The sequence below is a fragment of the Quercus suber genome, unplaced genomic scaffold (assembly GCF_002906115.3).
Source record: "Quercus suber isolate HL8 unplaced genomic scaffold, Cork oak 2.0 scaffold_748, whole genome shotgun sequence".
NCBI classification, from domain to species: Eukaryota; Viridiplantae; Streptophyta; class Magnoliopsida; order Fagales; family Fagaceae; genus Quercus; species Quercus suber.
In genome coordinates, this window is record NW_027070184.1 from 156,498 (window position 1) to 217,445 (window position 60,948).

A 60,948-nucleotide genomic window follows, 5' to 3' on the forward strand; every position below is an offset into this window, starting at 1 on the left:
CATATATCTCATCTCTTACTTTAACACATTACCCATGAAAATAATATAAACACCTATTAAAACAATATCAAATACACACCTACAAAAGTTCATAGCAACTAGCCTCAACCACTCACTACCTTAACCAACCGCTATAACAACCACAACAACCCATAGCCATAAACTCACAATCCCAAAAAGAAATTCATATCAAACCCACAAAAAACTACCGCATCTCTAATTTATTATAATAATAAATAAATAAATAAATAATCGACTACTGCAAATCCACCTCACCAACCATCACAAATAGCCACAAAACAGCCAAAACCGAAACCCACCACAAAATTAATTGAAACCCAAAACCACCAAAACCAAAAATTAGATCACAAAACCACCGACCACTGTGGTTTACCCAACAACCTTTGTGATCAACCATGACAACCCAATATCATAGAGATTCACAAACCCGACAACCCACAAACAATAGAAATTGATGACTAATGAGCTAGGTTATGAGAGAGAGAGAGAGAGAGAGAGAGAGAGAGAGAGAGAAAGAAGAAAAAGTATAATAAAACAAAATTTAGCAACACACTACAATAGTTTTTTTTTTTTTATAAGAACACACTACAATAGTTGCTACTAGTAGCAACTTACTGTAGTATCTTACTAAAATATTTTAGATATAGCACCGTCAATATGAATACTCTAAGTAGAGCCTAGTATAACTCTCTCCAATGTGAATACTCTAAGCAGAACCTAGTATAACTCTCTCTCTCTCCTCTCAGTCTCAACACACTGCTCAATTGAAATCCATTTGATTAAATTTTAGATGAAACAAGTCAACATCGGCAACAAAGTTAGAAGTTCTCCTAGGCATAAAATTTTTTCTCAAGCTCACAGCAGCCTCCAAACAACCCTTCACCTTTCTTTTAACTACTTGAAATTCAATATACAAAGATGCTATACAAAGTCCAGAGTTTGGTATTTTAGGAGTATATTGAAAAATTAATTTGATCAGTAAATCACTTTAATATGTAGTGTCATCTTATATTGAACGGTAAGTAAAGATTTCCACCGCACAAAATATTTATTATGATCTTGACAAAACTTTATTCTTATTAAATAGGAATCATAATCATTTTAGTCTAGAGTAATGCTAGTTGTGGTCCTATTGTTCGCGTAAAATAATCTACAAGCGCACAGAATCGTAACAAGTAGTAAAGTGTTTTTAGAAAACGAATTCGAACCCATAGGGATTAACTATGTTATTGAATACCGAAATTCACTAAATTAATTACTATTTGAAAAATCGAAAATAAAAGGAACATTCTACCATCTGAATTAAGTTAAACTATTTAATAAAAATGAATCTACAAATAAAAAGAATTGTAAGGTAGGAATTTGTTCCCCCCACATCTAATTGTTGTCCTCCGCGGTGCCTGGCGCGGTGCGGTTTTTGCCACTCGTCCCCGAGTGCAGGCAAGCAAGGAGGGTTTCATAGTCTCAGCCCCAAGCCTGGAATCCCACATCGGTTAGAGAGAGCGCCCCACTACCCTTTATAACGCTTCAGGAGCTTGGGTAGTGTACCACTACTCAACCCATACTCTACAAATTAATTGTCTTTGGGTTTACATAGAGAAATTTGACCCTACAATTGGCGCCGTCTGTGGGGAGAGCTTGAGAGTAAGGGAAGAGTAGCAACGGTTGGTCATGGCTGGTCAAGGGCAACAACCGGCAGAATCTGGGGCCTCCCAACACATTGACCCCTTTCTTAACCTGGAGCGGGGGCAGGACCGTGAAGGTAGTGTGCATACTACCCACACTGATCGAACCCAGCCTCGAGGAGGAAGTCGCGTTCCCCATGCAGAGAAAAACAGCATGCAAATAGAGATCGAAAGGTTGAAGAGGGAGTTACGCACCCCGGCGAAGGAGTCAGATGCACATTAAGTTTAACTGGAGTGTCAACAGTCTTGCTATTAGTGAGTTTAGCTCGAGACAAAAGTTCAGAAGCATACTTGACTTGAGTAATATAAAGATCATCTGTTGAATGAGTGGTTTCAAGACCCAAGAAGTAGCTGAGATGTCCAGGATCTTTCATCTCAAACTGTTGACTAAGAAAATCCTTGAGTTCTTGAATACCACTGAGGTCATCACCAGTTATGATCATATCATCCACATATAGGAAAAGCAAAATGGTGCCTTTGTCAGTGCGACGAAGAAATAAGGTTGAATCATAATGACTGGCAATGTAATCTAAGTGAAAGATGATAGAGCTGAACTTGACAAACCAAACTCGTGAAACTTGTTTAAGGCCATAAAGTGCACGTGAAAGGTGACAAACCTTATTTGGTTCAATAGAGAGACCAGGAGGTGGTTACATATAAACTTCTTCACATATACCCATTAAGGAAGGCATTTTTGACATCCATCTGAAAAATGTCCCATTTATTGGCAGCGACAACAGCTAAGAGGGCACGAATAGATGAGATTCGAGCAACCGGAGCAAATGTCTCTTCATAATCAATCCCATACTCCCGTGTAAAACCTTTTGCAATAAGATGAGCTTTATATCGCTCAATGGACCTATCAAAGTGAGTCTTGATCTTGTAAATCCACTTACAACTAACCACAGATTTCTTAGGGGGGAGAGTCACCAAATCTCAAGTATGATTTTTAAAATAATGCATCAAGTTCCTCTTTCATTGCAATATGCCATAAAAAGGTCAATAGAGGCCTCACGATAGGTGTGAGGCTCGTGTATTGTAACAAGGGCAGTGTAACAATGATAGTCAAGTAAATGTGCACGAAAGGATCTTACTTGAGTTGAGTGACTTGTACAAGATCTTTAGGTGGAGTAGGAGTAGGGGACCCAAGCTCAGGGTTGGGTGGCTCATCTTCGACCTGTTCATTAAAGGGTGATCTAGGAGAGGTATAAAAAATATTTGGTGGTTAGTTAAAGAAGTCTATAGGAGGATCAAAAGTAACTATAGAAGGAATATGTGGCTCATCTAGAAAAAGATCTAAGACAGAGGAGGTAGATAGGGTGGCATGGAAGTGAGAGAGCTCGACAAAGGAGCGATGTTACCAAAAGAAAATATTGTGGGACATACGAAAACAATGAGAGACAGGATCATAACACTGATACCCCTTTTAAGTTTCGCCATAGCCAAGAAAGCAACAATGTCTAGACCGAGACTCAAGTTTGTTATGCTTATGTGGCTGAAGAAAAATAAAATAGGCATAATCGAAGGAGCGAAGGTGATAGTCTGGAGATGACCCAAAAAGATGCTCATATGGAGTTTGATTTTGGATGACAAGACTAGGAATGCGATTAATAGCATGAAAAATATGAAGAGCAGCGTCACCCTAAAAAGGAGTAGAATTTTTTGCAGAGAGAAGGAAAGCACGAACAGTGTCATGAATATGACAAAGTTTTCGTTCAGCTCTACCATTTTGCTGAAAGGTACCTAGACAAGTTAGTTAATGAACAGTGCCATAGGAATGCAAAACAACTTGGAAAACATATTGAGTATATTCAAGAGCATTATCAGATTGAAAATTTTTTATACGTTTGGAAAATTGAGTTTCAATTATTTTTGCAAAATTAGAATATACTTGCAATAATTTAGAACAATGTTTCATATGAAAAATCCAGTTATAGCAAGAATAATCATCAACAAAGACAACAAAATATCAAGATCCACCAATACTAGAGATAGAGCCAAGCCCCCAAATATTAGAGTGAATTAGGTCAAAGATATCAGTAGACATTGATTCACTAATATTGAAAGGCAAAACTGGTTGTTTTCCTAACTGACATGAAACACAATCAAAATTTTCCATGGACATTGAACCTAACAAACCTTTAGATGACGCAGTTAGATGACATCAGCAGGACCTGGTGATGACGTCAGCAAAAACCCTAAAGATGACGTTAGCTAGGGCTGTCGTGGCACTGATGATGTCACAGATGACATCAGCGAAGATCAAGTGTTGTCCACTATATATAGAGAGAGAAAGTGCGAGAGAGAAAAGCAAGCACAAAGAGATACGTAGTATTTGCTATAAAAAAATAAAGAGCTACGTAGTAGGAAATAGCAGCAGCATGGCAACCGATAATGGGGATGAACTTGAAGTCGGTTGCATCTTGCTGCTATTTCCTACTACGTAGCTCTTTATTTTTTTTATAGCAAATACTACGTATCTCTTTGTGCTTGCTTTTCTCTCTCGCAATTTCTCTCTCTATATATAGTGGACAAAGTTTACCAAACGATAAAAACGGAGAATTTTTTTTACTTGAGTTAATAAACCTGTTCTACATTATCTGTTTTTCACAAATTTACAAACCCTAAAAAGCAACTAAAGATTCAACAGCAAACGTGTAATAATTGGATTGGTGGTTGAACAGCATGCGTGATAATGTCTTCCCATGCCTTCTCTTGTCTTTTCGTATAGCTTCTTATTTGTTTGTATTTTTCTTTTCTTTTTTATCTGAATAGCCAGTGCTTGTCTGTACAAGTCCATGTGATCGGCAAATGATATCAAATGATATCAATACCCACTCTTCTTTTTAGTAATGATGCACTATGTTCATTTTTGCCTAGACAGTTAAGAATTGTTCAACAATAAAATTCATACTCACTCGTCATTCTTTATTGTGAAGGAGCCCAAGTGAGATCAGAGATGTCGTATGTGGATGATTCATGTCACATGTGAATTGATGTGGAGATTAGTTGGTGCAGATTTTGCCATTTTTGGTGACAGTGAACAAGCTAGTTTGTAAATGTAATATAGTAGGTGGCATCTTTTGTTTTTAGATGGCATTTTTGTGCCGTTTTTACAGCCAATGAAAGAAAGATTCCCTTCATATATAGTCAAGAGAACTCACTGATGTTAATTAGTGTACAATAAATAAATAAAAAGTGCTAAATTTACATAATATTGTTTAAAATGCTTGTCTGTACAAGTCCATGTGATCGGCAAATGATATCAAATGATATCAATACCCACTCTTCTTTTTAGTAATGATGCACTATGTTCATTTTTGCCTAGACAGTTAAGAATTGTTCAACAATAAAATTCATACTCACTCGTCATTCTTTATTGTGAAGGAGCCCAAGTGAGATCAGAGATGTCGTATGTGGATGATTCATGTCACATGTGAATTGATGTGGAGATTAGTTGGTGCAGATTTTGCCATTTTTGGTGACAGTGAACAAGCTAGTTTGTAAATGTAATATAGTAGGTGGCATCTTTTGTTTTTAGATGGCATTTTTGTGCCGTTTTTACAGCCAATGAAAGAAAGATTCCCTTCATATATAGTCAAGAGAACTCACTGATGTTAATTAGTGTACAATAAATAAATAAAAAGTGCTAAATTTACATAATATTGTTTAAAAAATTTTGGGTGTACACGTAGGGGTGTCCAAACAAAACCGTAACCCTGATTTGGCCCGAGAATCGGCTGACCCAACGTCGGTGATGGTCAGCGATGGGTCTCCGCCTCCAAAATGCAAAAACGGCGAGTCGGTTGGCAGATTTTCTCCCTAAAATTCAAAGAAACCCGACCGATTCGAGATATGGAGCATTTTCCAGTGAAGTTTTTTAGATCCAACAAGATCTCAGCCATTTCCAGTGAGATCTCAACTAGATCCATGAAATCTTCACCGAATTTGGCGAGATCTCGCCAAATCCAATGAAAATATCAGCGATATTTCGCAAATTTCGATGTTAACTCGCCTAAATTTGGCTGATTTTCAGATCTCCAACTACAACCGAACCAATTGCCATCCGTTGAAGGTCGGATCCGCCCGATCCGATTAACCACTTCGATCGGCGACGGGTTGAAATTCTGACCATCCGATTTGCTTGGGTTGGTCCTGGGTTAGGCACAAATCCGACCCAAACCAAATCGTGGACAGGCCTATGTACATGTATGAGTGGAAGTTCAACATTGAATAATGATAAGAAGAATGAGTGATTAATATAACATAATTAAGCATATTTTCCTTGGACTTAGACCTTTTGAGTAAAATGTGTTTCTATATGTTATATTAACTATTCAAGGAGTCTTTTCAAGGTGTTTAATTATCTCCCCAACAACCCACATTGTATAATTGTATAAATTTATAAGTTTGCCATAGTAACAAACACTATTCATTTTGCATTTAATTTTTTTTTTATATATATATATTTTGAAAATAAAGGGAGAGAGTAAATGTTGGTTGTTGTGTGTGAAGAAAGTGAAATAATAATAAAAAATATTTAGAAAAATTGATATTTTAATGAAATATAGTGTAAAATAGAATATTTGATGTAGTGTGTTTTGAAAATTAAGTAGGTATGTAAAATAGAAAAAAAAAAGTTCTTATTTTTAAACAGACAAAACCTTTTACACGAACTGATGTGAATGCTCTAATATTACTAACACTATTTATCAAAGAGTGTTACATGTACTACTCACACGAAACAACATATTTAAATTGTGGATGACCACTATAATAGAGAAGTTAATTTATATTATTGCATCTTCACATTTCTTTTTTCTTTTTTTTTTTTCCCACGGTGTTTCTTCAAAACTTTTAATCAGAGACTAATCACTGTTCACGACGTGTGGGCCCATAGCGAGGTAAATCGCTGGCCCAGGGAGTTTTTTCAAAGTGCTGTTGCTCGGACTTAAACTAGGGAGCTCCTAGTCAAATCCAAGACAACCATTTTGAGACCAAGTACCCAACCACTTAGCCAACCTCACTGGGTTATCCTCACATATCTTTATGTTACTAACTATTCCCTTTTATTTCACAACAGTGAAAGATGCTCGTATATTATTGCATCTTCACATTTCTTTATCTTACTAACTATACCCTTTTATTTCACAACAGTAAAAGATGCTTGTATACTCCTCACGAGAGCTAACTTGAGTCTCATAAAAAGTTAGTTTGATTTTGACACAAACTTCAAGAGTTAACTTAGGTTTTCAAGCAAAGGTTAGGGATTTCTCACAAATTGCAGGTTTTGCAAATGGTTGATTGCAATTACTTATAATTTCTCTAATGCGGTGATTGATACGGAGAAATCTACATTACTCTTAACATTTAAATTCTTAGGATTGTGATTCCTTACAATTTAAATGCCTAGGAATGTAGCTATTCCTATATTTGGTTTTATTGGGAATCTCTTAAGATTCCTAGGAATGTGAGATAATAATGTTTGGTTTATTTCCAAAAATCTTAAATGAATTATTTATTTTTTCCTTTTTATCCTTAAATTTGACTGTGAACTACCAAGTCCTTTAAAAAAAATCTTCATCTAAATAAATAATGAAAAAAAAAATATAAACTATTAATAATTTGTTGAGCAACACACATATAATAGCAAAAGTGAATACCTGGCAATAATAAAGGGTCTCCTTCAAACTTTTTTTTTTACCCACACATGAAACCTAAATAGAACTTTGTTAAAGAATATATCAACAGAGTTGTCTATCCTATTTATGTTATTTTGGCGGAAAAAGATAAAGACATTGGAAAAGATATTGATGATTTGTTTTATATTTCATCTTAATTGCTTGAATGATAATGAAAAAGGGTTAAAATTGTCAATTTATAAAAAATAAAATTTCCTTTAAGTTTGAGAATCTGGATACCCACTTATTTTAAAGAGAATCCACATTCCTACTGAGAGGGGGTTAAAGGGGGAATCCAGATTCCCCTGGCATCTGATTCCCTAGCGTAATTTGCAACCAAACATGAGAATTTTCAAACATTCTTAAGAATCCTAAAATATTACCCTGTGTCAAACGCTACATAAGTGTAATATTTGTAATTGATGTTGAAATTTGCCTACAAACATCTCATAAATAAACAGTCAACTTGTAAGTTTTTTTTTTTTTTTTTTGAGAAACTGTCATCTTGTAAGTTGTTGTTGTGTATTTTTTTTTTTTTTTGGTTGTGCAACTTCCACAATTCCCATTGTAATTTTTTTTTTTTTTTTTTTTGAGAAACTGTCATCTTGTAAGTTGTTGTTGTGTTTTTTTTTTTTTTTTTTGGTTGTGCAACTTCCACAATTCCCCTAGTTGTAATTTTCAAATAAATTCAAAACATCTCATATATATACTGCACTATTAGTTTCATTAGGTTTTTTTATTATTATTAGTGGGTTCTAATTAGCTTAACTAGTAAAGTGTCTAATGATTGAATAAGAGATTTGAAATTCAATCTCCACCTACGCCAAAAACTAAGTGTTTTGGTCTGATAATAAAGAGCTATCATTAGGAGTAGACGTCATAATTTGAAACTCCAAAAATAAGGTTTTTTTTTTTTTTTTAATTTAAAAAAAAAATAGTTTTAATGCCAAATTGCATTTTACACTTAGGTTTTAGGAGTGTATATGTATATAATTTTTTTTGAGGAAACTATAATACTTATTAGAAAACGTAAATACGAAAGTAATATATAGAGTTTTTTAAACAGGCTTATAATACATTAAATAACTAGAGTACCACTACAAGAAGACCTATTTAGGGTGCGTTTGGATACCGTTTATTTTGCTGAAAATTAAAAATAAAAAAAAAATAATTTCCAATTACTGTTCACACTAAAAAACACTGTTCATATGCCTTGATGCACTGTTCATGGGGACATGAACAGTGCACCAGGCGCTGGTCCAAAAAAAGGGGGTGGGGGGCTGAAATGCAAAACGTCCAAATGTGAACGTGATCCAAACGCTCACTTAGTAGTATATATAAATACCCCTACTAAGAGCATTCGAATTGGTGGAGCTAAAATATTTAGCCTATAATGCCCCCAAAAAATTACTTTATTTATTTTAATATCTCACTTCATAATACACCATATATCTCATCTCTTACTTTAACACATTACCCATGAAAATAATATAAACACCTATTAAAACAATATCAAATACACACCTACAAAAGTTCATAGCAACTAGCCTCAACCACTCACTACCTTAACCAACCGCTATAACAACCACAACAACCCATAGCCATAAACTCACAATCCCAAAAAGAAATTCATATCAAACCCACAAAAAAAAATATTTAGCCTATAATGCCCCCAAAAAATTACTTTATTTATTTTAATATCTCACTTCATAATACACCATATATCTCATCTCTTACTTTAACACATTACCCATGAAAATAATATAAACACCTATTAAAACAATATCAAATACACACCTACAAAAGTTCATAGCAACTAGCCTCAACCACTCACTACCTTAACCAACCGCTATAACAACCACAACAACCCATAGCCATAAACTCACAATCCCAAAAAGAAATTCATATCAAACCCACAAAAAACTACTGCATCTCTAATTTATTATAATAATAAATAAATAAATAAATAACCGACTACTGCAAATCCACCTCACCAGCCATCACAAATAGCCACAAAACAGCCAAAACCGAAACCCACCACAAAATTAATTGAAACCCAAAACCACCAAAACCAAAAATTAGATCACAAAACCACCGACCACTGTGGTTTACCCAACAACCTTTGTGATCAACCATGACAACCTAATATCATAGAGATTCACAAACCCGACAACCCACAAACAATAGAAATTGACGACTAATGAACTAGGTTATGAGAGAGAGAGAGAGAAGAAAAAGTATAATAAAACAAAATTTAGCAACACACTACAATAGTTTTTTTTTTTTTTTATTAGAACACACTACAATAGTTGCTACTAGTAGCAACTTACTGTAGTATCTTACTAAAATATTTTAGATATGGCACCTTCAATATGAATACTCTAAGTAGAACCTAGTATAACTCTCTCCAATGTGAATACTCTAAGCAGAACCTAGTATAACTCTCTCTCTCTCCTCTCAGTCTCAACACACTGCTCAATTGAAATCCATTTGATTAAATTTTAGATGAAACAAGTCAACATCGGCAACAAAGTTAGGAGTTCTCCTAGGCATAAAATTTTTTCTCAAGCTCACAGCAGCCTCCAAACAACCCTTCGCCTTTCTTTTAACTACTTGAAATTCAATATACAAAGATGCTATACAAAGTCCAGAGTTTGGTATTTTAGGAGTATATTGAAAAATTAATTTGATCAGTAAATCACTTTAATATGTAGTGTCATCTTATATTGAACGGTAAGTAAAGATTTCCACCGCACAAAATATTTATTATGATCTTGACAAAACTTTATTCTTATTAAATAGGAATCATAATCTTTTTAGTCTAGAGTAATGCTAGTTGTGGTCCTATTGTTCGCGTAAAATAATCTACAAGCGCACAGAATCGTAACAAGTAGTAAAGTGTATTTAGAAAACGAATGTCGAACCCATAGGGATTAACTATGTTATTGAATACCGAAATTCACTAAATTAATTACTATTTGAAAAATTGAAAATAAAAGGAACATTCTACTATCTGAATTAAGTTAAACTATTTAATAAAAATAAATCTACGAATAAAAAGAATTAACAAAGCATAAAAACCTAAAAGTATAAAAATATTATAAGAATGTATCTAGAGCAGTTGATTTCACCTAACAAATCTCACACAATTTATTCTTCCTAATTATTAAATTCTAATAATCTCCCGTTGATGATTAAAAATTCCTTAACTATTCAATATCTTCTCTTGAATAATATCAAAAATATCTTCAGCTAACAATTCCATATCTCTATGCGAATTTAATTAACTGGAGACTCATTATGTACTTTGAATTTTCTGAAAAATCACACTAATTGCGGTAAAGCATCTCTCGCTCAAATAATGGTGTTTAATTCTAAAACTAAAATAACAAATCACCTCTCAGTCTCATTGTAATTCAATTGATCAAACAATAATTCATAAAGAAAAATAGTAAGCATTAAGAATAAGAATTAAACACTCAATCATGGAAATATTAAAAATAAAATAACTCAGAAAATAATCTTGGTATAATCTTCGATCTATTTAAAGTAGGAATAGAAAATGAAGGTGGCAAGTAAAGAATGACAAACTATAATGGAATACATAATATATTAAGTAAAGAAGAATAAGTAAATATTTTATAAGAATTACAACTTAATCTCAATCTAATCAACGTTGGTAGACGTGACAAAACGGGAGGATTGGGCCAGGTCAATCGGGTCGCGGGTCAAAACGGATCATTTTTAAACAGGTCAATCGAGTTGCGGGTCAATTGGGTCAGGTTAAAAAATTCTAACCCGTTTTATCATGTCTATCGGTTGATGGGCCTATTTAGCATTTCTAGTTTGGGCAACATGCACTCCGGTTCAAATAGTTCTTGCCATTGTTTCATTCTGGACTGGACTATTCCATTAGGGACTGGTTTGTGGGTTGGACTTGGACATAAGGTTTTTTTTTTTTTTTCAAATCAAATTTGGGTTTGAAAGATTGAAATTGTGGGTTGGATTCTCGTTGGTTTTGACAAAACGACCAGCCCTATTGAGTATAATAAATGACTGTCGTGTATGCAATGGTTATTAATCAAGTCTCAGTCTCAGTTAAAATCAAGAGTGTGTTGTACCGAGAAATGATATATTCACAATATTTCTATAAATATTTTCACAATAAATTATAAGTGATAAATTGTTATTGGTTTTAATTTGAATTTTTCAATAACAATCTGTCACTTAAAATTTGTTATGAAAGTATGTAAAAATATTATGAATATAACATTTTTCTTATTATTGATTCAAAATCTGTCCTCACTAGTATGGTAAGTTGACTGATGTTGCCTTGGTGGTACCCAAAATTTAGGGCCCGTTTGGTATGTATATTTAAACAACAATTTTCAGTTTTTTTGAAAATATATGTGGATGAAAAAGTGTGTGAAAATATAAATAATGTTATTTAAAAACTGAAAACATGTGTTTAAAATAGTACACCAAACAGGTCCTAAAAAACTAATTGACTTTTCTAAAACTTGATACAATAATATTGTAAATTTTCGTTATTTTACTATCTGAAATCTGCATGCATATTTTTCTGAACAAACAACAAGGACAAGGTAAGGGAGTGAGCACTGTCGTATGAACTATATATGATGTAGTTAGCGTGACAAAACCGTCGAAGAGAAAGAGATTGATCAATGTGGGAACTCCGAGTCAATTAATTCATTGTCATTTGCCATCATTTTACGATAAGGTTGGTGAAACTGAGGGAGTGAGCACTGTCGTATGAACTATATATGATGTAGTTAGCGTGACAAAACCGTCGAAGAGAAAGAGATTGATCAATGTGGGAATTCCGAGTCAATTAATTCATTGTCATTTGCCATCATTTTACGGTAAGGTTGGTGAAACTGTACGTGATGCAAACATAACAAAGGATTCCTTAGAAAGGAATTTAATGCATTAAATTACAACACAAAAGACAAATCGCTTCGTACAAACATGAAAGTCATAACAACAACAATAACATTAATGAAAATCATAAACTTGTAATAAATTGTAATGGCTTAATTAACTTGTGGGGAATTTTGTTTCCCCCTATCATGAGTTTTCCCACACCCCCCTAAAAAGTTATATATATATATATATAGGTTGAATTCAAGTTACACCTGATGTAGCTTAAAATTACACCACCCAATATTTTTTAATTAGATATGAATTCTGATAAATCCACCGTTAGATTACATTATCTTCACATATTCTTCATACTTACAAAATTTAAAGATGATCAAATATCAATAGCCATGTAATCAATCAGTTGTTTAAATTCAAATTTTTGTAGTTTAAAATAATGCATAAAAGATGAGTTTATGGATCGAATGGTAAATTACATCCGATTAGCATGAAAATTGGTATACATGTTAAGAACATATAGAACATGTAATTCAACTGTTGGATTTTCAAAATATGAATTTAATAACAAGTTATTGGGTGGTGTAACTTGAACCCAACCCTATATATATATATATATATATAATATTCTTTACTTAAGATGATAATAATTGTGAACAGAATAAAATTTCTACCGTTTAACCTCCAGAGAAAAAAAAGAAAAAAAAATCCAACACAAGAATCTTTGAACCCACTAAGACTAGTGAGTTAAAGAAAATATTTTTCTGTAAAGTGTGTCATTAGTGGATTCATGTAAAAATAATAATAACGTGACATCTTAATAGTTGTGAAAAATGTGTGAGAAAAAATTATCTTTGAATTTATTGTAGTGCTCAACTAGTATGTCACAATGCCCTTTATTTTTTATACAAGGTTTATATTTTACGGAATTAATATTAGATTCAAACATTTATCATGACTTATAACTCATTTGTAAAACTTATGTTCTAATTGTTTACGTTTATAAATGACAATGGTTGGAGTCTTTCTATTGCTAGGACATGCGCTATATTTTGATATGCCCTTTATTTTTTATACAAGGTTTATATTTTACGGAATTAATATTAGATTCAAACATTTATCATGACTTATAACTCATTTGTAAAACTTATGTTCTAATTGTTTACGTTTATAAATGACAATGGTTGGAGTCTTTCTATTGCTAGGACATGCGCTATATTTTGATAAGATAGTGGTTAGACTCGACTTTTTAGAGTAATTGAGTCCAATACTCAAATGTCAATGGGTTGCACATTGGCCACTATCTTGTGTTTTTCCAGTAGAAAATAAATTAACTAAGAATGAGTGGAGTAAAACAATAAAATGACAAAAAAATAGTGTTTTTCTCATGTGTAATTTAGGCTATAAAGCATATAAATAGATTAATAGAGGCGAAGAAATATGTGAACATCTTATTACTTATTATTATTATTTTTTTTTTTTTTTTTGAGAAACTTATTACTTATTAGTTAGTTGTAGATTATGTGAGCTTTAATTCAGCAACATTAATTGCAAATGATGTGAGCTTTTATTCAACAAATCAACGGGATCCACCATGTAACTCAGCTTATTAACTGTAAACCTATCATGGACTTGCAAGCATTCCAAACCTATTTGCAAGATAGTGATTAAGCCCAAAGAAAGATGTCGAAATATCTTTTTAAACCCTCTAAACCATAATTCCTTCATAGTTTCCAAGAAAAATTAATACACATGGATTTGGTCCATATATTTAAATTTCGTCTATAACATTTTTTTTGAATAAATATATTAATAGGTCATAAAACACATAAAAATGTGTTATTAACAACAACAACAACAATAATAGTAATAAAAATCTTTACCAAGTTGAAAAGGTTGCCATCCATTTTCATTCTCCCTCCTATAAAACCCAAAAAAGTAATATCTATGGTATATATCTTGTGTAACAATTACAAACAAAAAACAACATGCCTCTCACGTGATGGATCTCATGTTTGTGGAGTCCATCCTCATATGAGAAGAACATTGTATGCAATCATTACACACAAGTTAATAAAGCCTATTTGTCTAGAAAAGTGTTGTATTTATAATATTTACAACAAATCTTAAACGATAAGTTATTATTAGTTCTAATTTGAACTTACAACTTAAATTACTTTTTACCTGCTAATAATAACGTGCTACATAAAATTTGTTGTTAAAATGTTATGGACATACTAACATTTTTCTAAGTACAAATTTACCGGGATCTCAAAAGGGATAATCTCAAATTTGAAATACTTCTCTCCTTTACCTCTAATTAAAATATTCTAGGTGTTTAGTTTCTTATTTAAAGGAGTTTATCGAAGTACACCCTTATTAAATAGTTATTATCTCCCGTGTCTCCTCCATGATCGTTCATCGTAGTAAACCCTTGACTGAGCCTGTAAAGTGTAAACCCTTGGATTGGGTCATTCACGAAAATTGGCCAAGAACGTAAAATTAGTAAGAGGATGAGCAAGGTCACCTGCCCATCACATATTTGAAAAAAAATTTATTTTGTCTAACTTTGATGTATAAAATTGCCGCCATAGATAGATGAGAAATATTATTACTATAATATTTTCATAACAATTCCTATGTGATGCATTGTTACTGACTTTTGTTAACAGACAAAAATTAATTTTATTGATGGGTTCAAATTAAAATCAATAACAACTTACCACTTAGAATTTGTTGTGAAAGTGTCGTGAAAAAATTATAAAAAAATAAATTTAATTATTTAAAATTATTTGAACATAACTATCTTTTTTTTCTTTTTCTTTTTTTGAAAAACTGATTTCTTGCATTGGTCATACTGGTCAGTCAATTGCAATTTGGTATAACGAATTAAAAAGCAAGAACAAGACGAAACTGTTTGCTGTATTAGGAGTTACATGATTTTAATCTACAAAACGAGGCTTTCAAAAGTTTATATGTTTGGAAAGAGAGTAGAGGTGTTCAAAAGTTCATGTGGAGGCCATTACTAATAATCCTACAGTTCACACTGCGCCATGTCAAAGTTTTGCAAATGCTATGTACCTGATAACAAACTTTTACCTAAACAATACACAATTAAAAAGTTCATTTTTCAGTAGTTTAATTTACACGAGGCAGTGTTCTAGGAAAAAAATGACACTTGACCGAAATAGTTGAACTGGTTTGATAAATAAATTCTTCAAAAAAAAAAATATATTTGTGGTCCCATTAAATTAAAAATTCTGGAAAAATTATTGTTCTTACTTCCAATGATTAGTTTTCCAACAACCCATTATACATGAGAATTGATAAAAAAAATCCACATATATTTTAAACACAATCTATTTAATAAATTATATTGTTTATTTAAATATATATAATACCCAAATTATTTTATTAGTCATTACGCAATAAATTGAAGGAGATTCTTCAAATTAGTTTGGTGAAAATTTTATCCGTTACACACCAGCCCCAAGATAAGCACCCATCATCAGTCCTCTTTAGGATAATATTAAAGCTTTTATACGTTGTATCATTATAGATGTTGTACTTGTATGTGTCCAATTCCAACCACCAACTTAATTTCTTAGTTCTTACTTCTTAGGCAGTTATGCTTGAAAATTCCATGTAATTTCAATGAAATGACCGCCGGAAGTGGCCTTTCTAATACAATTGAACAAAATGAAAGAACACTATAATTGAAAAGTAAAATTTTCAATTCAATGTAGTTGCATTTTTTTGCAAAGCCAAAAAAAAAATTATTTTTTACACATTCCCCATCCAAAGAAACAAGGTATGAAAAATTCAACATGATCATAAATAGCCACATTTGTTTTTACCTCTTTATGCCACTGACCCACGTACCCATCGGAACTATATGAAGACGAAGACAACAATATCAATCAAATATAGATAGCTAGGAAGATGAAGCTTTTGGTAGCGTACTGTTTTGAGTACAGAACTGGAAGCTATTCGCATCCATTCTCTCCAAAACATAGTGCCCAAGTGTGTCACTTGATTCCACCAAATTCTCTTTGCACAAAAACTCATCCCCACAAACTCTCTCTACTTCACCATAGAAATCATGCACGAACACGTGAGTCTTAGCACTCCCACCCTTCTTGCTCCTCGCCAACACGCCAGAGGTGAATATCGGAGACATCCGGCCCGGCGCGTCGGGCCATTCGCCACGTGGACCATCCACCAATATAACATCCCAGTCCACTTCGTAGACATGGTTTGGAAGGTCATTAAGGCCAAGCTTGCACTCAGAAAACAATAGGTTTTGCACTGGCCTGCACTCGTTTCTTATTTGCTTTTTCGTTGAAGCTACGAGCTCGTGTAGGTCGCTCAATTTTGTCGTGTACTGCACATCGTAGGCATCGATTTCTGGGTGTTTCTCTTCCATGTAAGCGGCGTAGTAGCGGTTCTCGTCGATGAACACGGTTCGGCCATTGTGGTTGAGCGCTTTCCATAAAAGGGTCTCTTGGGTGAGACCGAATACAAGGAAATTGCAAGGGGACGAGCATTTTCGAAGCACGTCAGAGATTTGCTTGAGCTCTGCGTAGGCCATGTGGAATGAGTTATTGGATGTTGATGCGTAGTGGAGGAGGGTGTTGATTACAGTGGTTGGCAATGGGGCACCGCCGAAAGTGGAGGCGGTAGCGGTGGTGGAAGTGGAGGCTGTAGGTGTGGAATATTCTCTTGTGTAGATAAGGGTTAAGAGGAAAGCGACTGTGAAGAACGAAACAAAGGCAAGGAGCCATAAGCGGTTGGAGCCTCCTTGTTTTTGAATATAGGGGTGGAGGAGAATAAGCTTTGTGTTACTATTGTTGTTCTTCATTTTTGAAGAGAGAAAGAGAGAGTGGAGCTTTCTTTTGGATCTCTCTCCTTGACTAGTAGTATTTGATTCTGAATCCTGAGAGGGTTTGAGAGAGAGGGTTTGATTTAAAGAAGTGTTTGATGTATGAAAACAAAAACTTGAATATATGAGATACGAGGGTGACCTTACAATCACTACCACTCTAGAAATTAATTAGTGACAATTAAGGATTTTTGTTCTCCTACTCTATGTTGTGTATGTGTGTGTGTGTGTCGGTTGAGCTGTCTCATTGCAATGACAAAGCAATTTCATGTTTTTTTTTATGGAGCTAGTTATTTTAAACATATATATTTTATAGGATAGTGTAAGCCAATCCAATTAGACTAGAGCTGGTAGAGAAAAAATACAAGGGGTGGTAGGACCAGAGCTGGTGAAGAGAAAAGGTAAAGGGAATAGCTGTAGCGACCCAGTAACTAATTACAAGCAAGAAGTCGCTTTTCCTTCTTCAAATCAGCTTTGGTTCCTACGGAAACCCCCTTTGAATATTTGGGGATTTCTTAAGTGAGTAGTTACCTTTGAGAGAGACTAATTACCAGCCAAAGATTCCAAATATTGAAAACATGTCGTAGAAAATCATCAGACTTTGCAAGGAGTTTTTTAATGAAAATAATAAGATTTGGTGACTGATTAGGATTTATGAAGCCAACGATTTTAACTAGCAACCTAGTCAAATTGTACTGTGGTGTTAACTTCATTTACACGAGCAGTAACAAAAGCATTTTCCTATGTTATTGTCAAAGTGTACAAATCGGGGAGAGGTTGTAATTGTCGGTGGATATAGCTAATGGCTAGAGTGGGGCAGAGGATGACGTTGTATTGGTAAACCAGACCACCTAAATCCTAATCAATACCAATGATTCCTCAAAAAATATAAAAAATTCCTAATCAAAACAAATGATTCCTCAAAAAATAAAAAATTCCTAATAAAACAATGTGTGTGTTTTTTATATATTTAATTTTGGGTTAGAGGAGGATCAACTTATCAAAAATTTTTCGAGTATTAAACTATTTCTAATATACATCAGGCTATTATAAGAAAGAATTTCAAAAGGTAACTTCAAGATATTGATAAAATATTTCGAACCCAAGATCTCATAAATATTATAAAGTTTTAAGAATCACTAAACTAACCCTTTAAAGTCAGCGTGAAACTTTTTATTAAGCACCAAAATTTCATCCAAATCCAAGTTTGAAATTGGACATCAAAGCCCAAAGTTGTCGAAACTTATACCATGACATATCATACTGAAATTATCATGAACAGATGTATAGTTACAATTGCATATCACTTTATACTAAAGTTGATAACATTTGGTTAGCCTGTCCAAATTAGAGTCCAACATGTATTCAATTTCAAAAGGTTTCTTGAGGGACCATGAAAAGGAGAACTGCAGAAAATGCAGAAAGATAATTGGGCCAGAAGACCTTTGTAAGATCGAGGCATAGGACTAAAGCACCTTAAGAACATTTGCTTGATGGTGGGCCTTTTATATCCGCTAACAATAAATTGAAAAGAAGGGCCGTAGATTTTCATTGGTCCAAAGAGGCCCTAAAGATTTACACTATTGTGTGTGTGTGTGTGTGTGAGATTTTGATGGGGATGAGAGTATATCCGAAGCATGCATATGTTTTCTTTTTCTTTTTCATTTTTTGAAATGAATGCATATGTTTTCTTATTCATCATCATTTTTTTATTATTGAATATTACGAAGTAGTTGGTAAGAACTAGAAGATTTATAACCAACCAACTTCTTTATAAAATGTTTGTACATGTGCTTATATTTATAGTTTCTAGCTAAACGGGTTTTCAACTATGAATATTGTTGTTTCTCAAAAAAAAAAAAAACTATGAATATTGTTAAAACTAGATTTTGCAAATGAAACCAAAAAATAAAAAAATTTAAATAAAAAATTTAAATGAAGACTTTTTAAAGGACTTTTGATTTAATACATTTAAAGAAAAATTACTACAAAATTTAGTACATAATCAATCATGGATTATTTCTAGGATTTAAAAAGATGTAGAGTTTCATTAATTTTGATAAATGATTGATTTGAAATGGACTGAGAAGCAACTGTTTCATGTCTTTTTTTCCTCTTTATTTTTGTATTTTGTTATACTAATTTTATTTTTCATATGTTAATTTAGTTTTGAATTTTAGTATATTTTTCATTCTTGAATTCTAAAATTATTTTTTTCATACTTTAGCTTCCAAAGTTAAAATTCCAGCTCCATATATGTCTCCATTGTTGACATTAAGCTCATGAAGGTATTGAGTATTATAACTATGTTAACCATTAATTATAATAGTGTGTAACCTCGTGCATATGCATGGATACATTTAAAAACAAATACAATTATATATGTGTGTATACACGAATTCAAATTAAACTTGGTGTAAGAATTACAACTTACACATTTTTTAAGCCACAAAATTTTAAAATATGTAATGATTTTTCATTATATATATATATATATGATTTAGAATCTAATTGGATCCAGACTTTTCGATTTTTGCACCCAAAAATTCACTTGCCACAAAAATTTAAAAATTAAATGGGACACATAGCGCAAAATTGAACTTCAATTAAATTAAATTTAGACTCTTTGATTTTTGCATCTAATACACTTGACGATAAGACACGTGGCGCAAAATTAGACTCCAATTTAGAATTTAATTAGATTTTTCCTCAGTTTTGGCTATTAATATTGTAGTGGGGCAAATATTGGGCCTAATTATAATAGGATAAATATTGGAACTATTTTAAGCATTGGCCCAAACGAAGGAAATGAATCCAACATTAACTAGCCCATTCTGATAATAAACATAGGTCCTCAGATCATTGGTCAAAACCAATGACCTTCTAGGCCCAATGCCGAGACATGTCTGAGCCACCAAGGTAAATCCAAGAGAAGGTACACTTTTCGAGGTAGCTTTCCAAAATTTCCTGATGATTCCATAACAACCTTCGCATTAATGAAGGTCACCTGCCTAGCACCACTACATTTAATGCAAAAGGACAAGCTTGAACAGTAAAAAAACCCCAGAAGTCTTCGTTCATGATGAAAAACCAAGAAATAAGAGCTCGATAAGATCAGAAGTTATCTAGGTAGATGCCTAAATAGTAAGAAAAAACCCTAGAAGTCTCTGTTCATAATGAAAAACCAAGAAAGAAGAACCCAATAAGACTAGAAGTTATCCAATTGGATAAGGACGAAATATGATGAAGACAAAGATAATACATATAAAAGAGAAGAAAGAAAAAAGAGGAGGGAAGACACATAGAATATATCAAAAGAGAGAGAGTATAAACATTAGAAGGAAAGATCCTTATAAAGAAAGATACCAACTTTAATAAAGAAGAATTCATTTCCATATAGTGTGAGATTCCATAATTATGACTTACGTGTTCTTGTCCAAATTTCCCATTGTGGATCAATATTAACCCATAATATAAATTAGTTTTTTTTTTTTTATTTTTTTTTTTTTTTTTTGGAGATTATATAGACAGCAGACATGGGAAATGGGAAAGGAGGGATAGGAAAACAAGACTTACAACACTAGCATTTATAATATAAATTAGTTGTTGCATATATCTTGCTTAGTATCCCATAATTATTGAGTGAAGGTTTATGCGGCACAAATAAATAAATAAATATATAGATTATTTTATCCAAAAGTCACTAGCACCCCTTCATTCAAAGATAAATAAATAAATAAAGGAGGGGGAGGGAGGGCATGAAAAACCACATTACAAAAAGTTGTAAGAGATCCAAAAGTCACTAACACCCCTTCATTCAAAAATAAATAAATAAAGGAGGGGGAGGGGGAGCATGAAAAACCACGTTACAAAAAGTTGTAAGAAGATTCTCCTAAATCATGGTGGCCTCACACAAGATTTATCTTACCCATATTCGTAACCTCTAAACCATTCATATCCAATTTTGTAAACTTTAGCCAAATTTTCCAATTAAAAGCAACGTTCTCTTTTTTAGTTCAAATGCACCTTATACAACATTCTTTATTCACTTACTAGCTTACAACCCTATGCATATATATAAATATACTTCAAAAATATACATTAAAATGCATAGTATAATTCTTATATATATAATTTAAATATTATTGATTGTCATTCTTGAAAATTTTCTTTAACTCTTTAAAAAGTATTGTAAGAATAATATTAGGTAGAAAATGAAAATTGTCTATTTTAAAAAAATTTATGTTCATTAATTATAGACTCTTTGATTTTTATATGCAATAACCCACTTTGATGAATATTTATGATGTGCTCTCATATTTGACTACAAAATTAAGAAATAAAACTCTCTCTAAAAATAAATAATTTAGGACATATGGTGTAAAATTGGACTTTAATTGTAAAATCTAATTGAATTTTCTCTAAACTTTGTCTATTAATATATATAGATATATAGATACCTCCAATTAAAGAATTCATTTTTTTCCGCTTAAATTTAATGAGAGAGAGAGAGAGAGAGAGAGAGAGAATAGATGCCAATGCTAAATTATTCATGAACACATCTAGTTTTACAAACTTTAGCCAAATTTTAAAGTAAAAATATTTTTTCCTCCTATTTTTGATACTTTTTAAATCACCCGAAACCTTACTCTTTATTTTCTTGTACACTCAATTTAGAGAATCGAAAGAAGGGAGAAAAAGAAAGTTTGAAATTTTTTATTAAAACAAAAAAACAAAACAAAACAAAATTTACAAAACGCTACATTGCTCTCCAAAATTGTTAAGCACTTAACATTTTACAAAAATTCTAACTGCTTAACTTAATCCGGATACGGCAGCGCAAAATTCCAAGCCCCTACTCTGAAGGAAAAGAAAAGAAGAACAATTTGCACCTCACATTCATTACGAATTAGTAGAAGGTGATTATCGTTGGTCCAATTGGAAACATATTTGTTCAGGTGTCATTGAGGAGTTACATCTGGTGCCCTCTAGATCTTTAACATCTCGCCTGATGGCCCAGGTCGTTGGTCATACTCGTGGCTCGTGACCATGTACAAAGTACAAGCTTAAACATCATTTTCGTTCAAAAAATTAGCAATAAAGCAATAATATAAGACCGAATTGTCTGTCTGCTTTTGGCTAAAGAACACAAAATTTTGGGATTATAGAAAGCTTTTGTATGAATGCTTTTAACCTTAATGCCTTGTGGCCCAATCTCACCATTATCATTTGCCAAAGAAAGTCACACTTGACATGATCTTTGTGGACTCAGTGGCCTCTTTCTAGTCAAGAATTGCATCGACTTTGCTAATTGAATTTGTTCAAGCACAAGGACACTTTTTTTTTTTTTTTTTGTGATATGGATGGCACATTTTTTAAGTGTGTTTGAATTATATAGAGATTGGGCAGGTGAATATAGCTTTTCGAAAAGATGACAAGATGCCATCTAAACCTAATTACCATCCACACCGCACACTATATGTGGAGAAGCCCCCTCGTCAATAATGCACCCACCACTCTAATAGCAGAGACAAAACGGAATCACACAAATCAAGCAACTATATTCAAAAGCGTTTGATGATTTGTAAGACTTTCTGCTGCCTCTCGTCCAATGCATGTAGTGTTAGAATAATGTGACCCAACATAATATATATGATGCGTCTATTATTAACAAATAAATATTCAGTCTCTCGTGAAATTATGCAATACTTTTATAATGTAAGATATTGATATATTGAAATAGGTCTACTTGATTTGGTAGACTAAGATTATGAATGTATTCATTGTAGTCCTTGACTTGACCATATCTATCATGATGTAGCTATTCTGATAGGTACATTGTTGGAACATAATGGAAAGGAGGTGCAAGTTAAAATTGCTCAAATTATGGAAGACAATAAGGGCTAGTCTTTCAATAGTTAGTGCATAATAATCTCGGAAGTTCTTTTATAATGAGATTCATGCGCGTTGAGTGTTGGCTTTAATAAATCTATCGTGTCATTACCAGTAACTTGAACTCCTATTAAAAGTATTGTCATTATAGTAGTTTTGGATATGAACAATAGATGAATCCATGTATTAACATGGAGTTACAAAAGTAATAATGCATTAATGAACTTCTTTATTAATGAATCTAATTAATAAAGTTGTTTATTAACAAATGTAACATCTCTGTTACATGAAGTGTTATTACGATAGGAATGATTTTATTACTGGTCATGTCCTTTTTTAATATTATAAATATTGTCAAGGCCACACTTGCAAGGGGATATGAAAAGAGAAAATAAAGCTCTTGTTAATCCTGACTAGCTAAGGAGAGTATCCTGATTGCTTGTGAGGTCTTTGAGTAACATAATCTAGTATGTATATTTCTCACATCTTATTGTTGAATTTTATTACATATGCACATGATATAATTGTTATTGATAGATGTATTATATGTGTTTCTCTTAAATTATTACTTTTCAAGTATAATTCCAACATGTAGCTCACGAGTTCAAATAAATTAATGGAATTCATGTCATACAGGGGTCATGTCTTAAAATTTTAATGTTATACAAAAATCGTGTCTTAAGAACATAATTTAGTTCTACATATTAGTATGGATATCTGAAATTTGAACATTTAGAGGTTTGGATATCCTTAATGGAGGAATGGCTTCTTCTTGGACAAGGTTTCTTTCCAAACTTTTCAAATTTTTCCTATATTTTTATTTATTGAATGTGAATTTTGAAAATCTAACTGTTAGATTAAATGTTCTTTATGTTCTTAACATGCATTTCAAATTTCGTTCAAATTGAATATTGTTTACAATTCGATCAATAAACTTATTTTTTATACATAGTTTTTTGTCACAAAAACTTGAAATTTAAACATATCATTGATAACATCGCTACTTTTTGAAACTTTGCAAACATGGATGATATAATAAGAACGTGCAATCCAACGGTTAAATTTTCAAAATTTACAACCAATAAAAAGTATATAAGGAGTTTGAAGAACTTCTCTCTAAATTAGTTTGGAGAAACCTTTTCCTATCAAACATCCAAACCCTTAAGGCTTGGACATCTCAAATACAAAAATTCAAATAGTATTCTTTTTACACCATATCTTTCAAATTTCAAAATTCAAATGTTGTGAAGTATGTTAAGTCTTTTCTACAAAGTACAATATCAAGCATGGGTTGGGTTGCTAAATTCTCAACCCAGTCTAATCCAATCCATTATATGAGTAGAAATTAACATAAATCTAATACATATGGATTGGGTTGGGTCAATGAATTGTGCTATATATATATATATATATATATTTCATGCTTTGTTATTCATAAACTATTTAAACATTTTTTTTTTCTAATAAATTACTATAAATCACATAATATACCTAAATTATTTTCTTAATTTCTAATTTTATTAAAAATAATTTTCAAAATACCAAAATATATCAAACTAAAAAAAAAAGTACTAGTAATAAAATAAATTTATGTATATAGTGTGTCAATTCAAATGAATTGAAAAAATTATTTACCCCAACCCGATTCTCAAAATAACATTCTAATGCAAACCAACCCAAGCAAAACCAACCTAAAGCGATTTTTGGTTGGGTTGGACTAGATTGGTTTTTTTGGGTTTGATAGGTTGGACGCACAATTGCAAACTCCTACATCATAGTATACGAATAATAATATAAGCAAAAAAAAATAAAAGTATACAAATAATAATAATATATATTTCAGTAGTTTATTTGTTATAGTTATAGAACTAAGATTATGAATGTATTCATTGTAGTCCTTGACTTGACCATATCTATCATGATGTAGCTATTCTGATAGGTACATTGTTGGACCATAATGGAAAGGAAGTGCGAGTTAAAATTGCTCAAATTATGGAAGACAATAAGGGCTAGTCTTTCAATAGTTAGTGCATAATAATCTCGGAAGTTCTTCTATAATGAGATTCATGCACGTTGAGTGTTGGCTTTAATAAATCTATCGTGTCATTACCAGTAACTTGAACTCCTATTAAAAGTGTTGTCATTATAGTAGTTTTGGATATGAACAATAGATGAATCCATGTATTAACATGGAGTTACAAAAGTAATAATGCATTAATGAACTTCTTTATTAATGAATCTAATTAATAAAGTTGTTTATTAACAAATGTAACATCTCTGTTACATGAAGTGTTATTACGATAGGAAAGATTTTATTACTAGTCATATCCTTTTTGAATATTATAAATATTGTCAAGGCCACACTTGCAAGGGGATATGAAAAGAGAAAATAAAGCTCTTGTTAATCCTAACCAGCTGAGGAGAGCATCCTGATTACTTGTGAGGTCTTTGAGTAACATAATCTAGTATGTATATTTCTCACATCTTATTGTTGAATTTTATTACATATGCACATGATATAATTGTTATTGATAGATGTATTATATGTGTTTCTCTTAAATTATTACTTTTCAAGTATAATTCCAACATGTAGCTCACGAGTTCAAATAAATTAATAGAATTCATGTCATACAGGGGTCATGTCTTAAAATTTTAATGTTATACAAAAATCGTGTCTTAAGAACATAATTTTAGTTCTGCATATCAGTATGGATATCTGAAATTTGAATATTTAGAGGTTTGGATATCCTTAATGGAGGAATGGCTTCTTCTTGGACAAGGTTTCTTTCCAAACTTTTCAAAATTTTCCTATATTTTTCTTTATTGAATGTGAATTTTGAAAATCTAACTGTTAGATTAAATGTTCTTTATGTTCTTAACATGCATTCAAATTTCGTTCAAATTGAATATTGTTTACAATTCGATCAATAAACTTATTTTTTATGCATAGTTTTTTGCCACAAAAACTTGAAATTTAAACATATCATTGATAACATCGCTACTTTTTGAAACTTTGCAAACATGGATGATATAATAAGAACGTGCAATCCAACGGTTAAATTTTCAAAATTTACAACCAATAAAAAGTATATAAGGAGTTTGAAGAACTTCTCTCTAAACTAGTTTGGAGAAACCTTTTCCTATCAGACATCCAAACCCTTAAGGCTTGGACATCTCAAATACAAAAATTCAAATAGTATTCTTTTTACATCATATCTTTCAAATTTCAAAATTCAAAGGTTGTGAAGTATGTTAAGTCTTTTCTACAAAGTACAATATCAAGCATGGGTTGGGTTGCTAAATTCTCAACCCAGTCTAATCCAATCCATTATATGAGTAGAAATTAACATAAATCTAATACATATGGATTGGGTTGGGTCAATGAATTGTGCTATATATATATATATATATATTTCATGCTTTGTTATTCATAAACTATTTAAACATTTTTTTTTCTAATAAATTACTATAAATCACATAATATACCTAAATTATTTTCTTAATTTCTAATTTTATTAAAAATAATTTTCAAAATACCAAAATATATCAAACTAAAAAAAAAAGTACTAGTAATAAAATAAATTTATGTATATAGTGTGTCAATTCAAATGAATTGAAAAAATTATTTACCCCAACCCGATTCTCAAAATAACATTCTAATGCAAACCAACCCAAGCAAAACCAACCTAAAGCGATTTTTGGTTGGGTTGGACTAGATTGGTTTTTTTGGGTTTGATAGGTTGGACGCACAATTGCAAACTCCTACATCATAGTATACGAATAATAATATAAGCAAAAAAAAATAAAAGTATACAAATAATAATAATATATATTTCAGTAGTTTATTTGTTATAGTTATAGTTTTTTTTTTTTTTAATAGATACAATGGATTTGAATGTAGGGTGTTTGATTTATAATTATTGCTCTTTATCATCAAATTAAAATATCAATTAGGTATGAGATAAGTGAAATTCAAGCTTAAGTCCTATTTGAAGACGAAAATAGATTTTTAGCAATTGAATTAACTATGACCCACATTATGCTTACATAATAATTCAAGGTGGTATATATGTTTTTCTTCAAGTCTGCATATATTTTGATTTTATTTTTTGAAAAAAGTGAAAAATAATTAATAAAAAATATTATATACATGCACCTTTTGTTTACTGAATTTTTTTTTTTTTTTTTTTGAGAATCTTGTTTACTGAACTTCGTTTATATATAAAACAAAATTACTTTTTTTGGACCGATTGAGATTATTTTCATTTTGGTTTTAATGTTTCATTTTGGCTCTTATTTTTAAAAGTATCATAACATCCATATTTATTAGTGGAATTAAGTTGGTGTCACTTATGCCACAACTTGCCCATATGACAAGTTGTGATTGGTGGAAGGGTGAGGTGGGGACACTCTTTCACCAACCACAACTCGCCACATGAGTGAGTTGTGACACAAATTGTAACACCAATATTGCTCTTATCTATAGCATGGACACTTACACTTCACCCATATAAATCCTACCTACCAAAATATGCAACACAACTATCTAGATGAAAAAAAAATTATAAAAAAAAAAAAAAGAAAAAAAGAAAAGAAAAGAAAAGAAAAAGGTTAACTCATCAAAACAACGCCATCTGCTTCAACCCTAAACTCTGTAACGAAACTAAAATTAGAATTTGTTGTCGATGATTTTGTGATGAAGCAAAAAAATCTAAGCAACCCCACACCAAATCTTCAATGAATCTCCACTCAGCTCCCTATATAGCCACACACACACATACACAGAAACAGGTGATCAACAATGTCAAAGCCAGGTAACATCTCCCTATTTTCACTTTTCCCTCACTTTTTCAGCAACCAAATAATATTTTGTATCCACAATCTAAAAATGAAATTAATGTAGGTATGGAGGATCGGCGGGGAAGAAGTTCAGGATGTCACTCTGTCTACTGGTGGCAACAACCATGAGCTGTGCAGAGTCACAGACATGCAAGACGGGGGGGCGAAGAACCTCTACATCATACTGGTGAAATGGATTGAGGAGAGGCTGAAACAAACACATGTTTTGATCTTTAAAAAAAAAAAAAAAAAAAACACGAGTAAATGTAATACGGCCTGTTTGTACAACTTTCTCCAACCAATAATGTAAAGAAATGTATCAGCCAGACAGCCACTATATAGCCTATATATGGCATTATATTAGGGGTAAACAACTTTTCTTCAAAATTTTCTTTCAACAAACACACACAAACAGAGAGAGGCCTCTCTCTCTCTCTCTCTCTCTTTCTTTTTTCTTTTTTTTTTTAGTCATACATATGTTAATAGCACATTTGCATTCCTTTCAATGTGATGTGTGTGTATATATAAATAAATAATATGCTAGATTATATCCCCTAAGACCATATAATTTTTATTGCAAGTATTTATATGGTAAACTATGAATGGTAGAAAAAAAGTTATAAATTTATGTGAAAAGTGATAAACAAACAGTCATAATCTGTCATGTAGAATAGTTTTAGCTTTTTATATAATATTAAAATTACTCATTTTCATGAAGATAATAAGAGTAGGGTTTTTTTTTTTTTTTTTTTTTCAATGACAAAAGGGGTAGAGCTCATGATTTTTGTGCCATTCATTAATTGTGGATACCTTAACCAAGAAAGGTTGTTAGATGATTTGATGTGTATGACCAATTTCCACATGCATAAGGTTTTTATTAGATTTTAATACTTATGGTGTCTACATAAACCATAATATCACTTTATATGAACAAATAATTAAAAGAAGATTTGATGAACATTGGATTCCGAAATATGAATAACCCTAATATAAGTTTTACATCTTTGCAGAGACGGACCCACGTTATGGCGAGGGGGCCATTGCCCCCCCCCCCCCCCTCCCCAATCTGAAAAATAAAAAATTTCTTCCAAAAAGTGTGCAGTGAATAGTAATAAATGTTATTAATTGATAACATTTCTTGATTTATTTTAGGAATTATTAACTATTTTTAGAAAATAATTATTTACATTAATGTTGTTGTAGCTTGTGGAGTATGTTTGGTTTATTTTTGGACTAAATTTTGAAGCTATAGAGCTATATAATATGAAATAATGAAACTTTTATTTGAATGGTTGATGATGGGAAAATTATCTATAATATTTGATTTTTTTAAAGAGAAAAAATTACAAATAATTTGAAGCTAGTAATGCAGCATTGCCTCTAGTGTTGATGTTCCAATTCATGAAAATTTTCAAACAAAATTCCAAAAATTACCACCGATTAAATCAGTATCAATCCAAATTGTGAAAATATGAGATTATAATGTTAACGAATGGGATGAAATTTGACAAAGCTTGTGTAGATGTTAGATTTGATTTTCATAAACTTTTTTATATTTATACTTTGGCCCCTCCCAACTTCGAATCTTAGTTTCGTCCCTGCATCTTTGAGAGCTTAAACATGGCAGGGGTGGATTGGTCATTAGAGACGAAAAAGGCATAGTAATGCAGGGTTGAGTAAGAAGGGAAAAATTGTTTTGATGATGCTAAAGAGGTAAAAGCCATAGTTGCTGCATGTGCAATTCTATTAGCAGATGTAGGAGAACAAGAGGTCATTTTTAAGGGACATTCACTTATAATGACACGAGCTTCAATGTCAAATGAGCAAAAACAGAAATCCAATCAAAGTGAACATATTCTAGATGAAGTATGGAAAACCCTTAGAAATTAAAAAATAAAATAAAAAATGGAGCACATTCCATTTAAGTAATAATGAAAACAATGTTGCACATTGCCTGACAAGACATGCTCAATATATATAGAACATGCTAATGTTTGGTTAGAAGATATATCTAGTTTCCTTGAAAACCCTTTTTTTTTTTTAATTTAATAAAAGAAAATCAATTAAATTCTCTCTCTCTCTCTTTTTTTTTTTTTTTTTCATTGGAAAAGAAAAAAAAAGTTTTACATTGAAAGCCTAAGGTCTGTTTGATTATAGCATTCATGTTTTTGTTTTTAACATGAAAACAGTTTCAAAAATATTGGGTTAGAAAACTCATGATGNTATGTAATGCAATTCATGAAAATTTTCAAACAAAATTCCAAAAATTACCACCGATTAAATCAGTATCAATCCAAATTGTGAAAATATGAGATTATAATGTTAACGAATGGGATGAAATTTGACAAAGCTTGTGTAGATGTTAGATTTGATTTTCATAAACTTTTTTATATTTATACTTTGGCCCTCCCAACTTCGAATCTTAGTTTCGTCCCTGCATCTTTGAGAGCTTAAACATGGCAGGGGTGGGATTGGTCATTAGAGACGAAAAGGCATAGTAATTGCAGGGTTGAGTAAGAAGGGAAAAATTGTTTTGATGATGCTAAAGAGGTAAAAGCCATAGTTGCTGCATGTGCAATTCTATTAGCAGATGTAGGAGAACAAGAGGTCATTTTTAAGGGACATTCACTTATAATGACACGAGCTTCAATGTCAAATGAGCAAAAACAGAAATCCAATCAAAGTGAACATATTCTAGATGAAGTATGGAAAACCCTTAGAAATTAAAAAATAAAATAAAAAATGGAGCACATTCCATTTAAGTAATAATGAAAACAATGTTGCACATTGCCTGACAAGACATGCTCAATATATATAGAACATGCTAATGTTTGGTTAGAAGATATATCTAGTTTCCTTGAAAACCCCTTTTTTTTTTTTAATTTAATAAAAGAAAATCAATTAAATTCTCTCTCTCTCTCTTTTTTTTTTTTTTTTTCATTGGAAAAGAAAAAAAAAGTTTTACATTGAAAGCCTAAGGTCTGTTTGATTATAGCATTCATGTTTTTGTTTTTAACATGAAAACAGTTTTCAAAATATTGGGTTAGAAAACTCATGATGAGTATTTTTCTTTTTAAGAATGAAAACACAAAATATGGTGTTTGGTATGAACAACAATTTTTAAGAAAAGATGAAACTTTTTTCAAACGAGTAAAAAGTTTTAGTGCAAAGGGAGAAATTCGCATGACACACCAATGACAATCTCTCTTTCTTTCCATTTTCCTCTTACCCACAATTTTTCAAATAAATCCTAGCAAAGGGGTGGTTCACATACCCAAACCCACCATCAATGGAACCCATGCCATAAAAATCGTGCGTAACCCATGCCACAAAATCAATCTCGTACTTGAAACCAACATTCCTCAATCGTGTGAAACCCAACCTTGTAATTGATGAATTAAAAAATGCTTGACCTTTTCCTAAAAGCCAAAGTTATTTACTCCACAAAAACCTTAAGAGAGATAGTACATGTGTGTTATTGGACAAAAACCCTAAGAGAGAGAGAGAGAGAGAGAGAGATTAGACAAAAACCCTAACAAGTCACAGTAAGTTAATGGACAATGTTCTATATATAAGTAGGAATAATTATTGTTAAATGTCATGCAAACAATATATAAAAGATAGTGTGATTAGATGTAAATTATAGATTAGGCAAAAATTCTTTTTTGTCCCAACATTTTAGAGTATTTTCATTTAATTCTTGTATTTTTAAACTTTTGTTTTGTCCTTGAGTATTTCAACAATGTTTCATTTTAGTTTCTGTCGTCATCTTAATGATAGAACTTGCTAATGGAATGCTCGCCTAGCACACAAAAAAAATCAATTAATTTCTAATTACAAAGAATCACTAATACAAATTATTAGAAAAGAATCCATTTCTATTAATATTTTACTTTCAAATATAAAAGACGATCTGAAAGCTTTGAATTTTACATTACTTTTCAATGAAAACATTATACAAAAGCATTACTTTATTTGTGATTGAATATTCGAGAGAGCACTTCATTGCAAGGCATGCTAGCGCATTGCAATATTGCATTGATATATTATTCCAATTTGTCCATCTATGCAATAATAAGACATTATTATTAGACTCGGGCTTTATGTGCACGTCAAGGATAAATTCAATCAATTATGTGAATACGGCTGCCCTTAATCCATTTTGTCAAAAATCAACAATCACGACAAAAGGAGTGCTTTTTGAACATGATTTGGTCCATGTGGAATTTGGATGGTACTATGTGAGTCCTTAATAAGTTGGACTACGACTTAGCTTTAGGCATAAAGGTCTTCAATTACGAAGGGCATGGCAAACTCAAAGGTTTACAATTCAGCAACCGTACTTATTGCTCTATTATCCCATGAGTTTCACAGAATTAGCCGCTGCCGGCTGCCCACCTGTATTGGCCTCGATCCTTCAACCAAAAACCAGTTTGAAAACAAAACACATTAATCAATACATGTGACTTTGGAAGGGCGTGAAAAAGTATTACAATACTAAAACGTTAAGACTTTCTGACTTGTTAATAAGAGGATTTAAAGTAGCACACCCGATTTAATTAGGTCCAAAAACCAAAATGACCCAACTAAATTTATTAGAAAATTTCTGTTTATTTTAATGTAAGAACTTAGGAGTTGTTTGATAATGTTGTTCTAGTAACGTTATTTGTATTTTTCGAAAATACGTGTGAGTGAAAAAAACATATGAAAATACTTGTAATGTTATTTAAAAACTAAAAACATCTATTTAAACACATGTATCACACAGACCCTTATTTTTTTTATTTTACATACTTACTTTTTAAAACATTCTACGTCACATTATCTATTTTACACTAACCTTTATTAAATTATCAATTTTTCTTAATTTCTTTTACTTATTTCACTTTCTTCACGTATAACAACAATTGTTCACTCTTGAGATTAAAAAAAAAATTAAATATAAAATGAATTATATTATAATAAGTTTATAAATTTATATAAGTAAATACATACCGACGCGGGTTATTTTTAAACAAAACTATTTAAATTTTACACAATTTTCCTATTATACACTGAATTGAATGATGGTGTCTAAGTTTTTTCATTAAAAAAAAATTCTCTAATTAAGCATTCACAGGCATGAAAAGGCAGGCATAGGCAATAGCCAAGGGCTCTAAACGCTTCCCAAGCCCCAACACCAATTTCCCTCTCCATTCCCCACTTTCACGTGACTGTCTAGTCAGTCTCCAGTTAAAACAAGCCAGCTGCTCCGCACCACACCCCAAAACACTAGCCCCACTCTTCTCCCTCTCCCCCTCATAAAAACAACAAAACATCAATACCTTCACTCTCTCACACTCACTCTCCGCCGCTTAAAAATGCTACTCCCAACAACACAACAATGAAACTTCAACACACAATGCCATTTACTCGAACAGCCCCACTACTTTCTCTTCTCATCATCTTCTGCTATCTCTTTACCGTCGTCGTCACCGTTCACTGTGTGGCCACCTCGAAATCTCCGCCGTTGGTGACTCCAACAGCGAACTTGATACTGCCATCCGACGCCGTTTCGCTGCTCTCTTTCAAGACGAAAGCCGACCTAGACAACAAGCTCCTCTACGAGCTCCACGAGCGCTTCATCGTCACCGTTCACTGTGTGGCCACCTCGAAATCTCCGCCGTTGGTGACTCCAACAGCGAACTTGATACTGCCATCCGACGCCGTTTCGCTGCTCTCTTTCAAGACGAAAGCCGACCTAGACAACAAGCTCCTCTACGAGCTCCACGAGCGCTTCGATTACTGTCAATGGCAAGGCGTGAAATGCGCGCAAGGCCGGGTGGTCCATCTCATTCTCCAAGGCTTCGGTCTCCGAGGCGAGTTCGCTCCCGACACTTTGACTCGCCTCAACCAGCTCCGAGTCTTGACTCTCACCAACAACTCGCTCTCCGGTCCGATTCCTGACCTCTCTCTTCTCGTCAACCTCAAGTCCTTGATTTTAGACCAAAACAGTTTCTCCAGCTCTTTTCCTCCGTCGATTCTTCTGCTTTTTAACCTCCAGGTACTTGATCTCTCGCACAACAATCTCACCGGTCCGATTCCCTACGGTTTGAACGAGTTGGACCGGCTCAGCTCTCTCCGGCTCGACTCGAACGGGTTCAACGGTTCGCTTCCTCCGCTGAACCAGTCCACTCTTCAAGTCTTCAACGTTTCGGCTAACAACCTCACTGGACCGATACCGGTCACGCCGACTCTCTTGCGCTTCGACACGACGTCGTTTCAGCCGAACCCGAATCTCTGCGGCGAGATCATCAACAAGGCTTGCGTCTCCCGCACTCATTTCTTCGATTCTCCCAAACCCAACAACGACACGTCACCCTCCGCCGCCGCCACCACCACCACGACGCCGCTCGGACAAAGCGCGCAGTCACAAAGCGGAATGCTTATTGCCCCACCGTCGACGAAGAAGCACAAGAGCACCGGACTAATTCTAGGGTCCTCGATCGGAGTTTCACTCCTAATCGCCTCTCTTCTCTTCGCGTTCGGCTTGGTCAAGAACAAAAAAAGCACTACCTCCGACACCAACGCCAAAAGCCCAGATCAAAACCCGAAAACCTCAACAACGACGTCGTTCGAGGCCACTCCTCCTCCGAATTCAACAGCCCAAGCTCAACAAGCGGAGGAAAACGACATAGTGTTACAGCTACGCAAGAGCGACGAGCTACGAAGGGTACAGAAGAGCGGGAACTTGGTGTTCTGTGGAGGAGAGGCACAAGTGTACAATTTGGAAATGCTGATGAGAGCCTCGGCGGAGTTGCTCGGGAGAGGTACGGTTGGGACGACGTACAAGGCGGTGCTGGATAACCAATTGAGTTTGACGGTGAAAAGAATGGACGCGAATAAGACTGCGATTACGAGCAGCCAAGTTTTCGACCACCACATGGCCGCCGTGGGTAGGCTTCGCCACCCGAATTTGGTTCCGATCAGAGCATACTTTCAGGCCAAGGGAGAGAGGCTGGTGATCTACGACTATCAACCTAATGGGAGTCTCTTCAGTCTCATTCACGGTGAGTTTGATTGTTAATCTTTGTGAATTATAATTTGATGATTTCTGAGTTAACAAACACGGAGTAAAATAATAAAGAAAAGGTGTAGGAGTAGTTGGATTAATTATGTGTCGTGATTCTATTGGTTTGGTGAATAAGAAAATGGAGTTTTAAGTCTCGTGCAAAAAAATAAAAATAAAAAAATGTTGTGGGGGACAGGTTTTGAGGTAGCGGTTGTGTTCTAATGTCTAGAGACGATCACGGGAGGGGACCGACTCCCTTAGGATTCTCTAATAAATGCAACTACTAAATGGACCACTGTCATATAACCCTGTCCTTTTTGTTGGATTTATAGTATTATAGGAATCCGTATCTCTGCACTACTTGAGAGATGAATCCATTTATGATTCACGTTAAATATGGAAAAATTGTACTCACTTTTATGAGGTTTTGGTTATTACGTTGAGTTGGAATTTGGTAAGATGGCACCGTACAATAAGAAATTTGACGCAACAACTTTTTACTTAAAACTCAATATATCCTATTGAACAAGACTTAGGGCAGTATTGTTCCTTAAATTTTTATTGTTCCTTAAATTTTTATTTTAAAATTTTGTCATTTGAATTTTTTTTCATGGGATAGAAGTGTATTTTTTAGTTAAGTGGCCACATAGCTGAATCTCAAGAGAGAAACCTAAAGAGCAGCACTTGGGTATTGTACCTAAGTTTTGTCCTATCCTACCGCACCTAATAATATTTCAATAAACTCTCAGATGGGTTGGATTTTCAGATGGATATTAGAATTTATTGAGTATTATTGTGTCTATTTTTAATATGTGATATGATGATATAGCATATTAGGATTAGATGATGTAAAACTACATCTTTATAAAATTTAATCTCTCTTACATTATTTCCCATTTAAGAAAGGTAGTGGGTGGGGTTGTCCTTTATATTTGATTTCTATTACATTATTTCCCCTTTTGTTTGGAATTAATCACTCCCCTTTTCTAAAAGAATCTGAATTTGGTAATGTTTTACACCATTCAATAAAAAAACACATCAACTTTTCACTTAAAACTTAATAGATCTTACTACACGTATTAACATCTCAATAAACTCATAATTAAGTTGGATTTTCAAATAGGTATTAGAATTAATTAAGAGTAGTTGTGCCTGTTTTTTAATATGTAATATAATGATGTGATATGTTGGGATTGGAAGGGTAAAACTTACACCACATCCTTATAGAATTTAATCTCTTTCTAAAATGCAAACTTTTTACATTTGAGTCTCATTCAAAAAAATGTCGCAGGGACAAGTTTTGAGGTCACGGTTGTGTTCTAATATCAACGATCACGTGAGGGAACCGTTAGTATTTAGGATCGACTCTTTTAGGATTCCCTAATAAATGCAACAGAAAACCTTGTCAGTGCAATTTTCCCACATTAAATATTACAAATCTATAGATGTATTACTGTTATATCATTTAAAATTAGATCTAGGAAATGATATCTTAATCTTGGAATGGACTCTCTTCATTTCACTTGGATTTAATTGCAACCTATAGTTACCAAGACTTCTGTGGGTTGTTCTTGTGTTTGAATTAGCGAGTAATTATTAAGAACTTTGGAAGACATGATTATCTACTCTCACATAATAGCAGGTTATGCTAATTAAACCATGATAGGATACACCATTCATCTAAGAAGAGTGAATTTCACGTTGCTATACTTTGTGTGTACCTAAAAACTTACCTTGGATGGAAGCCAGTTGGTCTGACCTAGAGGCCAATCCCACTTGCTACCCTTATAAACGTAGGTAACTTGGCATCTCTTGAACTCCTGGAGTCTCGATGCCCAAATTTTTGGTACAATGGTCCCTCACGGTGCCAACTATCACGCTGAAGGTGAATAGAAGCTCCATCAGAAAAATACCAGACCAGAAAACACCGCTATTCAATCCATATGTGTATCACCACTGTTTTTCTTGGAAAAGAATGAAAAAAGAATTAAAAATGGTAAGAGAGAAGAATAGATGTTGGGAACTTGGAACCATGAGTAAGAGAGAAGAAAGAAAGGGAAAGCAGGTTTTGCCTAAATCTATGGAAATTTGGAGCATGATTCCCCATTGCCTAATGTGGGGCATTTGGCAGGAGAGGAATGCTCATACTTTCGAAGGAAGTGAGATCGATTCAAGACTTAAAAGCATTCCTTCTTCCAGAATTTGTTCAAGTGGGCGAATATTTTGGGAGTCTTTACTTTTGTTCTTTGGTTTATTTGCTTGATAGTACTTTCCGTGCACTTAGTTTTGATGTTTTTTTATGGTTCCTTAGTACGCTGCCTGTGTGCTACGGTTCCCTGTATGTTTATCTTTTTCATTTCAATGAAGCATTATTACTCATAAATAAATAAAAAATAAATAAAAAAAGTTAGCATGGTTTGGCCTGATGGCCTATGTCCACAACAGAAAGCCCTTGTGTCACTACATCTTTATGTCTTGAATTGTGTTACAATGAGCCCATTGGGGCATGTATAGAGATATTAACTCTAGGCTAGTCATAGATTAACCCTAACGTACTTGCATTACAAGTAAGCTTACTATAAGTAGTATTAATATTCTTTTACTTATACTACTAGCAGGTCCTAGAGTTCATTGAATCTGGACTAGTTACAATGGCCTTGGGCCTTGATATCTCTAATAACAACTGGTAGTTGCTTAACTTCTCCCTCCCGTCCTATCTTGCTGTGTTTTGCACAATATAGATCTTGGTTTTGTTTCAAAGAAAACCCGTCACTTGCACTCTTACAGCATACTTTCACTCTTACAGCAGGGTTCTAAGCTTCTCTAAGATGATGGAAATTGGCTTCTTTACATCCTTCCAGGGTGCCTGAGCCTAGTGATATGTAATATTTATCATGCAAATTCTCCTTGAGTTGCCTTTGTGGGTTTCATAGTGATATAGAATGTTATTCTCCTTTTAAATATATTCTTTTGGTCCTTTTGTTTTGGTGCTGGATGGGTTCATTTTCTATTGAAATAAACAGTATAAAATCATTTGATTGGTTCATTTTTTTTTTAAGCTAGATTTTTGATCAATTGTTTATGACTTGATTAAAATTGTGTGCAGGTTCAAGATCAACTAGGGCAAAGTCTCTCCACTGGACATCATGCTTAAAGATAGCTGAAGATGTGGCCCAGGGCCTTGCTTACATCCACCAAGTATCAAGGTTGATCCACGGCAACCTGAAGTCCTCCAATGTCCTCCTTGGAGCTGACTTTGAGGCTTGCGTCACAGACTATTGCCTTGCAGTCCTTGTAGACTCTTCTAATGAAGATCCTGATTCTGCAGGCTACAAGGCCCCTGAGACCCGCAGATCCAACAGCCGAGCCACTCTCAAGTCTGATGTCTATTCCTTTGGCATCCTTCTACTGGAGCTTTTGACTAGTAAACATCCATCACAACATCCATTCCTTGCGCCCACGGATGTGCCTAATTGGGTCAGAGCAATGAGGGAAGATGATGGCGGTGAAGACAACAGACTTGGAATGCTGACTGAGGTTGCTTGTATTTGTAGTGTGACATCACCGGAACAAAGGCCAGCAATGTGGCAAGTTTTGAAAATGATACAGGAGATAAAGGAGAACGTGATGGTAGAAGAAAATTCATCTCTTGAATCTTCATAGTTGTCTGGATTACACGGTTGGGTGCGAAGAAGAAAATCGAGGTAACTACTAAGCAAAGTCAACTGTATATTTTGGAAAGGAGGCTAAGCATGCCTAAGAGGAAGTATAACAGAAGGGATAAGTTCGAACAAATTATATGTGGGGGCTAAGGAAATTTAGTAAACTCATACACACAACCTCCTGTATTTCTATATATGGTGGATAAATCATGATTTTATAGAAGCTAATATTTTTTTCTAGTCCTGTTATATAATTCTGGTCAAATGAACCTCAATTTGTTTACTTTTGGAATGATTTTGCTGCAACGCTTTATTAGAAGAACTTGCTGCATGAAGGTGAATGTTTTCTACCCAGGAAAGAGACCCCACATGATTTCTTAGTAGCAACCAGGATTTTGAAAACACAATGCTGTTCAAATGGTAGTGTTGTCTTCTGGCTCTGGCATGGCTGGTTGGTACCAAGATGGTGGTGAAAGTAGGACCAAACCAGGCAAGAGTGATCAGTATTTAGGAGTCTTAAACCGCAACTGGTTGCTATGTTGATGTTGATGATGGAGCCAACACGGACAGGGTGGAGGCACGGTGATTATCAGCTAACTCATGCTGAGGACTTTGCTTTTTTTAGTTATACCAGTTCTATCTTGTATAAGGAATGTACTTGAGTATATATACATGAGATTCAGATTTACGGGTTTGAGCGAGTGGGGTGTTGAATGAATATAGAGTGTTTGGATCTTTCTCAATTCAATCCCATAGAGATTTCAGGGTTTTAGTGTAAAATGCTGACATTTTTTAGATCTCATCCTCTGGACGTGTTTGAAAATTCTATCTGTCTTTTCCTTGTACTTGACTTGGCCAATACTCAACTATCATATGAGGGGTGTCCAAGGAACCTAACAACCCGCCCATACCTGACTGGTAGCCACCCGATTTGACAACTCCGGTGGTTGGATGCAGGTCCCAATGTCCCTAAACCCAACTCCGGCAGGTTAGTTTGCAAATCTCCTATTTCAAAACCAATGAAACTCGACCTATCCAAAATTTTAAATTATTCCAACGGATTTTCAAGCTTTCCAGACCAGACCAACGATATCTCGTCAAAATCTAATCCAGATCCTTCAAGATCCGGTGAGATCTTGTCGTTATCCGATGAAATCTAGGCTAAATCTCGACGAATCCGGCTCAATATAGGTTAGATCTCAACGAATGCAACCAAATATCGGCGCCGGTGATGAAACCTGAAACCAACCTGATACAAACCAAAACTGATGAGACCCGAACTAGCAAATCCGATGAGATCTTCCGAGTCAGTTTAGGATTACGAATTTTTCCACTTAATATTTCGAGTCAAATCTAGGTTGGGCACAAACTCAACCCAACCCAACCCATGGACAGCCCTATGAATCATATCTAGGTGAGAACCCCAATCACAAAAAAAAAAAAAAAAAAAAAAAAAATTGTTCTCTAACATCATGATACTTAACTCCATGTGAGTGAAACAAATACAAATGTAATCTCTTTCCTCATATCTGATTTTAGGTGAAATGTTTTCTTGTGGCTAAGATAAGCCTATACGATCCACAAAACTACCCAAACATCACCTCACCAAGCTCTTGCACATTCTGTCTAACTTGGGACATCAAATGGACCAAGATTGTGGAAATCTATCCAATGGAGTCAAATCCAACCTATTTTTTCTGAATTACATCGTTGTTACTTGACACACATGGAAGAAGAGAGAAGGCAGTGAAGATGATTATCACGTCTAAGATAATTTCCAAACCAGTTGGAAGTGATTATGTGTACACAATGTATTTTGGGGCAATCATGTATGCAGAAGAACATTTACTCGTATTGCATGGCAACTCTCCAAAAAGATTTTTTTTTAGAGAAGATCACACTATTAGATTGAGAATTAGTTGAAGCCACGTCCAAGCCTCAAAGTTCTAATTGGGCTTGTTTGATCTCTCTTCCCTATTCGTTACCTTTTATCTTTTTCATTTTTTTTCTTTTCTTTTTTGCTGGGAATTCGTTGCCATTATCTTGGTTGTAAAAAAGTACAATAACAACTTCAAGGCTTGGAGTCTACTTTGACTAACTGTTAATCTAATCTTGACTATCTTCTTCACAAAAAGGAAACACTACAGACATACACAATGTACAAAAACAAGATAAAATGAAATACATCAACATGATACAGTAGCTTGTTTTAAAAAAAAAAAAAAAAAAAAGATACAGTAGCATCACAAAATACAACTGTGGCCTTTGCAACTCTTTCACTCAACATCTGCCTTTTCCTATAATTGTTGTCAACATGCCAGCCTGAGAAGTGCTTCTCATGTAATCTTTACCAATCAAATCCAGAAAATAGTCGAAGATACCCCAAATCCAATCAATGTCTCAACCAAAAGACCATGGAAAACTCCAATCTCCTCCTTTCACTTCATGAGATGCCTGTGTCCATAGAGGGTAACAAAAAAGTGAAGTTTATTGATTAGGATTTAGGATAAACTTACACTGCAAGTGGAACTGGTCTGGTTGAAAGACAGCTGATGGTGGCCAAGTGAAGTTGGCCGCTCAAGTCAGCACAATGCACATGTTCACTAGTAATATTTTAATGTTAAGAAAAATTAATGCTGGTGCAGTATGCTAATATCCTGGATATATATATATATATATGAAGTCATTTTAGTGACAAATCATGTGATTTCTCTTTGGAAAAACATGGCAATATGCGTAGAAGGGCTGGACCTTCTACATTTTAAACTCATGGGACTGTAAGAAATCTAACAACTCAGCAAAGGAATAAGTATACTGACAAGATACAGGGCTCAATCTCTACCAATGGAAGACTTCTAATTATTATTTTGTATTTTTCGAAATTGTTAGATTTTGGTTTCCTTTGTTTTAGGAGGTTGTGGGGTTCTATTGGTCAAAATAGAGTCCTAGTGGTAGGATAATTATTTGGAAAATATGATAAATTTCTCTTTAGAGTTTTTCCTTGTTCTGGTGAACTACTGAACTCAATCGATTCAAGGTTTTATGGCTTCTACATCACTTTCTGTCATCACTGGTAAATATTTTGACAAGTTTGGAGGGGGAAAAATGAAGAGAAAGATCACCTATTGATATTTCCACCGGGCCATGTCCTGGATCGTATATGGCAGTCAATGTATGTACAAAAAAAAAAAGGTTGATGAATTTGGAGGTTATCACATCATCCAACCAGAGCTTGTGGTCGTGGCCTTGACCTCATGATTGTCTCATCACTGTGCTTGATCCACTCTGAGAGTCTCCATGGCTTCTGCCACTTCCATTTGAACTGTACTAGCCACTGATGGTGACTTCTCTTCCACCTCCAGAGTCTGCCAGCTTGTCCTACAGCTGCTAGTTTCTTCATTGAAAATTGTCCCATAGGTACCATCTGCAGCCGCAACTCTCTACTTAATCAAACAGGAGGGTGACAATCCAAACTGCAGCATGAGGCAAGGGACTTACCTTTCGTGTCTGGTCTACAAATGTTGCTGACTCCTTAACTGATCCATTAACAATTCCAGGTGTGAATTTCAGTTGCTTTGGTGCTGGAAGAGACATTGGAGACAAGGGGCCACTCATATCATCTGCAAAGTGTTTCAATGAAGTGCGTGAATTGCCCTGTTGAGTTCCATTCAGAAGTGTCAATATTTGATTGGAGAGGAACTTTCTAATTTAGAGACTCAAGATCTATTCCTTTATAATTCAAGCCAATTTATGATTTTTACTCAAGGAAAAAAGGACAGGTAACAGGTCATATTTTAGAAAATATGGCCAGCTAAAGTTATACTGTATTACAATATTCTAGATTTGCATTCATGCATATTACAAATTAGGGATTCCAAATTTATCGCGCAATATTTAGAACAAGAACAACAAAGGCTATAGATTATAATACAGGTTAAGCAGAGAGTCTCACCGAAGCTGATGAACACAAGGCAATTGCAACAGCTTGTTCCCTCATTTTTTGCTCCTTTATGAGTTCTTTTCTCTGTACTTCACTTTGTTGTAGCAGAGATACAAGATCTTTCAGCTGCTCTTTCATTTCCTTAATCTCCACATTCTTTTCCCACAACTGGCACCTGGCGAAATATGAGTTTTATGGTCAGCACTTAAAACATGAAATCACAATTCTTGCCCTATCATAAAGGAAAGCATTATTGTGTCTACCTGATGTAGCAAACAGGTAAACCCAACCACAGAAACCAAAATTACAGTCAAGGAAAAAAACAAAGAGAACTCTATTGAAACCAAAATTTTAAAAATTACTTATCATTCAGAACCCAACAAAGATTGTGTGTAACAATTCTTCAAGTATGTGAGTGACAGAAAATAGAGTAGCTATGGGAGCTCCAAAAGGAGAGAGATATCGGCTTTGCACCAGCAAAAGACTCTGGAACATTCAAAAGAAAGGAGAGATTAAAATCTCCTTCTTAAACTGAAGAGACAGAAAATGGCTTTTTCAAAGCTCAACTGGAGAAGCAGGACCAGTGCATCAAACCCCAGAAAGCTGGAATCAATCATCCTATAATATATATATATTAATTTTATAGAAGAATAATAAAAAAATAAAATTTTATAATCAAAACATAGTCAGGATCAGAGTATCTACCCATATACTGCTATTCAACAAAAGGGAAAACAAGTTGTCTACCACCAGATTTGAAAAAAAAATGCCATCCCAGTTTTCATTGATATCCTTGGATGTCCATAGTTATCAATGGAGCTCAACAGCATAACATTGATGGCAGGAGGAAACATTTTATTAAGTCTTGAAGAGGAATCTCTCATTCTTTTTCTCCAAAGATCATAGAATGGGGAGGGCTAAGTTAAAAGGGAATACAAATTTCAAGAATGCAAAACCCAATAAATAAATTAAAGTCATTCCCATCCATTTAAAACTCACTCAACATTATTTTCATGCTTGTTTCTCCGTATTGGCAAACTTCATCTAACGAAATATGGCGAAACTAATACCACGGGTTGGATCAAGCAGGAATGGATTTGTTGTGGTCAACGAAAAGTTTATATTGGGCTTTCGGTACATAGTATAGCCTATTAGCTCCAATATGCTTTGTACCAAAATGCGTTTTATGTTGACTTTATTGCTAGATATAGAGGCCACAGTACTATCAAACTTTTTGCTAGGTTGTATAAGCACCTTGCTTCTGCAGCAGCATTAAACATATAGTGAAGCAAGTTCTTAGCATCTCCCATTGAGCGTAAGTGGTTCCAACGTCCACGACCAATTGAGGCACGATCCCTTTCTTCTGCCTCTGTAAGTTGTGAAGCCATTGCCACAATTGCATTTGAAGTCATGTTCAGCATATTCTCCAGAGAAGCTATCCTTGCCATTCTTGCATTTGGTGACATGGATAACAGTCTAATTGGTTCAAAAACAAAGCAATGTTAGAAGAATTGCTCCATTATAGTTACCAAAGACACTAGTAATTCCATATAATCTAATATAGTATTATACATACATTGAAACATATACATAGTAACCAATCATGACAAGTGTTGGAAAAAGGAGGAAATTAAGGAAATAATGCCATAGTTATAAACCTGGAATATCCGTTCTTCACGCTTGGGGGACTTGGCCCATTAGAAGAAAACTGATCCACTTGTTTCAGTATGGCCAACTCTTCTGCCAGTGCAGCTTGTCTAACAATGATCCCAATGCAATAGCCAATTTAAGACATTCAAGAAAGCTCAATATACGGCAAATATGAAAGAAACAAAGTGTTGGATACATACACTTGGCTTTGCTTTTCATATTCAAAACGAACTTCATGCACATTCACCATGACTTCCAACTCATGATCAAGCCACCTTTGCAAAGATTTTTCATTTCCCTAGAGATGAAATTCATATTAAAATGGTCTAACATGAGCTTTTATAGTAGATGAATATTAATTGAAGTCAGGAATGGGTTAAATTTCTGGCAGTGGGTCAAGTTTAAATTGTCCAAACTGTTGGTAATCATGTTAAAAAGAATCTCCAATTCAAAACCTGTTAGAGTCAACTGAAACCAACCTTCCAGCTTATACATATATGTCAAATTTATATATGTTTGACTACTAATAGATCATTCTGAAAACATGAATGGCGCTGGTTTCACATTGATCATAACTGGTTTTGCTAGGAGCCCAACACAACCATAAGCAGTCCATGAACATGTTGCCGGGATTGGAATAGATGTTGCCAATTCATACAGATCATTTACCTGTCCAGTCTGTGTATGTCCGTTGGATGTCACTGAAAAATGCAACAAAAGATTAGGGAGTGAAAGTATATAACAACAGAATAATTCCAAGAAAACTATATACCTGAGTGGTCACGTGCAGCAGGCTTACGAGCTTCCAACAACCCTTTCAGCCGTTTGGTTGCCATAGCAGCCTCTTCTGTCTTTCTCTGAAGAACCTGTGGAAAAAATTATAATGATTACAGTCCCCATAAATATTAATAGCCATACCATAAGGATCAGCATAAGAAGAGATAAAATGATATCCTACATATACAATAAACGCAAACAAGGAAGCTTGAATTTAAGGGTTTCTTTAATGAATAGAATGATTAGTTTGAGTCTGCTTCAATGGGGGAATCTTTCTCCATTTTCACAGATGCCTCACTCTTCAATGGATGAACCTTTTGACCCTCCAAATTCATCTGTATGGTGGTGGTAATTTCTGTAACATTTTTTAAAAGATTTTATTACATTATTATTCTACTGTGCTTAAGTCTGCTCTTATTTAAATTGCCTCCTTTTTCCTCTTCTTGCTGGAAGTTTTTCTTTTTAAGTTTCTGGATCTTCTGCTTTAACAAAGTTAACGTTTAAATACTAGCCCTAACCCATCAAAATTCTTTTACTGTATTTTATCTAATTTAGCAAATTGTTATATTCTTTCTACTGTATATTTATCTTGGGAGTCCATAAAGGGAGAAAGGGATCTAATAGAGTAGTTTCTTTGTTATTATTCTTTACCTAACTTTTGTTTACTAAATTTATGCTGATAGCAACCTAAATGTATACACGTGATTGTTTGGGAGAGCTTATTTTCATTGGCTTAGGGGGCTTAAAAAATAAGCTGGACAAAAGTACAGCTAAACCTAGAAAAGGTAAAACTTGTACATAAGCCAAATAAGCTGGAAAAAAGTTATGGCAAATGAGCACAACTCTACCAAGCACGGAGAGAGCGAGAGTCAGGTCCAGAGTTAGGTTGCATTAAGGTGTTCCAACAGCTTCACAAAAATAGCCACAATAAAATCCTTACCATTTTCTGGCGCTGATTCAGAGCTTCGAGTTTATGTCGTTCATACTCATTTCTCCTTCCCTCTTTCCTTAGCTGCTTGAGAACAAATTTATAATAAAAAAATTGCAGTAAATAACACAATTACACAAACAAAACACATAGGTTTCAATATATTAAGGATGAGGAAAGTAAAGAATCGTCATAAAATCAGAACAAAAAGACAAAGTTAGTATAAACTAAGAAGAGTCAAAATCATGGTTAAAAGTAACAATTATGTGGCAAGCTTCAATCCATGGAAATTCCAAATAGAGGGAATTTTTTTTTTTAAATAAAGCATTAAAGTTCAAAACAAGTTCCAAGAAGCATGATAACACTCCAAAACATGAAAAATGTTTAATGAGATGCAAAATAATGAATAGAGACCAATGCACTCCACACACCTGGTACCTCAACAACATAAAATCATAAGATAGCAATAAAATGCTTGACATTGGTACAAATTTTCTGCTTCAGCATTGAGGTTTCTAAAATCTAAAGTCTGAAGGGGCTGTTTGGTAATGTTGTTCTAGTAACGTTGTTCGTATTTTTTGAATATACGTGTAGATGAAAAAATGTGTGAAAATACGTATAATGTTGTTTAAACACTGAAAACTGTTGCTCAAAACACCCTACCAAACAGCCCCTGAATATTTAGAAATATTAGCTTTTTAGAAGTACAATTCAATGAAGAGACAGAAATATTGGTATGTTTCTGATTCCCTGTGCAGCTTATAAAATAAACATTTAGGTTTCTTTTAATATATTGAAACTTAATTGGATTCTGTTTCAGTTCCCTTGAACTTAAAACCCCAGTCATTTCAAAAGGAATATAAGCTTAACAACTCTGAACACAGTAACACCATACATGCACTGAAAGCACATTTTAAAACTCCACACCATTTGCAACAAAAATATTTAATAAAGATGGGCTTCAACTGAAAGTTAAGCATTAGGCATAAACTGAATCCATATCCAGTGGCTTGTGGCCAAACTACAATGCAGTCAATGAAACACGATATTTCCAAGGTACCGGTACTTGTACATTTGATGGTAAGAATGTAACTCAATAAATTTTCTCAGTAAAAATAGAAAATGAAGAACCTGAAGCAATTCCTTCTCACGAGAAGCCTTCCATTGTCGAAATTGTTCTGACTCTTGTTTTATCTTATGCTGCAACTGAACCTAGAATATGAAAGTGGAACAAGAAGGATGGATCCAAAAATGTGAGACACTGTAATGTTGGATTTGTGAATATAAACTAGATTAAGCACTAAAATGAGAACCAACTTTCTGAGCCTTTATATACTGTATTTCAGCTTGCAGGCGCTTTGCTGCTTCATCACTTTTTTGTTTTTGCTTCAAGAGTTGGACCTGGCTTTCTTGTTTCTTCTTAAGATCTAAAATCTGAAATTCATAACAGAAAGTTAAGACGTTAATCAAGAATCCTAGTTTACGGAAACGGAACAATATTAACTTATGAAAGTCTTGAAAAATAATCAAGAATTTACTAAAAAGAATGACATTTATATTTGTCATTTTGTAACCTGTGCTTCAAGCCCTTTTAGTTTTTGAGTGTGATTATCTTGCATTTTGTGTGAATGCCCATCAGAATTGGCAGCAAGATTCTCAACTTCTGCCAGCAAACGATCCCTTTCTTGCTGTATTTATGCAACTAAACATCAGCCATCAAAGCAAAAGCATATTAGGCAGTGATAATTTAAGAATTATCTTTTCAACCTGCACAATTCTTTTTTCTTCCTCAAGTTCTGTGATTTTCTTCCCAAAGTGCTGCTTGAGTGCTTCAGTATCAATGCCACCAAAAAGTTTCATCTCACACTGCACAAAAGCATAAATTAAAGATTAATAAAGGTGTTTGAAAATACTAACAAGCCGCCAATTTGATGTCAGCGCTTATATCCTAGTATATAGTGCCGTCAATACATATGGAATCTACATATATGCACATGGCTGCCAAATTAAATTGCTAATGTGATGAAATCATTAGACCAACTAACTCCTGCCAAAAAAAAAGGGTTAAAGTGGCTTCTTCAAGTAAGGTAAAAAAAAAATGAAACCTTAACTAAAATTGCATTCCTGTGCCCTTTTTTCTTTTTCCTTTTTGATATTTCAATAAAAAGGGGAACATTTGTGCCCCAAATAAACAACTGAGAATTATTTGAGTGGCCAAGAAGTAATCAATAAATTGGTTACAATTACAATCTTAAATCTTTTTTCTGGAAGGAGCAAGACAGCCAGAGAGATGCAATGCAGAATGCATCTAATATCACAAGATGTTGCCTCCATATGACATTAGTTTAGTATTTCCTCTTTGTCACCACTTACACTTCGTTTGGGAGTTTATAAAGGAATGGACTATATTTAAGTAATGGAAAGGAAAGTAAAAGAAATGAATGAAATGGAATTAAGTAATTTTGTTTGGATGTTTTAAATAAAGGAACAGAAAGGAATTGATGAAATGTATATATACTCGAACTTCATTAGGTCCAAGAACAGATATATTATTTAAATTGTTAAGAATTCCCTTTCAAACCTATAATTTATATACGTATATTAATATGCATGAAACAAGGCAAATAATGAAACCTCTTTCTGCTCCAAACGTTTGTTCAATTCATTTAACTCTTTGTCCATTGTATCTTGCAGAAGTGCATGCTCCCACTCTTTAGTTACTTCATCAAATTCCCTGGGACTTTCACCTGTATAAATGAGAGTAAAGTGCCAAACTTTGAAGAATTGGACTAACAAACCAAAACATGATTTATGTAACAAAAGAAATCTCAGATAGATTGGCCCCAACAACAGATGGTGCCATTCCCCAACCTCACCCACTCAAAGACTATGTATTGTATTAAACTGTGTAGAATAAAGTGCAAGGGTTTTCCTTTTATATAGGCAGACAATGTGTGCTTTACAAGTAATATAAGTGCAGTAAAAGAAACCTAGAATAATGGGCTCTTATATTCTAACATATATAATAGGGATAATTTAAAATAAAATGACCACAATTAACTGTAATCCATCTTATATCTGTAGGTGCAATGAATTGAAGAAAATTCAAGCTCATCAACGTCATTTTTCTAAAATGTCCCAAAATATACAGCAAGATGAGTGAAAGAACTGTTCTGGTTTTACAATTTCATAAGAGGGATGCTAATAAACTAAATGGTCATCCATTGTATATTTAAGTATGCAGTGCATTGAAGACTATTTAAGCCTATAACCAAACACTCTTCTAAATGGCTCAAACTATACAACAAAATGAGTGGATCACCTGATATGGTTTCAACAATCTGATAATCAGATGAGTCCATGCTCTGAAAGCCCCTCTTAAGTCCATCACTTTTTGTAAAACCGAAGTGGCCTTCCTGATAAATAAACACCCCAAGTGATATAAGTATTAATGCAACAATTTTACTCAACTGTGTAACTGAAGGAATTAAATAAATATAAATACATCCATATTGTACTGACACTAAGAAAAACCACAGACATTCCACTCCATATAAGTATGGAAAGGAAAACTAAACTTGGATAAAATAAGAAAAAGCAAAGAAGAGGATAACGAATTAGAGTTTCTAATAACATACTTGATCATCTGTTTCATCATGCTGTATGACACCACATCTACTGCGGTATTCATGAAGTTCTCGACAAAGATCCCCATTGGTAGCCTCAAGCCAAGCAATCCGGTCCTTGAGAACCTATATAACCACACCAAAAAAAAGACATTTTGCCACCAAGACTATTCAATTTATCTTCATAAACATATAATGCACTAACTACTAAAATCAAACAACAGTTGTATTCTTTCTAAAACAAGTACCTGCACTTCATCTGATGGTGCTCCTCCCCCGCGAGCACCAAGCTCTGCCTGTAAGTTCATTAGCTGCTGCCGCATCTTTTGCATCTCATTGGATATTAAATCTCTATTAACCTGAAGGGGAAAAAGAGGATTTAATTAACACAACAAACTTACAACAGGCCCTAATACACCAAAAAGGCGGAATGCATGGAACTTGAAACCAGGAAAAGCTTCGTTATCTGCATCTAGCAGGAAGTGAGGGTATCAAGTACAAAATGAGTCATAACAAAATAATACAACAAACTTACAACAGGCTTATTTTGAATATTGCGGGCACGATTCGCATATTTGAGTGTGTTAAGACTTTCCTCAGCATTGATGTCAGCAGGACTGACGCACGCTGGAAGAAGAATCACAATTAAAACAAATTAGAGAAGAATGAAAATATTTCCATTTTCAATAAAAGAAGCAATTCAGTTCTAAAGATCTAAAATCCAACACCTCCCCACTTCGACACACATGATACAACTTCCAAAAATACTCAAAAACATTAAGTGAAGAACACCTAAAAAGAAAGAAGGAAAAGGAAAACGGGGGAAGGGAGCTCCACCCTGTTTCTGTATCTTCTAGAGAGAATGAGAACATATCACATTTGAGAATGTTCATAACAAGCAAAATTGAGCTACCATAACAAAAGGTTGAAAATGAATAACACCTTGTTGAAAAGGAATTAATCAAAGAAAGTAATTACTTTTTCTGTCAGAATATTGCTTCCAATGATTAAAAGGAAAACTAGGAGTTAGCAAAATAACCAAAGTAAGGAGAAGAAAACTCAGTGCTATTTAATTTTTTTGCAAGGAAAATCTTGAATATATATCTTATCTCTTTGTGTGTGCACGTGTGTGTAACTATTTCTAGTATAATTGTAATCCCTAGACCAAAGTTCTTGAACAATTAAACAATCACTTGGAGGTTACCTATCATGACAGTCTTGCTGTTTCCACCAAGTGAATCCTGCCAACATGCATAAAAGAACCTCAATCAGAAAACTATCATAGAAGAAGAAAAAAATTAAAAACCAAGCAAAAGCTGAAACATTGTTCTTAATTACTTAATACTATATAAATCCTAATAGAATAAAATAGTCATAATGTTATTTATTTGTAAGAACAACAAATACACTCATTTGTGAATCCTGGATATTAAGGTTAAAAGCAATATCTTTAAAATCACTTATCAACTGATGTCCTTAACAAGCTATCTCAAAACTCAGCAAATCCCAGCCTTGATAAGGTGATAAGTATTAAAACCTAACCTAACCATATCAGGAAAGTATTAGTGAATCACTACTAAAAACAATGGATTAAGAATTTATCAAGCCCAGTGGTCAACAGAAGCCAGGAACCCGTCTCTACCTAATTATAACTTAAGTTTTACAGTGTTGCATTTAACATATGCAGACAATTGTTATATTTTCCTTGGTTGAAAAAACATTTCAATGAGAAAGATAGAGGTTGATATAGACCACCAGAAATTCAAATCATTTTTCCATCTTAACACCATCATGTGGAATTTATGAGTTAACTGATAGTTCTATACAAATTTATATACCAGACATAACATTAATCCAACCTGCAACAGTCGAGTTAGTTTGCTGTCTCGGTAAGGGACATGCACACCCTCTTTCCGCTTTTTCTCATCCCCTAATGCACTAATGACATTACCAAGTGCAAGAAGTCCCTTATTTATGTGTATACCTGTTCACAGAAATAAAACAGAGAAATTTTATTTCATTATGATTATAAATAAAAGACAACAGGAATATATCAGTAAGCAGTTTTACTAACCTTCTTTCAAACGAAGACCATCAGAACCTGTTCTTTTAGCGCGTTCAGATCCAGCAAGATCTACCAGATGGAGCTTTGCACAAAAATATTCTTCACCCATATCCTCCTCCGGGGAGTCACATCCAGGAACATCTGAATGGATTTTGCGCATCTGCTCCAATGTGATTGTGAAGATAGCATGTGACCGACTAGTACAAACACGCAAATGGAAACCACGTGCCATTAGATTATGAGATTTACTCATAAGGCATAACCATGAAATTAGCCTCTCCTAGCATTCAAATGTATCACTTCAATCAAAACTTTCTAAAACAAAATTTATGGAGAAAATCACATTTTAGAAACAAAAATTTGATGAGCAAAAGTTTCACACATTCACTACTTAAAATAACCAGCCTCAAGATCATTATCGGATGTCTTTCACTTAAGATTCATACTTTTTTGAACAAAGAATTGCACCTGAAATCCGGAAGCTAAAAATACTCTGAATATGTAATATGAACCAATTGCATCATTGTCAATGATACTAAGAAGTTCACTTAGTAACAATGTCACATCCCACATAACTATGATGAAATACCTTCAACCCAGCTCTACAATGAGTGATTAGTGGAAAATTGAATGTTTCAGTGTTTACACATACCCATGCAAAAATGGTCTCATATGCTAGCCTATAATTATAAGTAGGCAGAAAAGACAAAATTTTACCTGGACTGGTTGTTCATATTTGTACTCCCAGTTGCCCTGCTTAAAGATCCTTGCTCCAGGCAAGTGGCCATTTCCTGTAATGTACTAACAGCAATTTCAGTTGATCCTGCTAGTGTTATAACTCCATTTGAGGTTTCACGAATTTGAATTGGCTGCCTTCCAGTAACAGGAACTTTTCCAGTATGCCCATTAGCAGTCTCCAATTTGCTAATAGATTCAGAATCCAACAAGTCCATTACTTCTTCCTTCAGAATCTTCATATTCAAACATTGTAATTAGTATCATAGTAAGAATATAATAAACTGCAGGAATCCATTAAAAGAAATGGATAGCCTGCCCACCATATCACACTTGCACATGCATGCACTGTTTCAAAGTGGATTCCTTAAAAGAACCCATATAAACAGCCATGTCAATAGACATATTGTAACATATTATCTCATTGGTCACATTTAAAAATCAAGAATTTGTCCCTGTTGTACTTCTTTTGGGCCATTGAATATGCATTGAAGAGGGAAATCAGTAGCTTCAGAAAGAATTAACGTGTTCTAAAGCTTGTGACTGAGGAAATATCTTGGTATTAAGCAGACAATGAATCATATAATGAATATACCTCGATGAAAGAAACATGCAACTGGAATTGTGTTTGATGCTTCAATATTTCAATCTTGTTGAATAGTGAATTCATAACTTGAGGAATCAGTCCTGTCGGACAACCGTCCTTGAAGCTAGTCCCCATGGTATATGTTTTCCCAGATCCTGTCTGCAGCATACATATACATCAATAACCAAAGAAAATGAGACTGGATGAGAGATATTGTTCTGCTCAAAACGTTTTTTTTTTTTTTGGATAGGATAGACATTACCTGACCATAAGCCAGTACAGTAGCATTATATCCTTGGAATAAACCATCAACAAGTGGAGCAATGCATTCTTCAAACATGGCAGATGAAGGAGATCCACCGTTTCCATAGATATGATCAAATGTAAAGGAATGAGAACCAATCTGTAACTGCTCCACAGTAAAAACTAAGATCACATTCCCAGCAACTTAGACAGTAAAGAAAATTTTGTTGGAACTATCAACATAAAAATATTCCATGTAATTGCAAAAAGACATAGACATAGGTTCATCTAAAATCATGAGGCATTTAAACCACAAAAATTGTGACTTAGCAATTTAAATTTTCACATTTGACTCATTATATCAGCACACATTTTCACAAACTGAAATTGCTCTTCATGATAAAAAAAAATTTCAAAGATGCCCCTGTATCTCGCATGACGTAATATCAGCTCACAAACAACAACAATAAAGCCTTGGTCCCAAATTTTTTGGGGTTGGCTATGGATCTCAATAGATTGGTTAGGATTGGCCACATGTATTCTTTACCTCCATTCTATTCAATCCAAAGTGACAGCCTATGTTACTTCTTTAATTGACATGGTTTTTTTTTTAACTACTTCTAATAATGTTATGTTTGGTCTACCTCTACCTTTTTTCATTCCCTCAACTTGAATCAACTCACTCTTTCTTACAATGCATTAATCGCTCTTCTCTGAACATGACCAAACCATCTCAAACAACTTTCTCTCATCTTTTCATCAATAGGGGGTCACCCCTATTATTAATCGGATTTCCTCATTTCAAAGTCTTTTTTTCTTTCTTTCTTTCTTGTTTGCTCTAGAGAGAGAGAGAGAGAGAGAGAGAGAGAGAAAAAGGCAGGAGGGTGACCAGTCCATGGAAGACCTTACTTGGGTGTGACAATAGTAGCAACTACCCATTGATGAACCAATGCCTCACACAAAATCAATATACATGCCTCATACCTCACTTTAAAAAACTGCTGGTCTTGTTTAGTTAAGCAGCTCGGACCGGATTTAGCATTCATGCCAATGAGCCCAATACAAATAGGCAGTAAGTATTAAAGACTATATCCAACTACTAATCGGACATTTGAGCACATTCAGATTTGTCAAAGAAACAAACGTAGACATACACTAGACTAATGAAGGAACTGGTCAAAGAGCACAGTAGTATTCTTTCAATATTCTAAGTCTAAGCTATCACCCAAAAAAAAAAAAACCAGTACAGAGTACAGACCACTAAACACTCACTATTAACCAAAAATGCAAGTAAAAAACTCCTAGAATTCATTCACTTCTGCGCGAAAAGGAAACAGAACAAAATTATAAATAGTTTTTTTTACCTTTTAGGTTAAAAAAAAAAAAAAACAAAACCCATTATAGAAACAAAACAGCTCCAACTTCCAAGCTCAATAATAACCCAAAATGCAGTGAAGAGTACCTGAGGTTTCCCGGGTGTGACAGTAACACATTCTTTACAACCTTGAAGGCGCTCATCGGAAATGAGGGGCCGTATGTGAACAGCAACCTTAACACTGCAATTCTCAGATGCTTCCATGCGTCGTTGGTTTCACTTCAAAGAAATTATGGACAGAAGAGAAACAAAACAGAAGAGAGGTGGGTAGAGTAGCTAGCAAATGTTAATTCAGTTAGGAATTTGGTCTGATCAGTTGGGAGACTGATTGAGACGAAGAGGACAATGATATAGCAACAAAGGTGAATGTTGTAGAATATCAAGGTCGTGGTGGTAATGGAGGTTGTTAAGAGGTTGTTTGAACTTTGAATAAAAAGCAACAACAACAACAAACGATTAGTATTAGTAACAGAAGGCAGGCAGAGAAGGAGCTAACTGTAACTGCAACTGAGACCACCACAACAACAACTACTACTACTACTACTTTTACCAAATATATATATATATATATATTTGTTTTTTGATGAGGTTTCCTTGTTCTACAATCTTTCAGTCACTCTCTCTGTCTGTTTTGCTTTCTTTGTTTCTTACTCTCTCTCTCTCTCTCTCTCTCTCTCTCTGACTGACTGGCTGACTCAAAAGGCCACGGCGGTGTGTGTTATACTGTTATTGTTGTTGGCAAGTTGGAACACTTCGCTTTCTTTATTTTTACCATTTTGCCCTCTCAACTGTTGTTCAAGCTTAGCTGGCAGTGGCATCCTATATAGTCCTTGACTCTCTGTTTAATAAACGATAAACAATGGGGTTTTTTTGGCCAATTGCTATGCTCCAATCTCCCACGTCCAACACCTGCCTCCTTTATTCTGGAAAAAACTAAAAAACGCCCGCTTCTTTTTTCGGGAAAATGTCTCTGTACCGCGCTAGAGTCTAGACACCTTTTCTTTTCTTTTCTTTTCTTTTCCTCTGCTTTACCAAATTATAAAAATGTTTTTCATGCAATGTTATTACTCTGAAGAGCCTCAAAAAAAAAGGAGTATCAAGAATTTTCCCAATGTGTCTCATGAGATCTATGTCCCAATGAGACCCACATGTCATTAAAACATAGATCTCATAAAACCGTTTCATACAATAATTTTCTTAACTTCTGATAACACAAAGAAATATAAGAGATAAACAAAACTTCATTATTTTTCTTATAATTGTTTAATTGGTATGTTGTGATTGATGTTGATAAAAACCGTTACATACAATAATTTTTTCAACTTCTGATAACACAAAGAAGTATAAGAGGTAAACAAAATTTCATTATTTTTCTTATAATTGTTTAATTGGTATGTTGTGATTGATGTTAGTAAAAATTATGCCAATGATATGATTTTAAGTAAATCTTATTGTAAAAATTTGTTGTGTCCATCAATACTAATAACCTATACTAAAGTTTGGTCTTCTCACATTATAATCTTGAAGTAATAATAATTAATAACATAACTTATTTAAAACTTTGTCCAAAAAAAAATTTTGTTCAAATCTTTCAAGAATGTGATTAGAAGAGCGCATGTGTAACTTGATTTTTTTCCTATGATAATTGCTCTTTAGTATTATGTCAAATATCAATTGGTTTCTTTTTAATATATGCGAGATTTGAATCCAAGTTCGTTATTCGATGACAAAAAACTTTATGAATTGAGTTAAATAAAACCTATGATTATAGAATACTCTATTTAGACATAACCATAACAAATACCGAATAATGAACCAAAACTTGAGAGCTGTAAATGAGGATGGGACAATAAGGAATCGTCGGTGTTCACTCAAGTGAGTTCAGTCATATCTTAACATTAGTCCTAGCGGATCAGGATCCCAACACGAAATGGTAAAAGCCTAATAGTTTATTTGGCTTAAAAAATAAGTAGGCTAAATACTTTAGAATAAGATGAGAGTTTTTATATATACTAGTTTATATGCTAAAACAAACCATCCAACTAATATATAATATATAATACTAGTACTAAATGTGGATTGGAAGTAACCCATGAAACTAGATCAGCTAGTCCATCTCAAGAAGAATTGTATAACATGGGAGGCTCAATCATTTGGTGTTCACATTTTGAGGAGAATTATGCAACATGATACGCTTGATTATCTAAATCATCCTACAATGTATATATGTATTGACTATTGAGTGTTAATGTCAATCATTGAGGCCGTGTATTGTTGGTGTCTAATGCTTCCTTGTTCTAATTTCATGTATGGCTGACGCATTGATCACTTACTTGATGTTAACTAATCACAAAATGCATTGTAAAAAAACGATTAACTTTCTAAAAGTTTCTAGAAAACAGAGTCGTATTCCTACAATCGGCAAAAAACAAAATATAGAATATATATATATATATATAAATAGTTAGAAACCTCGTAAATGGAAATAAATTTTGTCCCAAGCACCAAACTATTTTCTATTTTCAAAATAAATAAATAAAATGATTGAGAGAATACAGCAGTAGAAGAATTAGTCTTAGTCCTAGGCTCCTAGCCGACTAGATCATATAAAGGCTAGATGGCATTTTTGGACCCAATGGATGGAGAGTGGATAAAGTTTAAAAAAAGGCATAGGGTCGGGACCGAAAGCTATGGCCACGATTAATTTTGCATAAGCAACAAGCAGCTTTTGGGCCCTCATTCACATGTCCTCCTTTGTTTACTTCAGTACTTCACAACCTCTAGGCTCTAAGGAAGTGAGGTCCCAAAAAGTCCCGCTCCTAGACGATTAGGTAATTTTCCATTTTCTTCTAACTTTTTATCGAATTTTTATTTTTATTTTCTATAGATAGCATTTTAAATTTATGGCGTTAATTTCATAATAATTGCTCTTTCTTATCAAGCCAAAATGTCTAATTAAATATCAATTAGTTTTTGGTATAGATAAGAATTGAAGTTCAGACCTCTTATTTAACAATTAGTTTTTTATATAAGCAATAATTGAAGTTCAGATCTCTTATTTAATAATTGGTTTTTTATGTAGGCCAAGATAATTGTTCTTTATCATCAATTCTAGACACCAATTAATTTTTTATGTATGTGAAAATTGAATTTCAAATCTCCTATTCAATGAAAAAAAAAAATTTACTAATTGAGCTAACTGAAACTCACTTTCAAACTTCTTTTATTTTGTGCTTTCTAAATTATCTTATAATCTCTATTAAATAACAAGTTTCTAAGGCACGTATGACAACTTTATTGATTTTTAATGGCTCTATTATGATATTGATGTAATATAAGTCAAGCCTTTTACATATTTTTGTTGTGGTATGGTATAGTTACCTTTTTTTTGTTCTCCTTCCATTATTCCTTTCTTCTCAACGAACCCTACTCCAAACCACAAACATAAATACACACGGCACACCCACACACAAAAGGACAGAATCAAGGTATTGTTTGAAATTTAAGATACTCGGGAAGAAAACTAGCTAGGTAGATGTACAAATAAAGTGTTAGGACTTGGGATTCTATAGCTGACTTAAAAGTCCCCCTTCTGAGAGAGAGAGAGAGAGAGAGAGAGAGAGATGGGGATATATATATATATATATATCTTTTATGTGGTGTGGGGATGGCGATAAGGACAGAGAAACAAAATCAGCATTCTCATAAGTCATAAGACCAAGGGGGTGTATCTGTGACTACAAGAGCTTGAAGATCAAAATTCATGATGGGACAAAGTGGTTGCTTATGGATAAAATTTGAGTTATTGAATCACAGTTCATTGTCTATAAAATTGTCAACAGCCCACAGAGTAGGCCAATGAAATTTGGTCCCTAAGGTTACTGAAATCGAACGCGCAATTAGGAACTGTTATTAATCTATACTCATAAAAGCCTACAAACAAAAAACAAAAAAAAGTACTGTCCATAAAGGCATAACACATCATGTTTATCTCATTCTCGTTACATAAAAGATATTTGTGAAATATCCATTACTTTAATTATAAAAGAATAATTAGAGTTTAAGTGATAATTCCCTAGTAATATTATCTTTTCTGATATTTCATATATGTGATTTTAACCCTCTTTTTACTCTCTATCTCGTTAAAACAAAAAACAAAAAACAAAAAACCAAGAACCAAGAACCAAGGCCTATAAATCATGTAATAAGATATATAAGAATTTATAAATTGAATAAGTTGTACTTTAAAAAATAAAAAAAGTTTTAACCTATAACGTCTACTCCGGATGATAGTTCTTTCTCATCAGACCAAGACACAAAAAATTATAATTCTTTATTGTTAGACCAAGACACAAATTGGTTTTTGGTATAGGTGAGAATTGAATCTAGATCTCTTATTCAACAATCAAATATTTTAACAATTGAGCTATCTGGAATCCACAAAATAAGTTATACTAATAAACCATTTTATATATGGGTCCCGTTAATGTATGCTCTTAGGGTCCGTTTGGTTAGAAGGGTAGAAAGTAGAAAAATAGAAAATAGGAAAATGATAGAAAAGTGAGAGGATAAAAAAGTTTTTAATTTTATGGTGTTTGGTTTGAAAGTAGAAAAGTGGTGAGTAGAAAATATAGTTTGTATAAATTTACTTTTATGCCCCTAATAGATGATAAAAAAAATAACAAATAAGAAAAATAATTACAGATGAATAAAAATAAAAGAACCAAAAGTGTACAGAGAAGGAAAAAAATAAAAACTAAAGAAGGAAATTAAAAAAAAAAAAAAAAAAAAAAAAAAGACAAAACGTGTAAAAAAAAATGACAAAACGGAAAAGAAAGCAAAAAAAAAAAAAAAAGAAGATTGTGAAAGGTACCTAACAGAGGAGAGTTTTTTGCTCAAATATTTTCTCTCTTGTTTTCTCTTTCTTTTAGGGAGAAAATTTTTTGGTGAGTCTAAAGAGAAAATACCTGAATCTCACCATTTATTTTCCTTCATCTTCACCTAACCAAATACACTCTAAAAAAGCTTTCCTTCCTATTTTATCTTCAAAATTTTTCATTCATCTTATTTCACTTCAAAACAAATACACCCTTAAGGTACACATTAATCATCTATTTTTTGAAACATTTTATGAAGTATTAAAAAAGTTGTCAAAAAAATTTGTAATTTTTTTTTTATAAAATGTTTTTTGAAATTGTTTACTAATATATACCCTAAAGTACACGTTAGTAAAACTTAGGCACAACTTTCAAATTAATAGTCAACTTATTTAATATTAGTCAAATTCATAATTCTTATATCTTGATCAAGTGAACCGCTATCAAGACCGTGTCAAGAACCTTGTTTCGATTGATCAAGCCACAATCAAGAGTCTAATGAAACCAATGCTTCGATCAATCGAATATTGATTGAATCAGAGTCGAAGTCACATTTTCTTCTTCTTTTAATATATATAACTCATTACCAACTCTATCAAGAATGATTACAATTCATGGAAAATTTTCAACTTAATAAACCTAACATTTTGAATTAGAAATTTTCATGTCTTGCAGACTTTGTAGACTTCATTTGCCACTTTTGCGATTGAACACAAAATTGTAAGGAACATTGTTTTTTGTCTTATTTATCTATTGAAAGATTTTATTTTATTTTTTAAATATAAAAAATATATTGAAAGAATTACATAATTATTTTTTCTACCTAAAGCCCAATGATGAGTGATGACTATCAAAATACAGATATTTTTCCCACAAAAGAAAGCATATTTTTTTGCCCCTTTCTGGTATAGAGTATAGACGTAAAGTACACCCATAAGATAATGTCAGAAACTACGCTTCTGTCTTTATATTATTTATCAATTTGCTTGAATTTGTTACCGGTAAAACGCAAGTCAAGCAAACTGTTATGCATGCTGACCGACATAGCTGTCGATCTGCTTAGTCCGAAAGAAATGGAGAAAAAAAACAATAATAGTAGGGACAAAATACAAAGAGCTCCTTTTCTTCACCAACTCTGACCATTGGATTCTGCCCAATCCTACCGTTTAGCTTTGTACGTGTACCAAGAAACTTGTATTAGGAGGCCCCACTAAAATGATTTCAACTTAGACCAATTTGATTTTGGATCAATTAGTTTTAAGAATGTGATGTTAGCATAATCTTGTTGTTAATGTATGTCTTGGTAAATGGGTCTGCACCGACAAATCGTTCCAACCTTATTAGTTGATAAGATCATGATTATGAGCTATGAGATTAGGTATAATTAGGAAGAGAAAAAAAAAAAAAAAAAAAATGAGATTAGGTATAATTAGGAAGAGAAAAAAAAAAAAAAAAAGAGTGGGTGTGAGAGAGAGAACCAATATGTTGAATTACGATTACTAGCAATGAGAGTTCAAACTATGCAAAGAGCTAA

General features: G+C 33.5%; 3 protein-coding genes across 4 annotated transcripts; 1 reads left to right on the forward strand and 2 right to left on the reverse strand.

Annotated features, from left to right (window-relative positions):
* Nucleotides 1-16,002: 16,002 nt before the first annotated feature.
* On the reverse strand, nt 16,003-17,426 carry LOC111995756 (protein IRX15-LIKE). Its single transcript, XM_024027685.2, has one exon. It carries the CDS (start codon nt 17,145-17,147, stop codon nt 16,221-16,223), a length of 927 nt encoding a protein of 308 aa, XP_023883453.1. The 5' UTR covers nt 17,148-17,426; the 3' UTR covers nt 16,003-16,220.
* Nucleotides 17,427-33,300: 15,874 nt separating this feature from the next.
* LOC111995793 (probable inactive receptor kinase At5g67200) lies at nt 33,301-39,309 on the forward strand. The gene is made up of 2 exons (XM_024027730.2): nt 33,301-34,948; nt 38,057-39,309. Exons 1-2 carry the CDS (start codon nt 33,301-33,303, stop codon nt 38,611-38,613), a joined length of 2,205 nt encoding a protein of 734 aa, XP_023883498.2. The 3' UTR covers nt 38,614-39,309.
* A 1,392-nt stretch (nt 39,310-40,701) lies between these two features.
* On the reverse strand, nt 40,702-55,226 carry LOC111995780 (kinesin-like protein KIN-4A). 2 transcript variants are annotated; one of them, XR_002881162.2, is made up of 26 exons: nt 54,625-55,224; nt 53,182-53,328; nt 52,929-53,078; nt 52,316-52,569; nt 51,608-51,795; nt 51,393-51,517; nt 50,738-50,774; nt 50,069-50,160; nt 49,782-49,892; nt 49,546-49,659; nt 49,230-49,323; nt 48,542-48,654; nt 47,675-47,773; nt 47,482-47,595; nt 47,225-47,341; nt 47,039-47,119; nt 45,920-45,991; nt 44,975-45,068; nt 44,872-44,903; nt 44,403-44,500; nt 44,211-44,309; nt 43,807-44,028; nt 42,565-42,727; nt 42,111-42,266; nt 41,735-42,036; nt 40,702-41,066 (listed from the first exon to the last, which is right to left on the reverse strand). XR_002881162.2 is itself a non-coding variant. In XM_024027710.2 (25 exons), the coding sequence occupies exons 1-25, from the start codon at nt 54,739-54,741 to the stop codon at nt 41,879-41,881; spliced, it is 3,063 nt and encodes a 1,020-aa protein (XP_023883478.2). In that variant the 5' UTR covers nt 54,742-55,226; the 3' UTR covers nt 41,735-41,878. The 2 variants fall into 2 exon arrangements, 1 of the variants encoding a protein (XP_023883478.2); XM_024027710.2 differs by lacking the exon at nt 40,702-41,066 and having other exon boundaries at nt 41,735-42,052; nt 54,625-55,226.
* Nucleotides 55,227-60,948: the final 5,722 nt, after the last annotated feature.

Bases quoted from the DNA above. Each gene is read 5' to 3' on its own strand.
- LOC111995756 (XM_024027685.2), bottom strand. From the start codon at position 17,147: ATGAAGAACAACAATAGTAACACAAAGCTTATTCTCCTCCACCCCTAT.
- LOC111995793 (XM_024027730.2), top strand. From the start codon at position 33,301: ATGCCATTTACTCGAACAGCCCCACTACTTTCTCTTCTCATCATCTTC. The intron at 34,949-38,056 runs GTGAGTTTGATT...AATTGTGTGCAG, and splicing joins TCTCTTCAGTCTCATTCACG to GTTCAAGATCAACTAGGGCA.
- LOC111995780 (XM_024027710.2), bottom strand. From the start codon at position 54,741: ATGGAAGCATCTGAGAATTGCAGTGTTAAGGTTGCTGTTCACATACGG. The intron at 52,570-52,928 runs GTATATTCATTA...TTGAATATGAAG, and splicing joins TGCATGTTTCTTTCATCGAG to ATTCTGAAGGAAGAAGTAAT. The intron at 51,518-51,607 runs GTTAGTAAAACT...TTCTGTGAACAG, and splicing joins TGGTCTTCGTTTGAAAGAAG to GTATACACATAAATAAGGGA.